Consider the following 60,948-nt stretch of genomic DNA (forward strand, 5'->3'; position numbering starts at 1 on the left):
GCCGGCCTGCACCACAACCGGCCGGGCACCGACCTGAGCAGCATCGTGCACCAGATCAACCAGTTCTGCCAGGCTCGGGCTGGACTAGGCGCCACCTCGGTGTGCGAGGGCCAGATCGCCAACCCCAGCCCCATCAGCCGTAACCTCCTCATCAATGCCAGTTCCAGGGTCAACACACCCCACAACTTTGGCCTCCTTCCCTCGTGCCTGCTGGGCCACACAGAGAAAGCCCCTGGAGGGTCCCAGGGCCCTGCTGGTGCTAATGGCCTACAGCCCAACATGGCTGTCATGAACCGGATGCCACCTACTTTCCATACTGACACGAAGCAGCAGTTACAGCAGCAGCAGTTACAGCAGCAGCAGTTACAGCAGCAGCAGTTACAGCAGCAGCAGTTGCAGCAGTTACAGCAGCAGCAATTACAGCAGCAGCAATTACAGCAGGCTCACCAGCATCAACATCAGTTACAGCAGCTCCAACAGGTTCACCAGCAGCAGCAACAACATCATCAGTTACAGCAGCAACATCAGCTCCAACAGCAGCAAATCCAACAGCAGCGCTCCTGGAACCAGCACCAGCTGGCTCACATGCAGCATCTGCCTGATGGAGCCCAACCCTGCAAGAACCCCAGGAGGGAAGCCCCCTCTGGGCCTGGCTTCCCTGCCAAGACCCACAATTACCCCCAAAAGCTGCTGGCCCCACAGCCACAATCTTTCCCCATTAAACACCCATCAGACAAGACAACCCCCTCGCCCCCCGTCACCGGCCCAGCGGGCGGCACCATGCCAAGCTACACCAACGGGCGCTACTTGCAGGTTCCATGGGACAGCGTCCTACAAGCAGCCAAAAGTGACGGTCTAGGCCCACAGGATTTGCCCATGGCCTTCCAGGGGGGCCCGGAAGGGGCCTCCATAGACTGCAGCACACCAGGATCACAGTACCGACCTGGAGCCAGACCCGGGGTCCCAGACCTGGGTCAGACCAAGCTGATGCAGCAGAATGTGTCTGATTACCTGTCTGGGGATTTCCAGGCGTTCCAGCAGAACCCAGGCGCCATGGGGAAGATACCCAGGCCCCCCATGGGTAGAGCTCCAGCCCAGAGCCCAGAGCTAGGTAACAGTAGAAATATCCATGCTCACCACCCAGGCTATAGATAGATATCTATCTCTCTTCACCTCACCAGTCGTGTGTTATGGTTGGTGAATGATTTCAAGGTTACAATCAGGTGTAAACATGTAGATATCTTGCAAGTGATCAATTGAATGTTCTCCCTAGTCGGTTGCTCCTGCTCTCAATGTTTTTTTTTAATGCGTCCTCAGCCCTTTAAAATGGTATCTGTTAAACCTTAGTGCCAGATGAAAGGTTTTATATTGCTATTCCGGTGATGAGGAATACTTACTCATACCACAACATGGACATCTGCTGATTGTAGTATTTTCTGGGATACGCTATTGTGATCTAGGACTAGTTAGAGAACATAGTAGGGCTACTTCCTTTCCACATAATAAGTGCCAGTTATGCCCAGGTTGTCATGGAACCAACCACTCCCTTTTACAGTGGCTGAAAATTGGGTTTTCTTTCCTGTCCTATGTTTACATTTACGCATCTATAAAAAATCCATATAGACATGATGGAGGATACATGCTTTTTAATGCCCCAATGGGACTAATTTGCTGAAGGGGTATTTGTGTATGCTAATATGAATCAGGTCAATGTCTAAGAGTATATTCTTACTTCAATCTCTCCCAATATACAGTAAGGTAATGCTACAGCCATTGTGTCCTGTCCTCTTGTGTATGGTAAGGCCTTAAGACGGAGTGCTTTTGAAGTCATTTTTAATTGTTTATTTTATCCCTACCGTGTGAGGTTACTTTAATTGTCTCTACTTGAATTTCACCGGTGACGTTTTCAGTATGAAGACTTGGAGAATCAAGATGTTATGCTAAACATTTACAAAAGGAACAAAAGCTCACTTCTGGAAAAACATTAAATGTCTTAGAATAATGTGAACCCTGTAGAATCAATCCCCTGATCTTGAAAGGGATTGTCTGTGTGCGCAAAGACCAAATTGATCACTTGCAAGTACAACTGAACATACCAGAGGGTTAATGTTATTTGCTACTTTGTTTCACCATTCTACACTACTGTAAACAATTCCTTGTGGATCTTTGCCTGTCTGTGGGGGTTTTGGTAAGCTGAGGGGTATCCTACGAAGCAGGTTTGTGGAGTTAGAGAGGTAACTTTGCTCAACTGAGTTCAACTCGGGATAACCGGTCATACGAAAGTGGCTCACCTTTTAGCCAGGTAAATCTCTGGCAACAAATCCTTCAGAACTAACCTGCTCTGGGGAAGGCTAACTCCACTTACACTGAATGAAATGACTGAGCCACGAGTGGAGGACCAACAGAGTTAGATTTCCACCCTCTTGCAAAGATGGCGTCATGATCCCTTTCATTTGAGGAAGATTAGTGATTTAAATATTTAATACATTTTTGTTTGTCTTAAAGAGTAATGTTAAACTATATCACATGACATATTTGGTCATGACAATGGATTTTATACTTCACACCCAGTAGCACTTTTAATAACTTAATAAAATGTTATCGATAGGAGTGGGGGGAAAAGGTCCTTGTGGTTGTTCATTGATTAACCACACCAAGTTGGCATCAACGATAAGTAATAAAGATGGTGCTTCTAAAAGCCCATTTCATTCCATAGTCTGTGGTATTTGAAAGATTTTATTTTTGATTTCACCACAAATGAAAATGTGGCACTGACTCGCCCATGGATTGATGTTTCAGCCATGTGCGACATACATGTGCAGTTACTACCCTACCCTGCGGCTGAGCAATATCCACTGTCGTAGTACGAATAAGAGCTGGATTGTGATGCTAACAGAATCTGGCTAGCTTTAGAAAACCCTGAGTAGATCTAGCTTGCTTCGTAGGATACGTCTGTCCTTCACTTGCTAGCCTAACCCTGATTGTATATTTTCTCTGTACTACCTAGAAAGAAGAACTGAGGTCCAGTTCTTTTAAATGCAGGTTACCTCATGCTAGTAGATGGGTCTAGCCATAGAAATAGATTTACTTCTATTATTCTAGTAATTGTATTTCTATGGGTCTAGCATGCTGCATTTTTCCTCAGTTTAGCTTGGGTAACGGCTTACTCTTGTGATGGCCCCACATTCCTCCTCCCTGATAACTCTTGAAAAAAAGCCTTAAAATGTTATATTAGTTACCCTCGACACCTTAAATGTTGTATGACTTACTACATACACCATGCTGGATTTCCTCAAACTGCATGGTGTAGAATCCTATATCAAATAGTTATGATACTAGCAATTGTTTCTGCATATGTTTTTATTTAAGGACACTTAAATTGCTAAGTAAAAATCCTCCTTTTAATGGATGAAAAGTATGAATAATATTTAGCAGAGTTTTATAGGTGTGTGTGGCACTGGGCTGTAACTATGGTCTTCAGACTACGTTTCTTTAGTTGTTTCTATGTGACAAATAGCCTTCAGTAATTTAGATCTTAGCTAATTTATTTCCTTGATCACTGCATTCTGAAGCCATAGGTTTTTCCTCATAGGTGCCATAGGTAAAGCATATCATCAGACACAAAACAATGCAAACCGACGTCTCACAATTAGCTGCATTCAGTAAGAGATGGAAAGATCATAAGTCATTTTATGTAGCCTTAAAGGTGCTACACATATGATTTTGCATTGTCATTTCATAAAATGGCCATAATATATCTGCAGTAATAGTGGAATGATATCGTTTCATAGTATTACATACCTGCCCAATTAGCTGTGATATTCGTCTCCCGCCAGAGTAACATGTTGTTGAAATGGGAAAGCTGTTTTGACTTTGGCTGTGTTATTTAGTCGAAATCGGGTCAAGCGGCCAATGTAAAAATCGCTCCGTAATTTCCTGGTTGCTAAAATTCCACACGGTTCCCTCAATTTCAGTTGTATGTGAGAAAACAAGCACTGAATAGTGTAGGGAATCATTGTACCATCTAAATCTCAGTGAAATATATTTTCAATAACAACAAATATATCGTTTTTACAGCTGTTACGAAGCTGGTGGACCAAAACCGAAACTAAAAGGCTCGAGTGAGTCTCCATGTTATGGGGAAATGGGTTGCGGGAGAGGGTAGATTTTGTTTTGGAAGTAGCCTAATGCTGTTGCAATTCACCAAGCTTCCTGATAGAACTTGTCCCCTTTGTAGCACCTTTTAATCTTATGGATTGAGCTTTCTTCCCTGAGGGCGGTAGCTAGATTCTGTTGTTTGGCTCTTACTACTGTTGTGTGCCTGGCCCTTGAAGCTGCTAATGAATTCAAGTCTGAACACACAATAGTGTGTGTGTGTGTGTGTGTGTGTGTGTGTGTATATGTATAGTAATGATGTATGGGTTGTACTAGTGGAATAAAGGTTACTATTTATACTGTGTTGTCATGGATTTTAGAAATGTGAGATGGTAAATCTTTGCAGTGGAAATGGACCAACTGTTGCTACAGTGAACCAAGCAATGTACCTGTCGTTCTATTTTAGCTGATTTGACCTGTTTTATAATGTTGTACAGCTCGAAGAAAATCAGGTTTACAGTTACTATTTCATATGAAGTACCTCCACTGGACTTAATATGGAATGTGTGTCTGCGAGAGCGAGAAAGGGTGTGAAGCATAGCCTAGGTGCTTGTGCACACTACACAGTGGTGCACTTCTATCCATTGTTGGGGGCCCAAGCTTCTAACTGTAACTACTGATACTAGACAGAAGTCCGTTCTCACGTGCCACAATGTTTCCAGACACTGTTAGGAGTCTGAATGATTGCTACTGAACCACTGACCAAAGTCACCAAGCTTTCCCCACCACCATGGCCCAAATCCTAGATACAGGCTGTGTACAAAATGGCACTCTATTCGCTCTATAGTGTATGACTTGACCTAGGGTACTATTTAGAAAATAGGGGGCCATTTTGGACACAAACATTCTTTGGGCAGGTTGGATTGAATTAAGTTTAATGACTCATGCTATTTTAAGGTGGTGACAAAAGTTGTCTACTGCCCTCTAGACAGTTGTAAGAACAGCATGTGGGACTGTGATGACTAAATTGTGCTTGTGAGTTTCTGCTCCACATAAGTGGAAATGTGACATGAATGGCAGTGGTTGGGGAAGCTCATGTTTCTCTACTTTGTAGAATTGTGTTATTCCAGTTTGCCTATCCTTCAGAAACTATGCCTTGCACAAACATTCTCCCCTAACCAAAATAAAGTTTGCATTTGCAAAACCGATTCTGTTTATTTTATTTGCAACAGCAAGGCTTGAGGTGATACGTATTGAATTTTCAAAGGATATACAATGAGTCATTCTAAACATGTGCATTCAGAAAGTACTCAGACCTTGTCTTTTTCCACATTTTGTTACGTTACAGCCTTATTCTAAAATGTATTACTTGTACCCCCCCTCTACACACTATCTCATAATGACAAAGTAAAAACAAACTGATATCACATTTACATAAGTATTCAGATGCTTTACTCAGTGCTTTGTTGAAGCACATTTGGCAGCGATTACAGCTTCAAGTCTTTTTGGGTGTGATGCTACAAGCTTGGCACACCTGTATTTAGGGAGTTTCTCCCATTCTTCTCTGCAGATCCTCTCAAGCTCTGTCGGGTTGGATGGGGAGCATCACTGCACAGCTATTTTCAGGTCTCTCCAGAGATGTTAGATCGGGTTCAAGTCCGGGCTCTGGCTGGGCCACTCAGGGACTTTAAGAGACTTGTCCCAAAGCCACTCCTGCATTGTCTTGGCTGTGTGCGTAGGGATGTTGGCCTGTTGGAATGTGAACCATCGCCCCATTCTGAGGTCCTGAGCAGGATTTCATCAAGGATCTCGGTCTGAAATCAAGAGAGAACTCTTTGGCCTGAATGCCAAGTGTCACATCTGGAGGAAACCTGGCACCATCCCTATGGTGAAGCATGGTGGCAGCATCATGCTGTGGGGATGTTTTTCAGCGGCATGGACTGGGAGACTAGTCAGGATCAAAGCAAACATGAACGGAGCAAAGTACAGAGAGATCCTTGATGAAAACCTGCTTCAGGACCTCAGACTGTGGCGAAGGTTCACCTTCCAACAGGACAACGACCTGTTGCACACAGCTGAGACAATGTAGGAGTGGCTTCGAGAAAAGTCTGAATATTCTTGTGGCCCAGCCAGAGCCCAGACTTGAACCCGATCTAACATCTCTGGAGAGACCTGAAAATAGCTGTGCAGCGACGCTCCCTATCCAACCTGACAGAGCTTGAGAGGATCTGCAGAGAAGAATGGGAGAAACTCGCCAAATACAGGTTTGCCAAGCTTGTAGTGTCATACCCAAGAGTACTCAAGACTAATCGCTGCCAAAAGTGCTCAAAAAGTGCTGAGTAAAGAGTATTTAAAAAATAAATAAAAAATATTTAACCTTTATTTAACTAGGCAAGTCAGTTAGGAACAAATTCTTATTTACAATGATGGCCAAACCTGGATGACGCTGGGCCAACTGTTTTCACCTTTAACCAGGTAGGCCAGTTGAGAACACGTTCTCATTTACAACTGCGACCTGGCCAAGATAAAGCAAAGCAGTGCAACACAAACAACAACAGAGTTACACATGGAATAAACAAATATACAGTCAATAACACAATAGAAAAAGTCTATATACAGTGTGTGCAAATGGCGTGAGGAGGTAAGGCAATAAATAGGCCATAGTAGCGAAGTAATTACAATTTAGCAATTTATGCTAGGCGGCCGGTCGGGTGCGGGCAGTGATCGGTTGAAAAGCATGCATTTAGTTTTACTAGCGTTTAAGAGTAGTTGGAGGCCACGGAAGGAGTTGTATTGCATTGAAGCTCGTTTGGAGGTTTGTTAACACAGTGTCCAAAGAAGGACCAGATGTATACAGAATGGTGTCGTCTGCATAGAGGTGGATCAGGGAATCACCCGCAGCAAGAGCGACATTGTTGATATATACAGAGAAAAGAGTTGTCCTGAGAATTGAACCCTGTGGTACCCCCATAGAGACTGCCAGAGGTCTGGACAACAGGCCCTCCAATTTGACACACTGAACTCTATCTGAGAAGTAGTTGGTGAACCAGGTGAGGCAGTCATTTGAAAAACCAAGGCTGTTGAGTCTGCCGATAAGAATATGGTGATTGACAGTCGAAAGCCTTGGCCAGGTCGATGAAGACGGCGGCACAGTACTGTCTTTTATCGATGGCAGTTATGATATCGTTTAGTACCTTGAGCTTGGCTGAGGTGCACCCGTGACCAGCTCGGAAACCGGATTGCACAGCTGAGAAGGTATGGTGAGATTTGAAATGGTCAGTAATCTGTTTAACTTGGCTTTCAAATAATTTAGAAAGGCAGGGCAGGATGGATATAGGTCTGTAACAGTTTGGCTCTAGATTGTCACCCCCTTTGAACTGTGCGCCGCTCTATGGGATCCCAATCGCTGCCGGTTGTGATACTGCCTGGAATTGAACCAGGGTCTGTAGTAATGCCTCTAGCACTGAGATGCAGTGCCTTAGACCGTTGTGCCACTTGGGAGCCCGGGTCTGAATATTATGTAATGTGATATTTTTTTTATTTTTAATAAAATGTGGAAACAGTCAAGGAGTATGAATACTTTCCCAGTGCACTGTACATAACCAGATGCCAAATTCTCGCGAGGCTAGCCTTCATCCTACTATAGGAATGTACTCAAGGGACCAGTTTCCCGGACAAAGATTAAGTCTAGTGCTAGAGTAGAAAATCATGCTCAATGGAGAATCTCCATTGAAAGTCTCCATTGACCTTAAATTCTGCCTAGGAAACCATGCGGTTTTCATCTCCGGCCGACAGTCCCGTCTTCTGCACCTCTCCTGAGTGCAGTTTCTCTTTCAGACACATGGGCAGGTACCTCTCTGGGTCCAGGATAGTACGTGGTCTCTCTGGACACACACACGCAATCCAAACTTCTAAACAATTCACATGCTTACACACAAACACATACAGTTGCAAGAAAAAAGTTTGTGAACCCATTGGAATGACCTGGATTTCTGCACTGATTACTCACAAAATATTGTCAGATCTTCATCTAAATCACAATAATAGACAAACACAATCTGACTAAACTAATAACACACAAACAGTTGTATTTTTCACATTTTTATTGAAGACATTGAGTAATCATTCACAGTGCAGGCTGGAAAAAGTAGGTGAACCCTTGAATTTAGTAACTTGTAGATCCTCCTTTAGCAGCATCAACCTCTGCCAAATATTTCCTGTAGCTGCTTATAAGACTTGAACAATGTTGAGGAGGAATTTTTAACCATTCCTCCCTACAAATCTGTTTCAGTTCATCAATATTTCTGGGTTGTCTTGATTGCACAGCCCTCTTCAGATCATGCCACAGCATCTCAATTGGATAAAGGTCAGGACTCTGACTTGGCCATTCCAAAACACGAATCTTCTTCATTTTCAGTCATTCTTTAGTTGATTTACTTGTGTGCTTCGGGTCATTGTCTTATTGCATCACCCAACCTCTCTTAAGTTTGAGGTCATGGACTGCTGCCCTGACATTCTCCTGTAAAACGTCTTGATACACTTTGAATTCCTTGTTCCCACAATGATTGCAAGGTGTCCAGGCCGTGAGGCAGCAAAGCATCCCCAAACCATGATGCTCAATCCACCATGCCTCACAGTTGGGATGCATTTTTGGTGTGCAGTGCCCTTTTTCCTCCACACATAGCGTTGTGCATTTTTCCCAAAAAGTTCAACTTTTTTCTCATCTGTCCACAGTACATTTTCCCAGAGGCATTGTGGAACATCCAGGTGGTCTTGGGAAAACTTGAGACGTGCCGCAATGTTTTTTTTTTAGACAGCAGTGGTTTCCTTCGTGGTATCCTTCCATGAACACCATTGTTGTTCAGTGTTTTTCTGATAGTGGACACATGAACACAGACTTTCGTTGTTTGTAGAGTCTTCTGGAGGTATTTTGCTGTTACCCTTGGGTTCTTTCTCACCTCTTTCAGGATTGCCCTTTGTGCTCTTGGAGTGATCTTCACAGGACGCCCACTCCCAGGGAGAGGAGCAACAGTCCTGAATCTTCTCCATTTGTAGACAATTTGTCTTACCGTGGATTGATGAACACCAAGGTCTTTAGCAATGCTTTTGTAACCTTTTCCAGCTTTGTGCATCTCTATAATGCGTCTTCTAAGGTCCTGTGAAAGTTGTTGGGATCGAGGCATGGTTCACACTAACCAATCTTTCTGGAGAAGAACAGATTTGTCAGTAACCTGGCTTTTTGTGCCTTTTTTTAAAGGGCAGGGCACCTGTGACACTCACACCTCCAATCTCGTCGTTAACACAGAGGTTCACTTACTTTTTACAGCCTGCACTGTGAATGATTACTCAATGTCTTCAATAAAAAAATGAAAAGTACAAAAATAAAAAAAACATAAAATGAGCACAAACAGTGCTCTTTACTCCACAGCCATAAAAAAAAAAATGTAATAAAAGTCTCACTATCAAAATAGAAGTCTCACAATACAGGTCCCATGTACACACCTCTTTGTACTGGATCTGCTCTGTGAACTCCAGGTCTCCCATGCCAGTGGTGAACTTGAACAGTGCCAGGGTGGTAAACTGGAGGTTGTTGAAGGGTGGTTTCTTGTAGTGTTTTCTTGAACCACCGACCCCCTACGTGAATGTGGGCGTGATGGTGGTGTATTTCTGGCCAGTGTTCAATTCCCGTGACGGGGACTCCTCTGTCACGGCCACAACAACGAGACATGGAAAAGGTTAGAAATGTTGCTGTGGGGAAACAATATGATAAATGCTTGCATACAATTCCATAAACAATGATAAAGTGGATATACCTGCAGAAAAGACAACAATAAAGTGCAAGATGTTGCCTAAGATCATCTGAGAAGATGAGAGCGAGAGAAAGCGTTCACTTAGAATCTACTAATGAGTTGTTAATGGATCCTTTTCAAAACTTCAACTCTGGCCTAAACTCTTAAGTTTTGCATCATGACGTTGTACTTCCCATGAGTTTGGAGCCTCTGGAGTAGTAGAGGAGGCTGATCCAGGCAAGGGCCAGAGAGAGCACCAGGGGCCCCACATACTCCCTACACCCACACAACACTACACACACCATGAGGAGCGCTCCCTGTAGGAAACTATAGGAGAACAGAGAACATCACTTGGCATCTTCTTCTCCTATAGTTTCCTACAGGGAGGTTTTGCATTCAAAATAGTTTGTCCCATTTACATTACATTTTAATAATTTAAAATTATTGCTTTTATCCAGAGGCACTTACACTTAGTGCATTCATTTTGTAATCCTTAGAAGTCACACATTCTCGCCCCTCTCCAGAAGAAGTAGACTGCTCTTATGACACTGATGAACTCGCCAACGAAACACAGGTAGTCAAGTGGTGTATACTCAACAGGAAATATAGGCTTGCAAATCAGATAGATCAAATGTCAGCCTCTGTTATATTTGGGATTTGGTGAAACCATTGAAGTCTTTGATAAATATAGTATTTGGCAAAGACAATGCATAAAGAAATTGTGTATCTGTCAGAAAATAAATGTTATATAATTTTTTTGGGGGGGGGGGTAAGGTGTATATTAGGTGTATACATATTTGGGGAATTTTTGGTCAGTAAGAGACTCAATTGTCCTTCCTTTCTGTAGGAGCCCACTGGTGAAGATGCCCAGGTATACCACGTAAGTCAGGAAGTTCGTCAAGAATATCTTTTTCATTAAAAAAAAATGTTTTAACCTTTATCTTACTGGCAAACTTGTACCACTTCTCCTCGAGAAGTCTGTGAAGAGGATCAGCATGTCAAGATGATTCTAGTGCAAGCAGGGTAGGACATTTAAAGAAAGTCACTCTGAGAACATACCTATACTATACTGTATATGGGTCGTTCCACAAAATGAGTGTTTTTTGATATTTTAAGTAGAAATTGTGAACCAATATTGAATTTTAAAAGCCTGTCATATTAAATCAAGTGCCATTTAATATAGACCACATGGAGAATCCAATAAATCTGTTGTTTTATGAATAAAGGCTTGCTAAAGTGCCAAAATTCAGCATTTTGACACCTTCCGCCGTCAACTGTGTCACTTCTAGGAAGATTTTAACACACTCAATCCCAAAATGTATCCAAGTTTCACCATTACTGAAAGCCTTAGTTATTTTGTTGCTTTGACAAAGTAATTTCTGAAGACTATTATTTAAATAATACGTTATATTTAACCATGTTGTTGTTATGTTGCTACCATGCTGTGTTGTCATGTGTTGCTGCCTTGCTATGTTGTTGTCTTAGGTCTCTCTTTATGTAGTGTTGTGTTGTCTCTCTTGTTGTGCTGTGTGTTTTGTCCTATATTTATATTGTATTTATTTTGTATTTTTAATACCAGGCCCCCATCCCCAAAGGAGGCCTTTTGGTAGGCTGTCATTATAAATAATAATTTGTTCTTAACTGACTTGCCTAGTTAAAGGTTAATTAAATAAAATATTAAAATAATGTGATTAGTGATTTATTCATATCTGTCCCTCATTTTAAGGTCAACCCTGTTACGTGACCCCAACAGTCATTTTAATATGTTGAAACTATTATTTGTAAAATATTTTTTTCAAAAGAAACATTGAACATCAAATAGTCAAATCATAAAGTTAAAGCAGGTGAGCTAGTTCTACTCTTATTGGCAATTTTCTGGTGTTTTGTGGTGGAAAACTGAGCGGGTCGAGGAAAACACATTAACCCTGTTACCCATAGATAGACAGACTAGAATTGTTTTAACAATGTCATTTTTTTGGTGAAGCTTGTATTCAATTGCCAGTCCCGGTTGCACACAACAAGCTTCCACTCTCCCATCACAAGGGGATTTATGTCTGATTTACGAAGAAATCTTCAACCCTGTTACTTTATTTGGCAATTAATAGGCACTTACTGTAGTATATTTTTTTATTTAATGTCTTCAGATTATGAAGTTGAACATTTGCTCTTTATGTTAAAATGAGGTGAAATCAAACATTTTTGTTTTACCATGTTACACTTCTCAAAAGGCACTGAATTGGTGGAACGAATCATATAATCATTGAATACAACTTAAAAATCTAATATTTACATGTCAAAATTATTTCACTAGAGTATTAGAGCAAGTTGATCCAGACGAGGGCCAGAGAAAGAACCTGTGGTCCCATGTTGGCTGAACATCTGCTTCTTTCTGTACCAGCAACTCCACGTTTTTTAGTCTTCTTCTTCGGTGGGGTTTATTGGCGGTAGGCATCCAACATTATGGTGCATTACTGCCACTTACTGTACTGTAGTGTGGACCAGACACAGGGAGAAACTAAATCCTACCTAACAGCCCCGTTGCTCTTAAGAAATATAAAATATCCCAGACTATATCTAATGAGGTTCTACTCAATATACTCCTGTATCCCCTTGTCCCTCATACTAGATCTCAGCCTCTCTCTTTCCCTCTGATACTGCCCACACTGTAGCAACACATGACGTCCTCCGCTCCTCGACTTTCCTCTGTACTTGAAATAAATGCCTGCCCCGTAGTATCTCTATTCCACTTCTCCTGCCATCTCTACACCATCACTGTCAATATCAGGCTTTTGGCTTCTGCCTTGCTCATTGAAACTACAACATCAACATCCCCACTACTAAGTGCTTGTTTAGACATGACATCAACTGCCTCATTCTCCACCGACCCCACATGGGCTGGTACCCAAGTAAATCTTACCTATATACCCATCTCTCTATGCCATGGGTTTGTAGTACATCATAAAGCAAGTCTTGTCTGCTACGTGAGCTAAAGGACTGCAGACTCATCAGCACTGCACATGAATCAGAGCATACTTTCTCCAACCATTGCAAGGCTAACAGTATAGTCATCAGCTCTGCCATATATACAGCCAGATGATCTGTAATACATTTGCAGATTGCCATCCCACGTTCCTGCACTACAAATGCTGACCCAGTACGTTCTGTTCTTGGATCTTTTGAACCATTTGTGTCAATGGCCACAAAATCCTGATACACAGTATCCAGACGTCTATTAAACCAATCAGATGGATCAACACCCTTCCTGTCTTTCTGTAGTCTCTCCAACACTTCTAGATCAACTAAACTCCACAAAGTCTAAGCTCCTCTCTATGGCCACATACAGGGCTGTCTGACCTGCAGAGCAATGCCAATCAACCAACCAATCAATCAATAAATCAGTGATGGACAATAAATACCTACCGTATTTGTGTAGTTCCAGCATTTGCACTTGGGCATTTACCAAAGACACACTTTGAATTTTGTAGGAGATTGTAGTCTTTAAAAACCTTTTCCCACTGTTGTGTTCAGCAGGTGCGCAACTTTCACTGGGGACATTCTGAAATTGCAATTTTGTCCCCCTCAATTTTATCATTGGAATGAGATACAAATCAAGGCAACAGTGTGCTGTAGGACCATGCGGAAGCCACCGAGCGGTTGGGTAGGCTGATGGAGTGTTAATCCAACTGGATAAAATAATTATAATAATTCTGTTCCCCTCACTTCTAAAACCAAAGTTGAATACTGTTGCTTTAAGAATGTATCGGGCATGTTGTGCATGTATTGATATGTGAGGATTGGAAAAATTAGTTTGTTCGAGTTGTTAACATGTTCATCTGAAGTAAAGTGTGAGAGAGTAAGAGTAAAACTGCAAAGACAGTTTAATTGCAGAACAAGCCTCCAGGCATTTGTAACATTTTGACGATGAGGATGGCCGAGTTTAGCTTACCTCCACCATCTGTATTTCTCCTGGTCCCCAGAGATCCACCTGTTCCAGTTGTGTATGGTAGCTATCAATCTGCACGGAGCTGACAGTGCTGAGGGACAATGTGTCTTCTCTACTCTACAGCCAGTGGATAACAAGTTTACATCGGCAGTCCAAGCTCTCGAGGAACACTACAGTGGCTCATGCAGTGTGATCATGCCAGTGGCGACCCGTCATTGAGGGCAGGTGGGGCAGAGCCTCTTGGCATTCTCTCAAACAGCTTCATGAGGTAGTCACCTGGAATGCATTTCAATTAACAGGTGTGCCTTCTTAAAAGTTCATTTGTGGAATTTCTTTCACTCTTAATGCGTTTGAGCCAATCAGTTGTGTTGTGACAAGGTAGGGGTGGTATACAGAAGATGGTCTTTGTCTTACCAAATAGGGCTAAGTCCATATTATGGCAAGAACAGATTAAATAGGCAAAGAGAAAAGACAGTCCATTGTTACGTCAAGAAATGATTGTCAGTCAATCCGGAACATTTCAAGAACTTTGAACGTTTCTTCAAGTGCAGTCGCAAAAAACATTAAGCGCTATGATGAAACTGGCTCTCATGAGGACCGCCACAGGAAATTAAGACCCAGAGATACCTCTGCTGCAGAGTACATGTTCATTAGAGTTACCAGCCTCAGAAATTGCTGCCCAAATAAATGCTTCACAGAGTTCAAGTAACAGACACAGACACATCTCAACATCAACTGGCCTTCATAGTTGTATTGCTGCAAAGAAATCACTGCTAAAGGACACCAATAAGAGAAGAGACTTGCTTGGGCCAAGAAATATGAGCAATGGACATTAGACCGGTGTAAACCTGTCCTTTGGTCTGATGAGTCCAAATTTGAGATTTTTGGTTCCAACTGTCTTTGTGAGATACGGAGTAGGTTAATGGATTATCTCCACATGTATAGTTCCCACCGTGAAGCATGGAGGAAGAGGTGTGATGGTGTGGGAGTGCTTTGCTGGTGACACTGTCAGTGATTTATTTAGAATTCAAGGCACACTTAACCAGCATGGCTACCACAGCATTCTGCAGGGATACGCCATCCCATCTGGTTTGCACTTAGTGGGACTATCATTTGTTTTTCAACAGGACAATGACCCAACACACCTCCAGGCTGTGTAAGGGCTATTTGACCAAGAAGGAGAGTGATGGAGTGTTGCATCAGATGACCTGGCCTTCACAATCACCCGACCTCAACCAAATTGAGATGGTTTGGGATGAGTTGGACTGCAGAGTGAAGGAAAAGCAGCCAACAAGTGCTCAGCATATGTGGGAACTCCTTCCAGCATATGTGGGAACTCCTTCCAGGTGAAGCTGATTGAGAGAATGCCAAGAGTGTGCAAAGCTGTCATCAAGGCAAAAGATGGCTACTTTGAAGAATCTAAAATAGAAAATATACTTTGATTCGTTTAACACTTTTTTGGTTACTACATGATTCCATATCTGTTAGTTCATAGTTTTGATGTATTCATTATTATTCTACAATGCCGAAAATAGTAAAAATAAATAAAAACCCTTGAATGAGTAAGTGTGTCCAAACTTTGGACTGGTACTGTATATAGTTATATATTTTTTGTTGATGTTGTTGCCTGTTTTGCATGTTATTTTGGCATTAGTACGTGTCACATATCAGTTTGCAAACAATGTAAAAAAAAAAACATAATCTTTGAGTTAATAAAGCCATATACCAACATGGTCTCTATTTGCTTTCTTAAGGCAGCTCCAAAATGCTGGTGTTTCAGCCTAGCTCAGGGCTTTCTGTGGTGGTGGAGCAGCCAGCGGAAAATACAGAGCATAGGGGTTGGTAATGTTCTCTAGCTGCACCGTAATTGGCTCAGTGTTCTGCCACTCATGGAGATACTACGTCACTGCAAAATGTACAGGGAGAGCTAGAAAGTTCAAGCCCCTTTGGCGCTTCCGTAGATTTGAAGTGCCCATCCATGAAAGCTCAAGGTCATTGGCCAGAGATAAAATGACGTCAAATCACATTATATCTACTGTAGCTTTGATTGGACTGATCATGTCAACATTAAACTTTTCAAAATCTTAACCTGCAAGCTCAATAAGCAGTCATCATCATGAATCAAGTCAACAATCTACTGGCTCCTATTGACTCCTTTTCAATCCTTGTCATATGAAGATAAATTATAGATAAAACGTATCCGTGCTCATCGGCCATTTAACATAAACATTACACAACAAGTTGGAAATTGCAAAATTCAATAATGAGTTGTTTTTTAAGGAATCAGTGGCTAACTGCAAGCGTTAAAAAGCAATCACTAGCCTGGTATTCAGTGGTGTAGGTGTGTGGTCCAAGTTTGGTTAAGGGTCTCTTTTCTAAGCTTAAAAGGAGATATTCACACGCAACACCATGGACCAGAAAATGTTGAATACATTGGGCCATGCTGTCAATCCAGCATGACTTCTGCCGCGTTCAAAACAGGAAATTTGGAAACTGGGAAATCTCTGACTTCAGTGAGTTCAAAAAAAACTGGGAACTATGAAAAAAACGAGCTCCGACTAGGAAATTAAGTTTTGAATGGTCATCCCAACTCGGAATTTCATGCCGGGAACTAGGGCCTCTTTCTAGAGCTCCGACCTGAAGATCACTGACGTCATGATTCAACTTTGTTTTTCTTTTTCTTTCTGTTCAGCACTTTGAGATATCAGCTAATGTACGAAGGACTATATAAATAAATTTGATTATGATATCAGAGTTCCCACTTGTCTTTAAAACACCATGAATCGAGAGAATGCCAGACTTTGATGACAAAGTTTGATGACAAAATTTCCCCACAAGAACTGTTCAAGTGAGCACAGCACAACCAGGTGAGTCTAAAATTGTATTGTATGCTGCTGCATAAATTATGTAATATCCCAGGGAAATATGTATACTGTAGCTAAGTAATACTAAGTGTATGTTGTGTAGTAAGTTAGTAGCCCGTGTGCCTCACCCTAAGAATTTGGTCCATTTTCCCCCTCATAACTTAGCCTACTGTTCTGACTCAGTGGTGCACATGTAGCCTATAACCTTTTTTAAAGAAATGTCACCATTGAATATTGTAAGAACTTTCATTGTCTGCTCATATGCCCCCTTATTTATCCTACGGTTCTGAATTGGTGTACAGTGAGAATACTGTAATAACGGCCGATGTTCTGAATTCTGTCGCTGTACATTTCAAAAGGTCTGAACAAATAGTTATATTGACTACGTCGTCTTAGCTCGCTCATTAATATCTTAATCAAAATGACGGATTGCCTGCTATCCGTTCATCGTTCCCTCACGCCATAGTTTGTACATCTCAATTGTCAGTATATATAAGTCAGTATAAGTCAGTCATATCAGCTATGATTTTTTTTTTAAATGCAGTAAATGAGTCTGAATGAACTGTTTCGCTGCCAGACAAGGCTCCGCTGATAGTCAGGTGTAGCAGTAAGGATTCACTCCGTGGTGCTGAAAGAAAGCTGTTTTTGGGACAGCTTTATGTAGGCCCTAACAGTGTGGGCACTGATTGTCACCGTTACAGTGTAATTAATGTATTGTTTAGTGTTGTATTGTGTAGTGGCTTTGCTGGCATGCGTATTTTTTGTTGTTGTTGAGTTTGCCCCTTGCCACTGGATCATGCATTGTTTTCACTTCAGTCAACAAGCTCAACTGCGGGGTGAGTCTTTAGCACCTTTTGTCTTCTTGAGAGAGCTAGTGGGACCATGCAGATTCAGGACCAATCTAAAACAAATTTGAACCTTAAAAGTCCATTGAAAAATTGTGCTCCACTGAAAGAGAAATTGTTGTTAAAGACCGATGATCTGACACTGGAGAAATCAATTAAATGTATTTATAAAGCCTCTCTTTACATCAGCCGATGTCACAAAGTGCTATGCAGAAACCCAGCCTAAAATCCCAAACAGCAAGCAATGCAGATGTAGAAGCACGGTGACTAGGAAAAACTCCCTAGAAGGCAGGAACCTAGGAAGAAACCTAGAGAGGAACCAGGCTCTGAGGGGTGGCCAGTCCTCTTCTGGCTGTGCCGGGTGACAATTACAACAGTACATGGCCAAGATGTTCAAATGTTCATAGATGACCAGCAAGGTCAAATAATAGTAGTCACAGTGGTTGTAGAGGGTGCAACAGGTCAGCACCTCAGGAGTAAATGTCAGTTGGCTTTTCATAGCCGATCATTCAGAGTTAGAGTCGGCAGGTGCGGTAGAGAGAGAGTCGAAAACAGCAGATCCGGGACAAGGTAGCACATCCGGTGAACAGGTCATGGTTCCATAGCCGCAGGCAGAACAGTTGAAAGTGGAGCAGCAAGGAGTCATCAGGCATGGTCCTAGAGCTCTGTTCGAGAGGTCGAGAGAGACACGAACCCGAGGGCGGTGCCAACCCGGACAGGAAGATCACGTCAGAGATTCAACCCACTCAAGTGACACACCCCTCCTAGGGACGGCATTGAAGAGCACCAGTAAGCCAGTGACTCAGCCCCCGTAATAGGGTTATCGGCAGAGAATCCCAGTGGAGAGAGGGGAACCAGCCAGGCAGAGACAGTAAGGGTGGTTCGTTGCTCCAGTGCCTTTCCGGTCACCTTCACACCCTTGGGCTAGACTACACTCAATCATAGGCCCTACTGAAGATATGAGTCTTCAATAAAGACTTAAAAGATCGAGACGGAGTCTGCGTCTCTCACATGGATAGGCAGATCATTCAATAAAAATGGAGCTCTATAAGAAAAAGCCCTGCCTCCAGCTGTTTGCTTAGAAATTCTAGGGACAATAAGGAGGCCTGCGTCTTGTGACCGTAGCGTATGTGTAGGTATGTACTGCAGGACCAAATCGGAAAGATACTTGGGCTGGCTCCAATCTAATGCTTTTTAGGTTAGCAGTAAAACCTTGAAATCAGCCCTAGCCTTAACAGGACGCCAGTTTAGAGGCTACTACTGGAGTAATATGATCAAATGTTTTGGTTCTAATCAAGATTCTAGCAGCCGTCTTTAGCACTAACTGAAGTTTATTTAGTACCTAATATAATGTTTACATACCCTACATTATTCATCTCATATGTATACGTATATACTGTACTCTACTGTACTCTATATCATCTACTGCATCTTTATGTAATACATGTATCACTAGCCACTTTAACTATGCCACTTTGTTTACATACTCATCTCATATGTATATACTGTACTCGACACCATCTACTGTATCTTGCCTATGCCGCTCTGTACCATCACTCATTCATATATCCTTATGTACATTTTCTTTATCCCCTTACACTTGTGTGTATAAGACAGTAGTTTTGGAATTGTTAGTTAGATTACTTGTTGGTTATTACTGCATTGTCGGGACTAGAAGCACAAGCATTTCGCTACACTCGCATTAACATCTGCTAACCATGTGTATGTGACAAATCAAATTTGATTTGATTGATTTGAGTGTTATTATTCTCCTCAATTAAGTTGGAAAAATAGGATGATCAAGCAGCAGTGAGGGCTCTTCGATACTGCACGGTACTGTCTTTCCAAGCTGATCAGAAGAGCGCCATTTCCGTTCAAATTTTCTGGAAGCTTGCTTCAGGGCTCGGGTATTTAATGCATATGTTACCCTTCCAATGAGCTTATCATATAAACTACAATGCGAAAAGTACGGTTTACTTCACTTTTAATCATGTCAGCACAGGTAACAGCCATTTACAGTCTTTCTTTAGTTTTTCATTCTTAATCTTCCTAATTCACTTAAACTATATTTCCTTATTTCCCATGGGCTTCACCAGAGTACCCCCTAGTGGCTGGAATACAACTGTATTAAACCCCTTACAACCCTCCCCTGCAAGAACTAAATGTTGTCCCAAACATTTCCCTGGCCTCAAAACAAACAGAATATGTAAGTACTGGTCATGAGAACAACGGAGAAAACTGGCCTAACAGCCATATAACTATCTAGACATGTCCCGGCTGCCTTTATGGGCAAAGACGCAACCCCCACTAAACATTATCACACTGTGATTAGTAAAGGTAAACGAGAAAATATATACACATCTCTAGTTGGTATCCTGATAAGAGCTTGGCAGCCCTAAAGTGTTATAGGTTAGAATGTCTCTGGGCCTCTGCCGGGCTGAACGGTGGGGCAAGGTCATGGGTGACCCCAATGAATCAGTGTCCACTTCATCATGAGATGATTGAGTCTCTGAGGCCTCAGCTGTTTCCATATTTACCCCTGACTCAGTGCTCTCCCCATTTTGCTGCTTTTGCTGGGGTGGTTCCCTTCTCCACAGACCTCTACTGGGTGTTTCAACAGGTTCCTCAAATGGTAGGGAATTACATGACATGAGCATAATGCGATGCAGAACCCGGGCCCTGCCTGTACCCCTCTCGGGTTTGACCTCATAGACCGGGCTGTCATCACCTTTCCTGGTTACCACCACATGTATTTGGTCCTCCCAGTGTGATCTTAGCTTTCCCGGCCCCCCACGTTCTGACATGTTCCTCACCAGTGCACGATCCCCTGAGACCAGAACCGAACTCATTTTCTTCCGATCGTAGTAGTGTTAAGGGATTTTTTTATCAATAATGACTAATTATGTATACATTTCAATCAGGACTGACTAATCAGAATACTATTATGTTACTGTATAGATGTATTAATTTTATTTTAATCCTAGTACTGAATATAATGTGTGTAATTATAATCAAGAATTAGAACAATGACTTTCTGTTCCTTGGTAGAAACAAATGAACTTATAGTCAGACTGGCTAGAATGCTTATCTACACAGGAAGACCTTGGCTTGGTCATAAATTATCTAAATTGGTGAGAGATGATGTAGGAAGGCTTGAGAACTATACTGCCATTGTACCGGAGTGGAGGAGAGACGGGACAGTTCGAAAACTAATGACGTCATTTTCAGTTTATAACCTGTGGTAAATTGTATCATGTTCAGTACTCTCGAGAATAAACGCTAGTGCTTGATTTTGAGACTGGTCTCCGGCCATTTTATGCAAATACGTTTCTTACAAATCCTTAGAAATGGCTGAGTGTATTAATTTAATTGGGTATTAAACATATAGGAATTTAATTCCTCTATCAAGTAGGCTTTTCCCTTTGCTGTTGATTTCTCCATGCTTCTACTGGCGATGTCATAGGCTTACGCCATCTGTTACTGCCACTTCTTAGCATAATCCTGGTATGATATCTCCTGTTCCTTTATCTGTAACCCAAAGACAAGGTCAACAGGTAGCAGTGGAGCCCTTCCAAATAGCAGGAAATACGGTGAGAACCTAGTAGCATCACTGGTAGTACAATTATATGCATGAATGACCTTGTTCAGATAATCACCCCAGTTGGCCTTTTTCTCTTCATCTAGTGTGCGCAACATTGACAACAGTGTACGGTTAAATCTCTCCACAGTATTCCCCTGTGGATGATGAGGAGAGGTTCTGGAATTGGCTTTTTCTGTACAGTTCTGCAAGGCTCTGAATAACTGATTTTCAAACTGTCTTCCCTGATCATGATGGATTTTTGACACAAAGCCAAGGTTTTTTGCTGCAGTTTTTCCTGACTTATTTCTGGTGGGGTAGGCTTGTGCAAATTTGTAAAGTTATCTAAAATAACTCAAATGTACTCGTAGCCCCCTCTGCTTTTCTCCAAATGCACATAGTCAATTGAAATCATCTAGAAAGGAGCTGTAGCTCGTACATGTTGCATTGAGGCCCTAGTTATTACACTGGGTTTCTTTTGTTTGATACACTTACACACTTTGGTGATAAAGTGTTCAATGTCATGTTGCGGCCAATATTTTTATTTTACCTTTATTTAAACTAGGCAAGTCAGTTAAGAACAAATTCTTATTTTCAATGACGGCCTAGGAACAGTGGGTTTACTGCCTGTTCAGGGGCAGAACGACAGATTTGTACCTTGTCAGCTCGGGGATTTGAACTTCCGGTTACTAGCCCAACGCTCTAACCACTAGGCTACCCTGCCGCCCCAATAAAAGTGTTGTTGTGCTAAGTTCAACACTCTTTCTGTTCCTAGATGGGCCATTTCAGTGTGTAAGTACTTGTAAATCAGTGTTCTATACTGACTTGGTACCACAACTTGTGTCCTTTTTGCTGTTTTCCTTTGTAATAATCTATCCGCTGAGACATGGAGCCTGTTCCACTCTTACAGTAACCCCTCCCACCACGACAGCTCATCTTGTACTGATGGCCTTAGTGTGACCGTGGAGATACACGTTACACAGTCATTCCGTTGTGTCTGAACATTATTGAGTGTTGCTTTTACCATTTCAAGTGAGTGTTTCTCTGTGCATTCTTCCATGTAATGTTCAGCATGCAATGGAGAGCGTGACAGAAAGTCTGCGTCAGTGTTTACCTTTCCAGGACAATACTTCAGTGTGAGACTGCCGCCCAGCAATGACCGGTGGCATTCAGTCTTGCTGTAGTTAGTACATATGTCAAGGGGTTATTGTCACTGTACACTGTCACAGAGGGAGCATAAAATAGGTCATCTCGGAACCGCTCAGTCACTGCCCTCCCAATCGCTCTTCGGAGGCATCAACATGCAAGATAAAAGGGTCCTTGAAATCTGGGTAAGCAAGCACAGGTGGATTAGTCAACACACTCACCAAGTGTTCTAATGCTCTCTGGACCTTTCCTTGATCTAAAACTGTAAACCATGAGTTTCCTCCCAAACAATCAAGTATTTCCTGTATACGGGGTATGGGATGCCTGTCCAGAACGGTCTTCTTGTTCAATCCCCTGTAATCAACACAAAGTCTTAAACTCCAATCCTTTTTCCGTACGCAGACCAAAGATGATACGTATGATGAAGTTGACTTCCTGATTAAGTTTTTGTTCAGGAGCCCCTGAAGGTGGCTTTTCACCCCTGCATACAAGGGGCGTGGCACACCGTTGTATCTCTTTGTCACTGGTATGTTATCAGTCAATGTTATCTCCATTCTGAGATTTTCAATACACCCTATGTCCATGTCATCTTTGGCGAAAACAGCTGATTCCTTTCTGAGCATCCGTTTGACTAATTCTTGTTGTTCTTGCCTCAAATGCTGAAACTCTACAGGTTGGTCCCACCACTCTATTTGGCTGTTGTCAGGGCCAGGCTCCGGTGGGGATCTGTCCTGAACCTGTGCTACAGTAACCTTTTCTGCACTGGGCACAGGAACCGAGTGACACACTACTACTCTCTGTAATGTCCCTATCACTGCTTGTCTTGGTAAGGTAGTGTCATGTTTTGTAGTACTCACTACTGCAATGTCACTTTTCGAGATGGCCGTTTTGATGTTTTCACGACCTGACTTTGTAGGTCCAGGCCCCAGATCACTCTCACTTCCGGTTCAAATAACACAATTTCATCATTGAAGGGAGCCCCTCTTGGGATACAGGGATGAATCCATTTTGTTTGTCCACCTGGAATGACAATGTCACGTCTGCCTGCTTTAATCAAGCATTCCTCTGTGTACTCTGAGTGCTGAAGCAGATTGAGTAGAGTCTTTGTCTTTCCCTGTCCTGGCTTAAGTGCATTTCTAAGCATCTTTACTGTATACATCAGCTCTGAGGGCTCCTTGTTACTTTTTGTTTGAACTATTTCTTCAATTACATTAAACCCAATGATTGGTTTTTCCAGTATTTCATTTGTGACTAATATCGGAACCCTCAACTCTTTTCCCGCAATGACCTCAGCTTTGGAAGCAAGCAAACTAAAGCAAATGTCCAACCCAGAAAGGGAATTTCAGTGCCATTGGCTGCCCTCAGATCCAGTTTCTCTGTATTGCCCATGATTTCTGCCAGTAGTCTAATTTGTGTGCGTGGCATATTACGTTTTCGCCATTTCTCACTTATGATGGACACCTGAGCCCCTGTGTCCCATAGTGCTAAGGTCTTTACACCTTCCATATAACACCACACCAATGAGCTGTGCTATATTACAATGCCCTGTGGTAGCTGGGGTAGTTGTGGTCAGTCTTGCGGGCAGTCTTACATGTAGATGGGTGCTGTTTCCAATGATCCTGTTGGCACACTTTGGATAGGCAGCTTTATGACACAATGAACACAACCTCAACTCTGAGATTCTCTCTACCTTTGCACTGCAGCCACTGCAACGCTGGATGGAACTAGATGTATCGGAGGCCACTCCCCGTTCCATGGATGTGACCCCCCAGGCTTTTCCCGATGGATGTGCGTTGTCCCTGATCCTACTGCCCTTGGTTTTCTGTTGGAGCGATTCCTAACTGAACGGTCACCCTGGCCCTGCACTGACTGTACTAATGAGGCAACCTGACAGGTCAGTTCTTTGGTTGCTTCATTGCTCGCATCAATTTTACTCAGGAGAGGATTATACTTATTTTGTTTTCGGACTGTGGTCTGTGAGGGCTCTGCCTGTGCACATTCCTCTCCGCTATCCCCGTTATCCTCACTCTGTACTGCGTTCACTCTGTACTGCGTTCACTCGTGTGGGTGTGAACTTACGGGAAATCCAGGTCTTTTGCATGCATTTGCTTTCATTGCCCTGGGCAATTTGCATTTTCTCAAGCAACAGTTCATCACTGGTGTTAATATTCTGGAGATGCACTCTCATCTCTGCCCTGACATGATCATTTATTAATCCTGTAATCGTGTTAATCCTGTACTCTTGACTAACTCTGTGCCATATTTCAGTTCTGATTGGGCACGAGCTGAGGCTGATAACACTTTCTGTCTCAGGTCAACGACTCGGACTAGGAAGTCCAAGGCAGACTCTCCCAGCTCGTGTGTTGCTTTAGTCAACTTGTGATACAGTTCAGTAGCATCCTTCTCTGCATAATGTGTCCTCAAGATTTGCCTTAGTGTGTAGAGTGTCATGTCTGTTTTTCCCTCCAGATAACTCCTCATCTTAAGCCCTGGGCTCACAGCTCTGATTACTGCTTCTATGATTTCTAATTCATGGTATCCTTTTCTCCGTCCATTTTCAGTCTGATGTTCTAGGCTGCCGAAGCTGAGCTTATCTTTCTGATTCTGATCTCCGATCTGTCCATTCATTTTAAAGTCTTTATAATTGGACATACTCACTCCATTCTCTCTCTGTGGCGGGTGCCTTTCTGGAGCTGAGACCACTTCTCTGCTGGGCTGAGGAGCCCCTCCCTCTTCTTTTCGTTCTGCCGCAGCTCCCGTCTCTCCCTTGGGTTCGCTGTCCACTTGCCTCGTTGGCGCCGACTGGCTGGGACTTATAGGCAGACTTTTCACAGTATCCTCAGAGTCCGACATTCCTTTGATTTCGTCTTTCAGTTGAAGCGGCCAAGACATTCCCTTATCCTCTGACTCCATTAAATCCTCCTTCTCACAGCAATCTTCCATCAATTTGCGCCGCAAAGCACAATGGCTCTTTCCTTTTACTTCAGAGTCATCTACACCTCCTATTCCACAACGTACAGTGTCGTAAATTGTCCTCAGTTAAAGTCCATAAACTCTGTTCGGTTTCATCCAACAACGTTTCCCTCTCTCGACTCATATTGTCCTACTCACGTGGCAACAACGATAATGCAGGCAATGGCAAGATAGCTACACTCCGTTAGGTGGTTAGTCTGCTAACGTTAGCTAGCTAGCTACTCTCCCAATGTCTCTCACTCGTTGTCCGTTCCAGGAATATGGGCCAGTGCTCACATGAAAATAAATCTCAGTGGTGCCTCCAAATTTGTTACCCTTCCAATGAGCTTATCATATAAACATACAACGCGAAAAGTACGGTTTACTTCACATTTAATCATGTCAGCACAGGTAACAGCTGTTTACAGTTTTTCTTTAGTTTGTCATTCTTACTCTTCCCAATTCGCTTAAACGATACCCCCTAGTGGCTGGAATACAACTGTATTAAACCCCTTACATATACCAGGGAGCTAGTTTATTATGACAAATGTTTTTTGTTTTTAGGGTTGCGACTACATCTAGGGTATTACGCAAGGTTAAATTAAGTTCCTCAGTTAGGTGGTTAACCGATTGTTGTACTCTGACGTCTGTGGGTAGGCGGAGGGAGTCTGGAAGGGCATCTATGAATCTTTGGGTTGTACAGCTTTTGATGATCCTTGGTTGGGGTCTGAGCAGATTTGTTGCGATTGCAAACGTAATAAAATGGTGGTCCGATAGTCCAGGATTATGAGGAAAAACATTAAGATCCACAATATTTATTCCATGGGAAAAGCTAGGTCCAGAGTGTGATTGTGGCAGTCAGTAGGTCCGGAGACATGTTGGACAAAACCCACTGAGTCGATGATGGCTCCTAAAGCCTTTCGGAGTGGGTCTGTGGACTTTTCCATGTGAATATTAAAGTCACCAAAAAGTTGAATATTATCTGCCATGACTACAAAATCCGTTAAGAATTCAGGGAACTCCGTGAGGAACGCTGTATACTGCCCATGAAGCCTGTAAACAGTAGCTATAAAAAGTGATTGAGTAGGCTGCATAGATTTCATGACTAGAAGCTCAAAAGAGACAAAAACGCTGTAAAAAAAATGTAAATTGAAATTTGCTATCGCAAATGTTAGCACACACCTCCGCCTTTGCAGGATGCGCGGGGGATATGGTCACTAGTGTAACCAGAATTAAACACAGTAAATTCATCAGGCTTAAGCCATGTTTCAGTCAGGCCAATCACATCAAGACTTTGATCAGTGATTAGTTCATTGACTATAACTGCATTGGAAGTGAGGGATCTAACATTAAGGTGCCCTATTTTGAGATGTGAGGTACCGCAATCTCTTTCACTAATGAAAGGAATGGAGGAGGTCTTTATTCCAGTGAGATTGCTGAAGCGAACACCGCCATGTTTAGTTTTGCCCAACCTAGATCGAGGCACAGATACTGTCTCAATGGGGAAAGCTGAGCTGACTACACTGACTATGCTAGTGGCAGACTCCACTAAGCTGGCAGGCTGGCACTTACTATTGGAAAACAAATGGAAGTTTCTCTCGCTGACCTACATAAACTACAGAGTGTATCTCAGGGGGCGCGGCTTCACACACTGGCTGAGGCACCAGTGCAAAATGCGCAGGAAACCACTGGGGGGCGACATTGTTCTAATTGTGGCTCCAGTGGGCATGCTACAAGGGCATCGACATGTTCACCAAAGGGGCAATGCTACAAGAACTGCAACAAATACAATAATGTTGCCCGTTGTTGTCGTTCATTAGCAGCAGGACAGCGTCCAGCAGATGCAGGTCGAAGTTCACCAGTCTCCATTAACTCTGTACATGATGACTCAGTTGCGTTCAAGCAATGTGACTGCTACATTAAGGGTGTTAAAACCTCCCTGGTGATTGACACTGGAGCAAAAGTGCCACTTTTGAACAAAGCCACATATGACTCATTCTTCTTACATGTACCACTGCATAGACCAGCAGTATCCCTCAACATCTACAACCACACGCCGATCTCAGTCATTAGGACTGTCTCACTGCTAGTCTGTTACAACAACAAAACTACAGGAGCCACCCAGTTCTACGTTGCTACAGATGGCGCTAACATCCTCAGACTGGACTTATTTCATGCCCGAGGGTTCAAGCTGTCAGATTCAACTGGTGCACATGTGCAGCACTTGCCTAGACCAGTGCCTATGGAGTACTCACAACTGTTTGATGGGCTAGGTCACCTTAGAGGTTTTGTCCATGAGAGTTGAGATCTCACTGCATTCATAACACACAGGGGGTTGTTCAGGTACAAATGCATGCCATTCAGTCTCATGGCTGTTTCCAGAAGATTATGACTCTTCTTCTGGCAGGCATACATGGAGTGTCAATCTATCTGGATGACATAGTGGTGCACGGTGCATCACAGACAGAGCACGATTCTTGCTTGTAGCAGGTGTTTCATCAGCTCTTCGAGAACGGGGCTAGACTCAACACAGAAAAGTGTGTGTTCAAGGTGTCAGACGTTGGGATTCTTGGATACAAGCTTTCCAGCCAGGGCATCACCCTCATCATGTCCCAGTTGGAAGCCATTCTCACCTTACCTGAGCCTCAGTCTGCAGCATAGCTGTAGTCATTCCTCAGCATGGCAATATACTACTTATAGTTTCTTCCAAACTTCGCTTCGCATGGGGGCACCTGGGCATCGTTAAGGTGAAGCAACTGTGCAGGGACACGGTCTGCTGGCAAAATATTGAAAAAGACATCCCTTGTCCCTTGTGTCCCTTGTGATGAGCTGCACAGCATGCCTGATGAGTGGGAAATCAGGCATACCCACTCCTGCACCTCTGACACCAATGGAATGGCCATGCCATTGTCCTCTACCACCTCACAGATGATCATCCAAACACTCAAACTATTCTGTCAGTGGGGGTTACCCAGCACCATTACGACAGACAATGGCCCCCCGTTTGTCTCGAATGATCTATCTGTGTATCTTGAAAAGCAATCGATCAAGCACACCCAGACAGCTGTGTACCACCCTCAAGCAAATGCTTGAACAGGAACCTGAAGGAAGGAATACGGCCTCAGCCTACTTGGCTGAGGGATGACCTTTTGATGTGGCTCTGAGCCTTACCCTACTCCACATCAGGGTTAACAAACACTCCACAACTGGGGTGTCTCCTGCCTCCCTGATGTTTGGTAGGGAACTGAAACTCCATTTGGACTGCCTCTGCCCAAAACAAAAGAACAAGCCTGCTGCAGCAAGGTCTGAGAGTCCTTTAAGTGCCTTTTGGCAAACTCCAAGAGGGCTGTCATGTGCTTTTTTACTGAGGAGTGGCTACTCAACAATAAAGGGGGTGGCAGGTAGCCTAGTGGCTAGAGCGTTGGGACTAGTAACCGAGAGGTTGCAAGATCGAATCCACAAGGTGAAAATCTGTTGTTCTGCCCCTGAACAAGGCAGGCAGTTAACCCACTGTTCTCCTAGGCCGTCATTGAAAATAAGAATTTGTTCTTAACTGACTTGTCTTAGTTAAATAAAATGAAAAAATAATAAAGAAAGGCCTGATTGGTGGAGTACTGCAGAGATGTTTGTCCTTCTGGAAGGTTCTCCCATCTCCACAAAGGAACTCTTGGGTTCTTGTTCACCTAACGGGCCAAGGCCCTCCTCCCCCAATTGCTCAGTTTGGCAGCCAGCTCTAGGAAGAGTCTTGGTGGTTCTAAACTTCTTCCATTTAAGAATTATGGTGGTCAATGTGTTCTTGTGGACCTTCAATGCTGCAGAAATATTTTGGCACCCTTCCCCAGATCTGTGCCTAGACACAATCCTGTCTCTGAGATCTACGGACAATTCCTTCGACCTCATGGCTTGGTTTTTGCTCTGACATGCACTGTCAACTGTGGGACCTTATATAGACGTGTGTGCCTTTCCAAATCATGTCCAATCAATTTAATTTACCACAGGTAAACTCCAGTCAAGTTGTAGAAACATCTCAAGGATGATCAATGGAGACAGGATGCACCTCAGCTCAATTTTGAGTCTCATAGCAAAGGGTCTAAATAAAACCTGTTTTCGCTTGGTCATTATGCAAAATTGTGAGTAGATTGATGATGGAAAAAAATAATTTAATCCATTCATCCAATAAGGCTGTAATGTAACAAAATGTGGAAAAAGTCAAGGGGTCTGAACACCTTCCGAATGCACTGTACGTGTTTTTCTATCCAACTGCCCGCCTTTCTGGATTACCTGCCTTTTAGGCGCCGAACTTCCACTGACCTTATCACAAAACATTGTCATATTATTAAAGAGTTGTTAAAAAGTTAATTACTTATGTTGTAAGAGTCTGTAAGCAATTAGTACAAAAATTAAGCATCTATATTCAAGAGTGCACATCAATTTACGCGGTAGACTCCTTATCAGAACTTGTCTCGCTGATAAGTGGTTTGTCCAGTTCATTTGGGTTGTCCATTGAGGTCCAGTCCTTTGGGTGTGGTACACTGTTGTTAGGCTTGAGGTTAGATAAAGCAAAGGGGAGGGCCGTACTGAACGGGAGGAACGGGTCTGTCCTACTCCTCCCACTCACTCGCTCACTAGACAAGAGGAATGGCATTGTTGTTGTTCTAGAATATCTATGACGTCTATTTGTTTTCATGTTTTTCATTATTAAATTAAAAAAGCATTGGTCATTCATACAGAAGCATTTCATTTGTATATTATTTTGGGTGTGTAATGTACAGTGTCTATTTTGTACACACCAGCATTGTGTGCCAAATACAATTTACTCCTCAGGGACATTAAAGTTCATCCTATCCCAATTGAAATAGTTTAATATTGATACCTGTAAGGTTACTTGAATATCTTAATCTAATTCTATCTTCATATGTAGTCTATTGGTGTGCCATCATCTTTCACTAATTCAGCTAAAGAATCATAACTGAGATGTTGAAGTATGTAATAAGGTGTTACCTCACAAGTGATCAGTGACCAGACAAGAAATACATTTGCTCATTCACTTGTTTCTTGTCTAATCTTGATTCTAGATAGATTCATTGCAAAACCGTCAAGTTCATTAGCATATGATACTTTATGGTGTTCTATACTGTACCTTTCTATGTATGTGTTGCCATAGTTATTGTACTAAACCCTTACATTGCCCTAACCAACTCTGATATGACCAACTGATCTGCCCCCAGAACCATAAATTTGCCCAATTCATGTGAGCCTATGTCTGCCAACGGCAGTGAATGTGGTTTTTGTCATTAGTCCCATAATTCAAACCCACAGTTAACAAATTAAGAATACATTTAAGAGTAATACATGTGCTTAAATGAAACAAATATTTTTATTAGTAAAAAAATAATGAAATATTCAAACAAATGAACAATTTAGAAATGAAATGAAATCATACATGGCCATGAAGACTACAGTTGTAACTTGAAAGTAGGACAAAGGTAAAACATAGATTAACTGTAGATGTAAACTGAAGATTATACAGGTTATCAGAAATTACAAACTATGTATGCTAAATCACACAATATTCAGTGATAAAACAAACAATGGTAAAACAAATGTGATAAAACAAACTATCCATCAGTGAATAACACAAGAATAGTTCTACAGAGGAAGCCTATATGCTGTCACGCATGATGTCGAGTTTAATTCCATAAGGAGTTGCCACTTTCAGCGAGGTCGAAGGAACCCAGAACCATCTGGTTTTAAGGAGATACGGACCACTTTTGGATGTGCGCCTCGCTGTTTACAGTCCCAGTGAAACATATAGCAAATGCCTATAGGTCAGTGGAAGCTGGTGAGGGGAGGACCAGTCATAATAATGGCTGGAACAGAGCAAATGGAATGGCATCAAACCATGTGTTTGATGTACTTTGCAAGAGGTTGCAAGATTGAATCCCCGAGCTGACAAGGTACAAATCTGTCGTTCTGCCCCTAAACAAGGCAGTTAACCCACTGTCCCTAGGCCGTCATTGAAAATAAGAATTTGTTCTTTAACGGACTTGCCTAGTTAAATAAAGGTAAAATATTTTTTTATACTATTCCACTGATTCTGCTCCAGCCATTACAATGAGCCTGTCCTCCCCAATTAAGGTGCCACCAACCTCCTGTCTTTCCTCGAGATTAAGTTCTTGCCACAAAGTCGACAGACACCACATACTAATTTGGTTGATGTCAACTTTGTCAGAGATTCCATTATCTCTAGATAACGCTAGCTAATATCTGTCTAGTAGCTAGCTATGGCACGTGCTTGCTTGCTCTTTACATTTGTTTCAATCTGGAATATCAACAAGGCAACACTCTATCTTAACTCCTCCTCCACATTTACTGCACTCTTAGAAAAAAAAGGTGCTATCTAGAACCTAACAGGGTTCTTTGCCTGTCCCCATAGGATAACCCTTTGAAGAACCATTTTTTGTTCTACATGGCACCCAAAAGGGTTCTGCCTGGAACCAAAAAGGCTTCTACCTGGACCCTAAAAGAGTATGGATTAGTTGAACAGTGAAGAGAACCTCCGACAGTTTCTCTCTCTCTCCTCATGACCAGAATGTGTGGCATCCCGCTCAGGCATGTCTTCTACGTTGGCTTCTTTTGTTTTTGTATTTAACCATTATTTAACTAGGCACGGCTAAGTGAGCTGCTGCCATGGTGTTAAACCTCAGGCAATGGGTCAGTGAGCTGCTGCCATGGTGTTAAACCTCAGGCGATGGCTAAGTGAGCTGCTGCCATGGTGTTGAACCTCAGGCGATGGGTCAGTGAGCTGCTGCCGTGGTGTTAAACCTCAGGCGATGGGTCAGTGAGCTGCTGCCATGGTGTTAAACCTCAGGCGATGGCTAAGTGAGCTGCTGCCATGGTGTTAAACCTCAGGCGATGGGTCAGTGAGCTGCTGCCATGGTGTTAAACCTCAGGCGATGGGTCAGTGAGCTGCTGCCATGGTGTTAAACCTCAGGCGATGGGTCAGTGAGCTGCTGCCATGGTGTTAAACCTCAGGCGATGGGTCAGTGAGCTGCTGCCATGGTGTTAAACCTCAGGCGATGGGTCAGTGAGCTGCTGCCATGGTGTTAAACCTCAGGCGATGGGTCAGTGAGCTGCTGCCATGGTGTTAAACCTCAGGCGATGGGTCAGTGAGCTGCTGCCATGGTGTTAAACCTCAGGCGATGGGTCAGTGAGCTGCTGCCATGGTGTTAAACCTCAGGCGATGGGTCAGTGAGCTGCTGCCATGGTGTTAAACCTCAGGCGATGGGTCAGTGAGCTGCTGCTCTTCTGGGGTTTGTTTTACATCCTCTGTAGTACTGCTATGGTAAAATGGGAGAGTGAAAAAGAACATTACATTTAAAGTCTCTCTTAATCTCCATTAGCAGAAAAAAATACTTCCAAATGTCTTGTAACTCAGACTAATATTTATTGTAAATGCCGTACTTCTTCACATTTTCAAACTTCCAGTCCTTATAGAACTCCCTATTTTTCATCAGGTAAAGAAGAATCCAGTCACAGAACCAGGCCCCCTGCAACAAAATGAGATCCATTAACAAATATAATATAATAAAATATACAGAATATACTACACTGATCAAAAAAATAAAGGGAACACTTAAACAACACAATGTAACTCCAAGTCAATCACACTTCTGTGATATCAAACTGTCCACTTAGGAAGCAACACTGATTGACAATACATTTCACATGCTGTTGTGCAAATGGAATGGACAACAGGTGGAAATTATGGGCAATTAGCAAGACACCCCCAATAAAGGAGTGAAGTTCCTATGCTTTCTGGCTGATGTTTTGGTCACTTTTGAATGCTGGCGGTGCTTTCACTCTAGTGGTAGCATGAAACGGAGTCTACAACCCACACAAGTGGCTCAGGTAGTGCAGCTCATCCAGGATGGCACATCAATGCGAGCTGTGGCAAGAAGGTTTGCGGTGTCTGTCAGTGTAGTGTCCAGAGCATGGAGGCGCTAGCAGGAGATAGGCCAGTACATCAGGAGACGTGGAGGAGGCCAACAACCCAGCAGCAGGACCGCTACCTCCGCCTTTGTGCAAGGAGGAGCAGGAGGAGCACTGCCAGAGCCCTGCAAAATGACCTCCAGCAGGCCACAAATGTGCATATGTCTGCTCAAACGGTCAGAAACAGACTCCATGAGGGTGGTATGAGGGCCCGACGTCCACAGGTGGGGGTTGTGCTTACAGCCCAACACCGTGCAGGACGTTTGGCATTTGCCAGAGAACACCAAGATTGGCAAATTCGCCACTGGCGCCCTGTGCTCTTCACAGATGAAAGCAGGTTCACACTGAGCACGTGACAGAGTCTGGAGACGCCGTGGAGAACGTTCTGCTGCCTGCAACATCCTCCAGCATGACCGGTTTGACATTCAGACCAGTCATGGTGTGGGGTGGCATTTCTTTGGGGGGCCGCACAGCCCTCCATGTGCTCGCCAGAGGTAGCCTGACTGCCATTAGGTACCGAGATGAGATCCTCAGACCCCTTGTGAGACCATATGCTGGTGCGGTTGGCCCTGGGTTCCTCCTGGGTTCCTCCTAATGCAAGACAATGCTAGACCTCATGTGGCTGGAGTGTGTCAGCAGTTCCTGCAAGAGGAAGGAATTGATGCTATGGACTGGCCCGCCCCGCCCGTTCCCCAGACCTGAATCCAATTGAGCACATCTGGGACATCATGTCTCGCTCCATCCACCAACGCCACATTGCACCACAGACTGTCCAGGAGTTGGCGGATGCTTTAGTCCAGGTGTGGGAGGAGATCCCTCAGGAGACCATCCGCCACCTCATCAGGAGCATGCCCAGGCGTTGTAGGGAGGTCATACAGGCACGTGGAGGCCACACACACTACTGAGCCTCATTTTTACTTGTTTAAGGATATTACATCAAAGTTGGATCAGCCGGTAGTGTGGTTTTCCACTTTAATTTTGAGTGTGACTCCAAATCCAGACCTCCATGGGTTGATAAATTTGATTTCCATTGATAATGTGTGTGATTTTGTTGTCAGCACATTCAACTATGTAAAGAAAAAAGTATTTAATAAGAATATTTAATTCATTCAGATCTAGGATGTGTTATTTTAGTGTTCCCTTTATTTTTGTGAGCAGTGTATATACCTATATTGCAGAGGAGGCTGGTGGGAGGAGCTATAGGAAGATGGGCTCATTGTAATGAATGTAATAAATGAAACGGATACCATTCAATTTATTCCATTACAATGAGCCAGTCCTCCTATAGCTCCTCCCACCAGCCTCCTCGGTTGTACTGATACTCAAGTCCATAAGTATAGCCAATACAAATGTCATCTTTAAAAATAATACTTACACCACCAATACAAGCTAGTCCTGAGCCTATATGGATAATGGTGGGTATGATACAGAACTTTCCAGCCTGTAGTAGAAAATAGAAGGAAGTAACAATAAGGGAATCAAAACATCAGGAAACCAAATAGATGCATTTATCCTAAAAAGCCATTAAATAATACATATTTATCATACCTTCCCATGTACCATAATGTTGATGCGTATACCAAACACTTTGAAATGTGTTCGGTAGCTTTCTCCAGACCCAGTTTTAAAATAGCGAGCATGTCTGTTATGAGAGTACCAAAGATGTGGAAGATTAAAGTATGACTTCAAATTAAGTATTATGTGTCAACCTCGTGTGTGTGTGTGTTACCTGAAGTTGAATCCTGAGGACTCTCTGGACACATTAACGTCAATGTGAGTAAAGTCGTACCGTGGCTGGCATTCTGAGGGATCTCTGTCAAGGTCGCACTCCCACCCAATCAGAATTCCAATTATACCACCCTGGGGGGGGGGGAGAGAAAAAGAAAGAAAGAGACTGTCTTTCTTTACTTAAACAATCTCTTTTAATTTAAACCCCCCCCCATTAAAAATAAAAAAGCAAAGATATATCCTGTACTGCATACATTTACCATACTCACCTTTCTATCTACCACGTGAAACAAACCAACATCTCAAACATCTCTACACATTTGATCATTTTGTAGATCTCAAACCCTAAGGCGCGCAGAGACCATCCCGTTTAACCATAGTAAAGAGTCTGTTATCCCCCCACTTTTGACCCTGTTCCTCCTTGTTAGCTAACTTGTTGCTGAACAAACAGAAAATTCAACAAAACACATTTGGCTTTCTCCTTACTCGAATACCTGTATCCCATTATAAACATCCCAACAGTGAAAACCACCCCAACCTGTCACACAGACATTCCAACAGAGACATTAAAGGCATTAACCTGGTGCACAGAAAATACATGAATCACAGTTTCTTTCATTTGACGGAAAGGACACCCCTGCCCGACTCCCGGTTCAACCCGTGCCAACCAGCTGTTAGTGGCCAGGGCTCCATGTAGAAATCTCCATGTAGAACCCTCCACTGGAGGTCCCCTGACCTCTTTGGTACTGGGGGTTTGTAGAGCCCCCTCCACCTAAAACCCACCATACTCTCCGCCCCACATACCCCCTGCCACTCATGTGCCTTCACTCCTGTTAGGTTCCTAATGTTCCTAACCTTAACGCAGAGGTTGTAGAGGGCTTTACCTCCCATATCCTCAAACTCCTCCAGGTTCAGAGTGTTAAAATCTAACAAGTCTTCCAGACTCCTTGCCAGTCTCCTGTCTCTGCTGTCACCTGCAGTGACGGAAACATTGGTGGCCCCTCTCCCTTTGGCCGCTCAAACATCCCCCTTACAGGCTCAGACAGTGCCTCCTGGACCTCCTCCAGGAATCTCTCCAGCAGCCTAAGAGACGTTATTCCTGTTTGTTGTACCAAGACTTCTGGGGTTTTCCACCCCTCCTCTCCCAGCAGTCTCAGGTCACCCAGCCTTTGTAAACCCCCTGCCATCAGTTGCCTCTTCAGGGTGGCCGACTGAACCGATCTCAAAGGGATGGCTGGGTTGTGGAAGATAGGCTCCACCCACAGCCCAGGCTCCACACCCCCTTCTCGTATGGGCCTTAGCAGCTGCCAGGCGCTCAGCATTGCAGAGTAAAAATCTGAGAGACCTGTACTCAGCCTCTCCAGCTTCATGAGGAACAGCTGCTGGTCCAACCCTAATCTGCCAGCTCTCCTCAGCAGTGCACATGCTGGCTCCCTCCAGCCAACATCAGCATGGTACAGCAGTCTCTGCACCACCTTTAGCCTGAAAGCAGTTCCACCAGGCCCTGTCCTCCTTCATGAATGGTCATGTACAACACTGCTGCCTTTAGCCAGTGATGGCCCGACCAGAAGAAGTACACCGGCTTGCGTTGCAGGTCTGCGAGCAGACCGGTGAGGGGATTGAGGACAGCTAGTTTATGCTACAGGGAAGATGCCACCAGGTTGTTAATTATCAGCACCCTCCCTCTGACACTTGGGACAGGAGCCACCTCCACCTGGCCAGTCTTGACACCACTGCCTGTGACAGCCCCTCCCAGTTCTTCCTTACCCACTTCTCCGAGCCCAGGTACACCCCCAACACTTTAAGCCCTTCACAACCCCACTGCAAACCCCTGGAAGTAGAGGAGCCCTATCCCCCTACTGAGCCCCCTCCCACCTTGACCATACATGACGCCCCAGCATACAACAGCTTCACACAGATCAAAAACCTTTCCCCAAACATCACATTAAACAGATACTCATGGTCCACTCTATCAAAAGCCTTCTCTTGATTTAAAGAGACCAGTCCAAAATTCACATTAGAACCTCTCGACAAGTCCAACATGTCCCTAATTAACATCTTGCGACGAGCAATCCCGGATCCGGGAGCGTAATCATAGCCTCAAACGAATTAGCATAACGCAGCGGACATAAATACCCCTAGTAACTTTTCCTATTCATGAAAATCGCAAATGAAATTAAATAAATATATTCAAACACAAGCTTAGCCTTTTGTTAACAACACTGTCATGTCAGATTTTCAAAATGTGCTTTACAGCCAACCCTAGACAAGCATTTGTGTAAGTTGATCATGGCATAATGCTATGCTAGCTCTGCTGGCAGCAGGCAACATTTTCACGAAAATAAGAAAAGCACCCAAATTAAATAATTTACCGTTGAAAAACTTCAGATGCTTTCACTCAGGAGACTCCCAGTTAGATAGTGCTTTAGACTCCCAGTTTATTTAGTGCTTTATCCGGGTAGCCGGAAAGTAGAGCATGTGATCATCCTGTCTGGGTTGGCGCCCCCCCCTTGCGTTGTGCCGTGGCGGAGATCTTTGTGGGCTATATTCAGCCTTGTCTCAGGATGGTAAGTTGGTGGTTGAAGATATCCCTCTAGTGGTGTGCGGGCTGTGCTTTGGCAAAGTGGGTGGGGTTATATCCTTCCTGTTTGGCCCTGTCCGGGGGTGTCCTCGGATGGGGCCACAGTGTCTCCTGACCCCTCCTGTCTCAGCCTCCAGTATTTATGCTGCAGTAGTTTGTGTCGGGGGGCTAGGGTCAGTTTGTTATATCTGGAGTACCTCTCCTGTCCTATTCGGTGTCCTGTGTGAATTTAAGTGTGCTCTCTCTAATTCTCTCTTTCTTTCTCTCTTCTCGCTTCCCGCCGGGCGGCTCTGACTCATGCCATATCGACAGCGTCTCCTCCGCGCTAGGCTGGGAAGCCATCGCGCACACCACACCTTCCAAACCCCGGGAAAGTTACTCTGTCCTCTTCCACCCTAACTTTGAAAAAACTGTGGATACCGCTAAAACAAATATTGCATTAACCCTCCACCATAGAAAAATACAATTGAACGAAAAGACCAAGAAAACAATCAATAAAGTTAGTTAGGACAGAGCCCTCTACACCAAACTTCTTTTTTAAAACTCCCAGCATGCACTGCGAGAGAGAGGAGTATTGATAGCGAAATGCTATATTATTTACATTATTTATGTATTTTGTGGCTTACTCTTTGATGGTATGGACATCGTACAGAGTGTCCATTTAACTGCTTAAGGTAATTGAAAACATCATCGTCAACATCATCATCAATAACAACAACAAATAAACGTTTAAATTGTGAAAACTGACCTTCAAAGCCATGTCCTGAAAGCTGTGTCCAGTTTGGTTAACAATGTCTCCCAGACGGAATATGGGGCAGTAGGGTTCAAGAGCCTCATCGTAGCGACATTTCTTCAGATGGAATTTATCAGCCGTGTCTTGAACGTTGGCCCTGATAATTGGGTGAAACATTTCAAAGTTTTTATTTATGAAAATGCAGACAGCAAACACTTTCTGAAATATGTAATATTAACAGATTAAAAGACTCCAGCTCCAGTTTATACATTTAAACATTTAAAGAAAACGCTGGCAGTTTGAAAACCATATGCCTGTCAATTTTTTAGGTGGTGTTAATATAGACAACTTACTTTGAGAAACTGAATTTGGGAAATCGGATGACATTTTTTATGTAGATGGTGAAGTTTTCAGCTTCTCTTAACATATTCTTGTGTTTATGTCTATCCCTGAAGGAATAAAAGGGAATGACGATTACTACTGTGGACACATGCTCATGCGTGTGTGTGCATGTATTTGCCTGTGTGTGTGTGTGTTCATGCATGTTTGTTTATGAGTGTGTATGGCTATGAAATTGAAAGTGTGTGAGTGCACTTACTGTGGTTGGCATCTTCTCTCAATGGGGCACCAGCTATATATCTCACATGTACCATTGGATTTCCCATTGTCTCTCAAGCAGCGGCCTGTCCTAACTCCTACAGAAAGGTATATTTCACAGTATGTTTGTGAGCAGACAGTATATGTAATTTCTCGTTTCAATATGTTTGAATTTAATTTGAGTTTTCAAAGATTCCTACCATGGCCAGCTACCACCAACTCTCCTTCTGCACAGTCTTCATCTCCCTTACAGTGGCCATCTGGCACATTGGGGCTCTGTGGAACAATACCCCACAACTAGTATGGTTTAACAAATACAGACCAAATACGGACCAAATACAGAGTATATTGCCGTTTTAAAAGGGTGGTTAAAGGTGACAACATAAAGAAATGAAAGGAAATTTCCTTACCTCAGCACAGTTGCCCAACTTCTGGTTTGGTGTCTCTATAAAATTGGTAACAATGAAAAAAACTGCTTCCCCCTATAGGAAAAAATAAAGTGGTGTTAAACCAGCCTGATATCAACTGATAAGAGTAAGTGTGGCATGCAATTGCAGAAAGATGTGCATCACGAAACGTGATACATTGCATTCAATCAGCTTTAATATTGCTGATAGATTGTCACTTCCATCAATGTAATGGTCTGCATCATTTCTAATCCCCCGTATTTTTTTGTAAATATATACAGTACCAGCCAAAAGTTTGGACCCACCTGCTCATTCAAGTTTTTTGGGGAGGTTTGAGATGGTTTGGGATGAGTTGGACCGCAGAGTGAAGGAAAAGCAGCGAACAAGTGCTCAGCATATGTGGGAACTCCTTCAAGACAGTTGGAAAAGCATTCCAGGTGAAGCTGGTTGAGCAAATGCCAAGACTGTGCAAAACTGTCATCAAGACAAAAGGTTTTGTAGAATCTCAGATATATTTTGATTTGTTTAACACTTTTTTGGTTACTGCATGATTCCATATGCATTATTTCATAGTTTAAACATTGGATTAGCTAACACAACGTGCCATTGGAACACAGGAGTGATGGTTGCTGATAATGGGCCTCTGTACGCCTATGTAGATATCCCATAAAATATCTGCTGTTTCCAGCTACAATAGGAATTTACAACATTAACAATGTCTACACTGTATTTCTGATCAATTTTATGTTATTTTAATGGCCCAAAAATTTGCTTTTTTTTCAAAAAGGTAGTATATATATATATATATTTATACAGTGGGGCAAAAAAGTATTTAGTCAGCCACCAATTGTGTAAGTTCTCCCACTTAAAAAGATGAGAGAGACCTGTAATTTTCATCATAGGTACAGTTCAACTATGACAGACAAAATGAGAGAGAAAAAATCCAGAAAATCACATTGTTGGATTTTCAATGAATTTATTTGCAAATTATGGTGGAAAATAAGTATTTGGTCAATAACAAAAGTTTGTCTCAATACTTTGTTATATACCCTTTGTTGGCAATGACAGAGGTCAAACGTTTTCTGTAGGTCTTCACAAGGTTTTCACACACTGTTGCTGGTATTTTGGCTCATTCCTCCATGCAGATCTCCTCTAGAGCAGTGATGTTTTGGGGCTGTTGCTGGACAACACGGACTTTCAACTCCCTCCAAAGATTTTCTATGGGGTTGAGATCTGGAGACTGGCTAGGCCACTCCAGGACCTTGAAATGCTTCTTACGAAGCCACTCCTTCGTTGCCCGGGTGGTGTGTTTGGGATCATTGTCATGCTGAAAGACCCAGCCATGTTTCATCTTCAATGCCCTTGCTGATGGAAGGAGGTTTTCACTCAAAATCTCACGATACATGGCCCCATTCATTCTTTCCTTTACACGGATCAGTCGTCCTGGTCCCTTTGCAGAAAAACAGCCCCGAAGCATGATGTTTCCACCCCCATGCTTCACAGTAGGTATGGTGTTCTTTGGATGCAACTCAGCATTCTTTGTCCTCCAAACACGACGAGTTAAGTTTTTACCAAAAAATTATATTTTGGTTTCATCTGACCATATGACATTCTCCCAATCTTCTTCTGGATCATCCAAATGCTCTCTAGCAAACTTCAGACGGGCCTGGACATGTACTGGCTTAAGCAGGGGGACACGTCTGGCACTGCAGGATTTGAGTCCCTGGCGGCGTAGTGTGTTACTGATAGTAGGCGTTTGTTACTTTGGTCCCAGCTTTCTGCAGGTCATTCACTAGGTCCCCCGTGTGGTTCTGGGATTTTTGCTCACCGTTCTTGTGATCATTTTGACCCCACGGGGTGAGATCTTGTGTGGAGCCCCAGATCTAGGGAGATTATCAGTGGTGTTGTATGAATTCCATTTCCTAATAATTGCTCCCACAGTTGATTTCTTCAAACCAAGCTGCTTACCTATTGCAGATTCAGTCTTCCCAGCCTGGTGCAGGTCTACAATTTTGTTTCTGGTGTCCTTTGACAGCTCTTTGATCTTGGCCATAGTGGAGTTTGGAGTGTGACTGTTTAAGGTTGTGGACAGGTGTCTTTTATACTGATAACAAGTTCAAACAGGTGCCATTAATACAGGTAATGAGTGGAGGACAGAGGAGCCTCTTAAAGAAGAAGTTACAGGTCTGTGAGAGCCAGAAATCTTGTTTGTTTGTAGGTGACCAAATAGTTATTTTCCACCATAATTTGCAAATAAATTTATAAAAAATCCTACAATGTGATTTTCTGGATTTTTTTTCTAATTTTGTTTGTTATAGTTGAAGTGGTCCTATGATGAAAATTACAGGACTCTCTCATCTTTTTAAGTGGGAGAACTTGCACAATTGATGGCTGACTAAATACTTTTTTTGCCCCACTGTATGTAGATATTCCATTAAAAAAATCTTCTGTTTCCAGCTAAAATAGTCATTTACAACATTAGCAATGTCTACACTGTATTTCTGATCAATTCGATTTTATTTTAAAGGCACATTTTTTTGCTTTTCTTTCAAAAACAAGGACATTTCTAAGTGACCCCAAACTTTTGAATGGTAGTGTATATGTTTTCCTTGATTATTTTCCCCTAACCCTGCCACCCCTCCCCTTAATTGGAGTAAACTGATGGACAACGACACTTAGGCTTCTACTTCCAGCTTATACAGTACATACTATATACACTTACCTTGACCAATATATTTTTCAAAAGCATCCCAGACTGACGCTTATCAATAATACCATGTTAAACCAGTTAAACAGGGCTGTCCTTTATCTCCTTCTTGTTCTACACAGTGGCTCCAGTTACACATTTTCTGGAAGCCTCATCACGATAGCTACAAATCTGAAGCTTCATACCTTCATCGCGCAACACAAAGAGGAATACCTGGATACAGCCACTAGCCGTGGTATATTGGCCATATAACACAAACCACTGAGGTGCCTTATTGCTATTATATTGGCCATATACCAAATCCCCTCTGAGGTGCCTTATTGCAATCATACACTGTTTACCAATGTAAATAGAACAGTAAAAATGGTATACCCATGGTATACGTTCTGATACATCAATCAACATTCCGTTAAAAATTATATTTATTCTAGCAGTCAAGCACAGTGGATGAGATAGATCTTATTTCTAACATTAACATGAAATGTATTAAAGGGGATTGTGGTTAGTCTGACCTGGGGTGGAATGACATAGTCCACAGGTCCCCACACCATCTGTCCGAACTCTGATGTGTTGGTGACCGCCACTCCCTTCAGTTTGGTCATCACAGTACTCTGGATAGATTCCTCTTTGGTCTGGTAGGACTTCTTGCTCAGGAATACATACCTGTGTAGACCAGGAGGACAATATACTGTAGCTATCTCAATGGGGATAATCTGCTTAAAACTTGGAACAAGTGGAGGTTACTGTCTGATAGGGGTTTATATTGGTTGGAATATAGTTTTACATGTTACGTTTCTGTGAACTACAAATAGATGGACTAGATTGTGTTTTATTAACAACATTTCATATGCCTTTAGACTGTTATAAGTGCTTATATCTTGAAAATGTGGAAATGTATTTATTGAGACCCTTACCCAACAAGGTATCCAATGATGGATAATTGTATAACTCTGTACAAACTGCCGACTCTCTTGCTTCCTACAATTATGAATTTTCCTGTCTTGTAGTCAAGATAGGAAAGCACATTCAAAAGAACTTTGCTTTTCCAGCTATTGGAAGCCATCCCACGGCGATGATACTGTAAATCTGAAGACAACAGTCGGTTGGTTATACAGCCACTGCAACTGTTGAACCCACAGAAGCCATCACAGTCCAGTACTTGACCAGGGCAAATAAACTACTTTGGCAAACGTTCTGTTGATTTCAGCGTAATTTCAGTGTGCTCGTGTAACACTCATTATATTCTATATATACATTTAAACACGCATAAAAAATATGATTAAATGAGATCATAGTTTAGTTTCTTACCCTGGTCTGCAAGATTATTGAAATCTGGAATCAAGTTCAAATCTTGTCTCTACACATCAGCTTTTATACAAACAACAATGTAATGATGACATTGTTTCCCTAGGTCATATTTCAATTCAGCCAATGAGTTTCAAGGGGCATGGATTTTAAATATTTTGAAGAGACAGTTTGTGCATATATTAACAACAAAAAGCATTAAGTTGACAACCAGTTGTCCAATAGGGGGAGGGATTAACAGCACACTGTAGAGCAGAGTGATTTACAAGAAATGTGTGGCAGGCTTAGAATAAATCACGTGACATAGATGTGCATCTGCAGGTCACAGGTGTAAATTGATGCAACATTTTCCCACATCCTATGATGTTCTGTACAAAACAACAGTACACAATAGAATGTGAACGATTTCTGCTTTTGCATGAGACCCACGTTTTGAAAGGCAGGCTTTTGTTACTGGTTTTACTGGCGATGACATGGAGCAGAAAAATTTGTCAATAACAGATCAGTAGGCCTATGTGTGGGTTTCAATCGGAGGCGAAGATGTTAAAGCTGTCAACAGTTTGCAAAATGTAAAAAGTTTGAAGTATGTAACTTCACCATAAGGTCACAGGTCTAGGTTATTATTTCCATTATGAATATAGTGAACGAAAGCCTTGCTCTATGTTCTCACTCATCAATCTCAAAATAAAAAAATAAACTTTAACAGCAGCTGAGACTTTATTTAACCTTTTGACAAAGCATGTTGAGATTTATAACAGAAAAATCATGTTTTGCTTTCAAGGTAATATTTTTCATTTAATCTTTGTATTTAGATCTTTAGAGCAAACATTTTAAAACAAAAACGTTGAGGCAATTTACACCAAGGTAAATAATAAATGTACACAAGAAATATGAGTAATATTTTATAGTAAACCTTACCGTATAGAATACTTTAAAAACACAGACATCACAGTGTAAGTCACTTATCTCCATATGTAGAAATATGCAATACGTAACAAAATAATTAACAAATTCAAAACAAAGTGGCTCATCAATCATGTGGCTTTGTCATATTTCAAAGTTCTCATAATACAAACATGAGTCAATTTTAAAAGGTGTGCTATATTCTAATTATGTAATATTTTGTATAAAACCGTACAATATAAAATATTTTAAAACAGTCATCACAGTAGGCTAAGTCAATTATCTGAATATGTATGAATGTACAATACTCAAAAAAATACAAAAAAAAATATTTAACAAAATACTCAAAACAAAGCGTCTCTTGGATCACATGGCTTTATCATATTTCAAAGTTCTCATTAAATCACTCAACAATGCAAATTTCTTATGGGCATTTTGGCTGCTAAGGCTAAAGTTCAGTGGAACACCATGCAGATCCAGCGTGCAGTTGGAATATTGTTTTATGGTAGAATCCCCCAAGTTACACAAGGCTCCAGCTTTCAAAAGGCTAATTTAGCATTCAGCACTTATCTTACCAGTGACAAAGCATCACTCAGCATCCATTGCTATATCCTTTTGATGGCGTCGTTTGAAAAAGCCACACTGCAAGTTCGAAAAGGAAAGATTAGAATAGTGACGCCTTGATACTTTAACCGAAATAATGTACTGTGCACACATTGCAGTCAGACCTGGGTTCAAATTTAAATCTTTCAAGTAGTTTTAGTGTTTGATTTAGCCTGTCTTGAGTGCCAGATTGCCAGGGTTTGCACTTCTACGATTTCTCTATTGGTTCATGCAAACTCAATCAAGCCCAGCTAAAATAGTTGAACATGTATTCGATGTACAAAAACATCAAAAACACTCATTATTACCTTAACGAGTATGACAATGATTATCGCTAGAAATAGAAAGCCTCCAATGGAGCCTCCAATGATGACGGGCAATGATTTCTCCACTGCCAGTTTGATAAACATCACCTCCACCTAGGAAGCAGAACCACAAAGCAGAGCAGACAGAGCAAGATTGTTAAACTTTTCCAATAATAAATATAATTGTTCAACTATTGTATTCAATTATTTTAATCTGACATCTCTATTATTGAATGTTTAACCCACTGATTCCATCGATCTCAATTCCAGTGCTTCAAATCGGTCTTCATCAAATCCCAGAATGGCTTTAGCAGTAATCTTCTCAGATGTACCCTGTAATGATTGATGATGGATGGTCACAACAAAGCATTTTGACCATAAAAATCGTAAAACGTGTAAGGATCTTCATCTCTATATTGCAGAGGAAGTCAATAAAGGTGCATCTACCCACCGAAAACTCTCTGATTGAAGCCTCAGCCTCAACCGTGATTTCCTGTACATCTGTCATTGAACACTGAATGAGATACTCCCCGAAGGCCTGGAGGAAGAACACATATTTACTACTCAAAAGGCAAAATGTTCTCATTATGTCAAAATAGTGACATTTAACCATTGTAGATATAAGTTACTTTGGCTAATATATTTCTTATTTGTCATTTTTTGGCTGACAAATTAAGGCAAATATGCTGCATAATATTTTGATTTCATGAATCATTTTATATTATAGGTGTAATGAGAAAGGATGGAACTCACATTTACTTCTGGATTTCCACATCTCTCCTGGAATCCAAACCAAATGATTATGTCAGGGACCGAATACTGGGTACCAAATATTAGAACAATAGAAATGTCTGGATGTTTTTAACATACCTTAGGTGTAATACTCTTGATTGTAATTTTGGTGTGACGTGCCTGTACTGTTATTGTAATGTTAACACGTATAGTTGCATTGTGTTTGTTCTCACCGTGAAGCTGGAAGGGAGAACATATTTGAAGAAAGATGCAAACATACACATTATAGAACACATTATAGAATTTCCTGATAAAATGTGTGTGCTTGCTCACTTGTCTTGAAGGATAATTTGATTGATAGAATAGGATAGCCTGAACATGTGAAAGTTGGTTTGGTGTCTCTAGCTTGAACAGTTCAACAGTTACTGTTGTTGTTGGTGGGTTATTTTATGCTAATTTGATCTAATTTGAATTGTTATCATTTATAACGTTTTGAAAATGTTCATTTTTTAAATGTTTTTATTTGAAATGGTTAATGAGCAGTAGCATTTGAAGTGTCACTGTGTTCTTGTGGTTGACATCGAATTCATGATGGTTTATGCTAATTTATGCAAATGTTGTTATGGCACACAAAGTATAAATAGCATAAACAATTATGTTATAAGTTGGAACAGTCTGGACATTCTAAAGTTTGTTTGGTCTCAATAGCTTATAGGTGGTTTAAGCACTAGAGTGGGTGGAATAGTAATATGTAGGTACAATTCTAGAGTGGTCTTGCTTTCAGCAAGCACATTAAAGACGCAAACATGCTTTTGTCATGCTTTTGTCACTTCTAGATTAGACTACTGCAATGCTCTACTCTCTGGCTACCCCGATAAAGCACTGAATAAACTTCAGTTAGTGCTAAACACGGCTGCTAGAATCTTGACTAGAACCAACATATGTGTACATATTACTCTAGTTCTAGCCTCTCTACACTGGCTTCCTGTTAAGGCTAGGGCTGATTTCAAGGTTTTACTGTAAACCTACAAAGCATTACATGTACTTGCTCCTACCTATGTTTCCGATATGGTCCTGCCGTACATACCTACACATACGCTACAGTCACAAGACGTAGGCCTCCTTATTGTCCATAGAATTTCTAAGCAAACAGCTGGAGGCACGGCTTTCTCCTATAGAGCTCTATTTTTATGGAATGGTCTGCCTACCCATGTGAGAGATGCAGAATCGGTCTCAACATTTTAAGTCTTTACTGAAGACTCATCTCTTCAGTAGGTCCTATGATTGAGTGTAGTCTGGCACAGGGGTGCGAAGGTGAATGGCAAGGCACTGTGTGGACGAACCGCCCTTGCTGTCTCTGCCTGGCCGGCTCCCCTCTCTCCACTGGGATTCTCTTTCTCTAACTCTATTACGGGGGCTGAGTCACTGGCTCTCTAGTGCTCTTCTATGCCGTCCCTAGGAGGGGTGTGTCATTTAGTGGGTTGAGTCACTGACGTGGTCTTCCTGTCCTGTTTTGCACCCCCCCCCCGAGCTCGTGCGGTGGAGGAGATCTTTGTGGGCTATATTCAGTAAGTTGGTGCTCTGTTGACTCTCTAGTGGTTTGGAGGCTGTGCTTTGGCAAAATGGGTGTGGTTATATCCTGCCTGGTTTCCTCCCTCCCCCATCTCAGCCTCCATTATCTATGCAGCGAAAGTCTATGTGCCAGGGGGCTAGGGTCCGTCTGTTATATCTGGTGTAATTCTCCTGTCTTCTCTGGTGTCCTGTGTGAATTTAAGTGAATTTAAGTAAGTGTGAATTTAAGTATGCGCCCTCTAATTCTCTCTGCCTCAGGACTACCTGGCCTGATGACTCCTGGCTGTCCCCAGTCCACCTGGTCGTGCTGCTGCTCCAGTTTCAACTGTTCCGCCTGCGGCTATGGAACCCTGACCTGTTCACCAGACGTTTTTGCCTTGTCTCGGACTGACTGACTGACTCGACCTCTCTCTCGACCTCTCATTGCTCGGCTATGAAAAGTCAACTGACATTTACTTCTGAGGTGCTGACCTGTTGCACCCTCTGCAACCTCTGTGATTATTATTTGGCCCTGCTGGTCATCTATGAACGTTTGAACATCTTGAAGAACAATCTAGCCTTAATGGCCATGTACTCTTATAATCTCCACCAGGCACAGCCAGAAGAGGACTGGCCACCCATCAGAGCCTTGTTCCTCTCTACGTTCCTCCTAGGTTCCTGCCTTTCTAGGATGTTTTTCCTAGCCACTCTGTTTCTACATCTGCATTGCTTGCTGTTTGGGGTTTTAGGCTGGGTTTCTATATAAGCACTTTGTGACATCGGCTGATGTAAAAAGCGCTTTATAAATAAATTTAATTTGATTTGAACACATTATAGAAAGACGAAAACATTGCAAGCATACCTGAAACTTAAATGTCAGGTCTTTATTCTCAATGGTTTGGTCCGTGAGTTTTACAATGTTCGGTGTGGCCTCCCTGTAAACAACAAGGTAGCAGAAAAATCAAGATGAATTGAATTGAATTGAAATCCAGCATTCAACAGCATTAAGTAGGATTTAAAAATACATTATTTGCCTTGAAATCATCCCTCTCTTGCTTCTTTCAGTCTTAACTCACCCAGTCAGTTGGACCTTTAAAGCATTCTTTATTCCAAAGTGGTACGTCTTAAAATACAAAACCTGGGTGCCACCATTCTCACTAAAAACAATGATAGGAAGGACAAATATAGACAACTTCATTCAAATAAAATACTAAAATGCTACATTTTTACTCAACAAGAAGATCATTTAAGAAGTATCGGTATGGAAAGATTCAAACCATGTTAGGTTTGCTGTGATCTCAGCCTCTCGCATCTCTGATTTCTTGTTCACAAGCTGCCAGGAGATGGAGAAATGTACCTAGGGTATCAAAATAAAAAAGGAGCATGTTGACAGGTCAGAGAAAAAGGACATTTCGATTTTGATGGGAGACATTTAGCTTGAGCAATGCCACTAGGCTGTATTAGTGAAGTCATGGTGGGTATCGGTACCTGGGTATTTTTCTTGAAGACTGGATGTAAGAGATGACACTTCAAATATGAAATATTCTCTTTAACTTGGTTCTCACAAACAGACCCTTCCATTTTCTGTGAATGATTAACAGAACAATAGTCAGTCAGTTGCTGACTCCTTTGTCCAGTCAATGCAACAAAGCTGATCTAATATTTCCAACCCCAAATCTTGTTCTAAGGACTCAACAAATTGATTTCTGTTTCAGTGAGGAGAAATTACCATTGTGAACTTGTTAAAAAGGAGCATGTTGGGATATGCCAGGACAAGTGTTGTCATGTAGGCACTATCCCCAAAGTTGGTCAGATGGAAGTCAATCATCAAGTTCTGAGTCATTCCGATTATGACCATATCCTTGCTGTTACACAAATGACAGGATAAAAAGGACAATAAATCATCTGTTTGGGTATAAAATCAATGACTTATTATTTCCACCTTGTTAAAGATGTTTGTAGACAGGAGAAGACACGATATAGAAAAATAATGGCATTGTGATTGAAAACTAATTTACCTCAGCCTTGAATCAGATAGGGATATGTTTCCCCTGCATTTGTCTTTCACCTCACACTCCTTCTCAAATTGAATCTGAAGATTTCAATTGACAGCACATACGATAGCATAATAATTATTATAATTTAAAATGACTCTTGAACAGTTTTTCATAACTTTGTTGAGTAGGCTACCAAATGCTCACCTTTTCTGTGAACTCTGTGGGAGTACAGAAATCCAGAATGCGGAGAGGTGGTTCAGTGGTATTCAACTTGAAGTTTAGCTTGATCTCTATCGGTGAGAAGCAGTCATAGCAACCCTGAAAGAGAGAAGAAACGACATGTGTCTATCCCTCTCTCATGTGATTAAGTTTCATCAGTAAGTCTTACTGGAGACTGTTCATACTTTAAAATAGAGATTTAAAGATAATATTTGTAATGAATGTAGACGCCTCAGAAACCTACCGTAAAAAACAGTTTGATGGGGTTAAGGCAGTTTGTATCAGAAAGTATAGTGAAGATGCCTTCCCCATTTGCTTTGTCCTCAAAAGACAGGCGCTTTTTGTTTTGACCTGCATCCAGATCTATGTTATAAGATATGGGAAGTTCTTCACCAGCTGAAAAACAAGCCAATCATGGAACAAAATAAGTGATTCAGTAGTTCCAAGAAAATACATCTCCATTTTCTAGTTTATATCAACTGAGACGATGGGTGATGAGAACTGTACTGTACATACGGCCAATATTTCCCCTTTGTGCTTGGAAGCAGATGGCCAGGGTGACCTGCTCCATCTTGGTTTTTGAGTTTGTCTGCGCGGATGTGGGGATGGTGTTAGGCTTCATGGTCAGCTTGGGTTTAAACACGATGACAGGGATTGTTCTGGTAGAAATTCAGAGTTTTGAGATTATTCAGTAAATGAACAGCGCATACACTCTTTAAACGAGCTGCTACCTAGAACCGTAAAGCGAACCCTTAGGGGTTCTAGGTAGCACCTTTTTTTTTAAAGAGCATTCTACTAAATGAAACCGTATACACATATGTGGTGGACATATACAGTACAGGGCTTCCTGGACAAATATTCCTGCTGTCTATACTCACTTCAGGACAGTGACAGTGCCTTGGCTCCCGACACTGATGTAAAGCTGTCTCCTCCTGTCGGCACTTTTTTTGTCAGAGAATGCACTCACAGACTGGCCAAAGTGGCGGAGTTTCATCTCAAACTCTGCAGCTTTAATTCTCTAGAAGTAAGAACAAGATCAACACTATGTGTGATGTCATGTTTGGGATCTGTATAAAGTCCTTTCACTGCAGACATCAGGATCATAGCAAGAGGCTCTTTGTCAGCAAGCTAGACTTCTACTAAATCACCTGAGAGTGGTCCCTCTGAAGTCCTTCTTGGACTCCGTTATAGATATAGATGCTTCCAGAACAGCCACATGTCTCATCTTCCTCCAGAGGAGCTCCAACTGCCACGTCATTGTATCCATTTCCGTCCAGGTCTCCAGCAGAAGAGATGGCCGAACCGAATCTGGCATATATGTAGCTGTCCAGCCCATGCCACTCCCAGGACTCCTTATCAAACTTACCCTGGGCCTGGGACACAACCCTCACAACCATCAGAAAAGTGCAGTTATGAGCACCGAAATACAATTTTACGAGTGCATTTCTACTGACCTGGTTTAGCTTGAAGATGATCACTCTGCCCTCCTCTCCTCTCTGGTGGAAGTACGGTGCTCCTACAAGCAGGTAGTCTGTCTTAGTGTCCCCGTTAAAGTCCAGGGCACATAACACAGAGCCAAAGTAAGAGCCCACCTGTAGAGTGGAGATTTGGGTTATTATTTGTAACCTCCGCACGATGGCAGTAAGCATCAGGTTGTGTACTATTAACAGTGGAACCAAAGATTGATACAGTACCTGTCCAAGTTGATTTCTTAGATTTCTTGGATTTCACAATATATCTGTTATACACATATACCTACCTGGTCACCTAGTAGTATTTCCTGCAGTTTGTGTGAAGTTGCAATAAAGACAAAGACCCCACCAGTCAGGCTGTGACGAGGGGCCCCTGAGATGTACAGAGTCCCTGAGGGGCCCATGGCAGACACAACACTGTAACCTGGGACACACAGACAGAAGTTAACAGAATACATTCAAGAAGGACTGCCAACTTCTGAAGAAAGCTTGGAGTGAGATATGCTATGTGAATTTCACTGCCCCTTGGCACAACCCCAAGAAAGGGCACTGAGAGTCATCCCCCAGGAACATTGTACTGTTTTATAGCTAAGTTCCTGCAATTCTACGTATTTTGACATGGGTTAGGCCTATGACTAGGGTGGATAAAATTTAAAAAAAAAACACAGGTCAGGTGTATTCAGGATGCTTTGAACATTAAATGAACACTCCAAATTCGACGACTTTGTTACTTTTAGATTGCTGGGGGATTACATTTAAAGCATGGTAATATTTTTTTAGGAGGTTTGACACTTTACTCAGATGATAATGAAATGAGATAGGCAAATTCTAGAAACAGTGGGAAGCTTGGAAGCAGGGACTGATCTCTGTTCTCAGGTGGAAGGTTGTATGTGACACATGCTGGGGAGTGTTTTCACTACAACAAGGCTCTGCACAGGAAATGTTCATATTAATGGTTGATGGCAGTGGGTAACCAAATTATATTTTGTCATTTGGGTCAACTCTCACTTTAAAATAGGGCTAATTTCGCAAAATCACCCAACCTTCAAGGAAAATCTAATGAATATAAATGTTCAAGTGGTTTATGCCTACTAGTTGAAGATCCTTGCCATCATCTTTCTTTACATAGACAAAATATGGTGATTTGAGAGTCCCCTCACCATTTCTACCCAGCATGTGCACAACACTAAAATGTCAAAAATTATATTTGATACCTGGAGCATTTAATATCCCATGCTAATTTTTATGACTATTCAAAAGTGCTCATGAATGACTGCAAAAATACAAGTAGGCATATCAGATTTCAAATATGTGATTACACTTTCAAAATTTGTAAGAAGTAGAATAATAAAATGAGTGTGGGGAATAACAGTTGTGTTCCTGTTAGATTACATAAATCTATCCCTACACCCTAACCAAATCATTATGTATTGTCCCCCCTCTAGAATCAAACTTATACTTTTTGGTTGAAAATCTGTTTGTCAAAATGATTTTCAGAGTTACAAATCAGGTCACCCTACCAAACATACTGGGGACTAGTGAGGATTAAATCGACGTTAGTACATGATGTCAAAAGGCTGCATTCTGCAGTAGGGACAGGAGTAACATTGTTCATCAAACAGAGCTCCCATGCTGCTCTTTTTACTGTTTATAAACTCAGAGAAGAACATTTTCTCTCCTGCTGTGGCAAGACAGGACAATGATAGAAGTTCCGCTCGTGATGTTAAACTGCAGGCGCAGATTCTCTGATTTCAAAACGATTTGGAGCACAGTTGAAAACATAACACGCTGACTATCTAATGGACTAATTGGAAAAATATATGCAGTAGTTTTCAATATTTGAGATATAAGAGGTGTGGTGTGAGAAGAGGGACAAATGTGTGTGTCTCGTGGCCAATGTGTGAGAGTTGGCAGCTCTGACCTTCAGTTATGGCCTCGGGATGAGGATGAGGATGAGGATGAGGAATACAAAACAGAAACCTTCACAAACTTTGTGTTTGAAATGGCATGTCCCATAATCTGTCGTGGACAAATTAAACTTTGCGAGAATTTTACTTCTGGATAACCGAGATTACATGTCCATAACTTACCTAAGTAGGAGAACCTTGGCTCTGAGGATGACCCATTTAAGAAGGTGACCTTATTCTCCTTGGGGTGTTTTAAGATCACTCCTCCACTCCAGTCATTGGCCCCCACAGCGCCGAACAGTAAGGACCCCTAGGAGGAGGAGGGTAAGGATGTTATAGCCAGAAGCCAATAAAAAAATAGAGAGTGGATAGAGATACTATTATGATCCTCAAACTGCATCTCATATATGGTCAGACTGCAGACTTTGGCCTTAAACCAACTAGAAAACCAGTGTGTGAAAACCAAACAACTTACATCTAGTGCAATGTGATTACTGAATCCAGCCTCGGCGAGTTGAAATTGAAAGCCATCCCCCTGCTTGATTCCTGGTTCATAAATCGGAGCAACACAAACATTTTGTTATAAAGTGAGTCAGAAATGCAAATTGCACCTTACAGCCTGTCAGTGTTAGACTACCCTAGACCCCTACATTAAATTGCACACATACAGTATATGACGATAATTGGACACAAATGTTAAGGTTACACTGATGATTACAGCCTTTTAGTGTTACCTTCGATTCCTTTGATGATACTGGTCTTTAGCTTGGAGAGGATGCCCTCCAAGGCTTTATAGTCACCAACCAAGAACAGGTTACTCTCACTGTTGCTAATAATCTTCAACTCTTCTATTTTGGTTTGATTACCAACCTGTGATTCATAAATGTACAGAGAAAATCTATGTCTTGACATACCAGAATATGAGCTAACTTTTTAATTGAATCGATTAAACCTGTTACTTTAGTCAGGAAGATGAATTAAAAGATACACAAATGAGAAAACTCACCCCAATAGCAAATCTGGTGATATTTTTTGTTTCAAGCAAGTTCTTTGCTTTTTCTAAATGTGTCTTATCCCAAAGGGATATTGCTCCATCTGACACCACTATCATCATTTTCTTGGAGTCCTCTTTGGACCCATTCTCAGGAACAAAAACATGTTCACTGAAAATACAAATTTAAACAAAGCTCAACAATGTAATGATATTTGCAATCTAAATTATATAAAATATGGGCCTATAGTATGGTACTGACATTGTATAGATAATAGTATGGTACTGACATTGTATAGATAATAGTATGGTACTTACATTGTATAGATAATAGTATGGTACTTACATTGTATAGATAATAGTATGGTACTGACATTGTATAGATATTAGTATGGTACTGACATTGTATAGATAATAGTATGGTACTTACATTGTATAGATATTAGTATGGTACTGACATTGTATAGATAATAGTATGGTACTGACATTGTATAGATAATAGTATGGTACTTACATTGTATAGATAATAGTATGGTACTTACATTTTATAGATAATAGTATGGTACTGACATTGTATAGATAATAGTATGGTACTTACATTGTATAGATAATAGTATGGTACTGACATTGTATAGATAATAGTATGGTACTTACATTGTATAGATAATAGTATGGTACTTACATTGTATAGATAATAGTATGGTACTTACATTGTATAGATACTAGTATGGTACTTACATTGTATAGATATTAGTATGGTACTGACATTGTATAGATAATAGTATGGTACTTACATTGTATACATAATAGTATGGTACTTACATTGTATAGATAATAGTATGGTACTTACATTGTATAGATAATAGTATGGTACTTACATTGTATAGATAATAGTATGGTACTTACATTGTATAGATAATAGTATGGTACTGACATTGTATAGATAATAGTATGGTACTGACATTGTATAGATAATAGTATGGTACTGACATTGTATAGATAATAGTATGGTACTTACATTGTATAGATAATAGTATGGTACTTACATTGTATAGATAATAGTATGGTACTTACATTGTATAGATAATAGTATGGTACTTACATTGTATAGATAATAGTATGGTACTTACATTGTATAGATAATAGTATGGTACTTACATTGTATAGATAATAGTATGGTACTTACATTGTATAGATAATAGTATGGTACTGACATTGTATAGATAATAGTATGGTACTAGACATTGTATAGATAATAGTATGGTACTTACATTGTATAGATAATAGTATGGTACTTACATTGTATAGATAATATAATAGTATGGTACTGACATTGTATAGATAATAGTATGGTACATTGTATAGATAATAGTATGGTTACATTGTATAGATACAATAGTATGGTACTTACATTGTATAGATAATAGTATGGTACTTACATTGTATAGATAATAGTATGGTACTGACATTGTATAGATAATAGTATGGTACTGACATTGTATAGATAATAGTATGGTACTGACATTGTATAGATAATAGTATGGTACTTACATTGTATAGATAATAGTATGGTACTTACATTGTATAGATAATAGTATGGTACTTTACATTGTATAGATAATAGTATGGTACTTACATTGTATAGATAATAGTATGGTACTGACATTGTATAGATAATAGTATGGTACTGACATTGTATAGATAATAGTATGGTACTGACATTGTATAGATAATAGTATGGTACTTACATTGTATAGATAATAGTATGGTACATTTATAGATTGTATACATTGATAGATAGTATGGTACTGACATTGTATAGATAATAGTATGGTACTTACATTGTATAGATAATAGTATGGTACTTACATTGTATAGATAATAGTATGGTACTTACATTGTATAGATAATAGTATGGTACTTACATTGTATAGATAATAGTATGGTACTTACATTGTATAGATAATAGTATGGTACTGACATTGTATAGATAATAGTATGGTACTGACATTGTATAGATAATAGTATGGTACTGACATTGTATAGATAATAGTATGGTACTGACATTGTATAGATAATAGTATGGTACTGACAGTATAGATAATAGTATGGTACTGACATTGTATAGATAATAGTATGGTACTGACATTGTATAGATAATAGTATGGTACTGACATTGTATAGATAATAGTATGGTACTTACATTGTATAGATAATAGTATGGTACTGACATTGTATAGATAATAGTATGGTACTGACATTGTATAGATAATAGTATAGATATTGTATAGATAATAGTATGGTACTTACATTGTATAGATAATAGTATGGTACTGACATTGTATAGATAATAGTATGGTACTGACATTGTATAGATAATAGTATGGTACTTACATTGTATAGATAATAGTATGGTACTGACATTGTATAGATAATAGTATGGTACTGACATTGTATAGATAATAGTATGGTACTGACATTGTATAGATAATAATGGTACTGACATTGTATAGATAATAGTATGGTACTGACATTGTATAGATAATAGTATGGTACTTACATTGTATAGATAATAGTATGGTACTGACATTGTATAGATAATAGTATGGTACTGACATTGTATAGATAATAGTATGGTATACATTGTATAGATAATAGTATGGTACTGACATTGTATAGATAATAGTATGGTACTGTACTGACATTGTATAGATAATAGTATGGTACTTACATTGTATAGATAATAGTATGGTACTTACATTGTATAGATAATAGTATGGTACTGACATATAGATAATAGTAGATAATAGATATAGTACTGACATTGTATAGATAATAGTATGGTACTTACATTGTATAGATAATAGTATGGTACTGACATTGTATAGATAATAGTATGGTACTTACATTGTATAGATAATAGTATGGTACTTACATTGTATAGATAATAGTATGGTATGACATTGTATAGATAATAGTATGGTACTGACATTGTATAGATAATAGTATGGTACATTGTATAGATAATAGTATGGTTACATTGTATAGATAATAGTATGGTACTGACATTGTATAGATATTAGTATGGTACTGACATTGTATAGATAATAGTATGGTACTTACATTGTATAGATAATAGTATGGTACTTACATTGTATAGATAATAGTATGGTACTTACATTGTATAGATAATAGTATGGTACTGACATTGTATAGATAATAGTATGGTACTTACATTGTATAGATAATAGTATGGTACTGACATTGTATAGATAATAGTATGGTACTTACATTGTATAGATAATAGTATGGTACTGACATTGTATAGATAATAGTATGGTACTGACATTGTATAGATAATAGTATGGTACTTACATTGTATAGATAATAGTATGGTACTGACATTGTATAGATAATAGTATGGTACTGACATTGTATACTATAGATAATAGTATGGTACTGACATTGTATAGATAATAGTATGGTACTTACATTGTATAGATAATAGTATGGTACTGACATTGTATAGATAATAGTATGGTACTTACATTGTATAGATAATAGTATGGTACTGACATTGTATAGATAATAGTATGGTACTGACATTGTATAGATAATAGTATGGTACTGACATTGTATAGATAATAGTATGGTACTTACATTGTATAGATAATAGTATGGTACTGACATTGTATAGATAATAGTATGGTACTGACATTGTATAGATAATAGTATGGTACTTACATTGTATAGATAATAGTATGGTACTGACATTGTATAGATAATAGTATGGTACTGACATTGTATAGATAATAGTATGGTACTGACATTGTATAGATAATAGTATGGTACTGACATTGTATAGATAATAGTATGGTACTTACATTGTATAGATAATAGTATGGTACTGACATTGTATAGATAATAGTATGGTACTTACATTGTATAGATAATAGTATGGTACTTACATTGTATAGATAATAGTATGGTACTTACATTGTATAGATAATAGTATGGTACTTACATTGTATAGATAATAGCTGAAGCAGTTATTGTGGCGTTTTCTATCTGTTCAATGTTTTTGACCGTTTCAATAGCTTTTGGCCCGTCTTTCTCATTCAATGACAGTTCAGTTCTGATTTCCGATCCATACTGAACAACAGCAAATTCACACTAAAAAGAAAACAATTTATTTTGTTATCACAATAAAGCATTATCATTCATTTTATTTAATGCCAATTCAAGAGAAAGCACAGTTTTATTGCCAAATCTTTTGTTGAAGTGTGCATTAATGTTGATCAATACTTACATTGAAACACTTCTCCCAAACATTTTTCATCACAGTTGTGATGAAATCTTTTGCCCTTTTAAAGTCTTCGCTTTCAATGCTACCAGATCCATCAAGTACAAATGCAATCTCAGTCCCAGGATCTAAAAACAAAACAGCGATATCGTACATGAACAAAAAAACAAACATGAACATCCCTTCCCTGTATTTGTAATAAATGTAGACCCACCATCCTTCTCATCATGCTCATCACTGTTGTTGTTGTTGTTGTTGTTGTTATTGTTGTTGTTGTTATTGATGGAGATGTTTCTTTCCAGTTGATCTACAACTTAAATTCAGAACATGTAGACATTCGTTACTAACTTTACACTCCATATATGGCTCGGATGTACAGTGTGTTTCCATAGTCTACATTTCCCTATGTTCATCTGAGATCTAACTTTTCAACAGCTGTGTCCATCGGTTCAGTATCATAGGAATGCCTACCTAGCGTGGCAGGATAATACACCTCATGCTTCAGAAGGCCAGACAGGAGTGTACAGTTTGCATTAAGATCCTCATTTGTGTTCTTCTTCTTCCTGACCTGTTGGCAGACCTGGTGAGAGGAGAGCAGAGCAAGTCATCAGGCCACATGGCATACTGTTGAGCAGGATAACTCTATGGCCCGATCAGTTTGATAGTGTACAAGATCATTTGCTTACTGACTTAATCCTCTTAATTCCTGGAGCAACATAGGACCCAAGATAAAGACGATTTGAACTGTACTTAATTCGCTGGACAAAAACCTTTCTTTGAAGATAAAAAATATGATGTCTGAAGTGGAACAGGAAACATATCGGTGACTTTTTCTCAGTCTTGACACATGACACTGTAATGTTCCAGAGCAGTGTATGGTATTTCCTACACCTTGTGCTCAAAAAGCGGATGTGGATGCCTGCGTGCATGCAAGTGTCTGTCTGAACGTGACCACAGTGACACTTAATGGTGAGAACACGACTAATATCTGCAGCAGACACAGTCAGAGTACACTCTCAATAATCTTATCAACAGAGTTTGAGGAAGCATTTCTATGCTAAACTTACAGACAATTATTTATTGTTTTAGACCAGGTGTGGTCTTTCTCTGTGAGTCCATCTAGCAAAAACAATCTAACAGTAGCAGAAAATAATCAGTTACATCGGAAAAAGTGTTAACGGAAGAGTGGGACCCATTTTTCATGCTGAAAGGGAAGTTGTGTGAAAGGCAGACGTTACTAGCATCTGACGCCTACAGAGGAGGAAGCTGTGGCTTTGCTGAGAGACAATTGACTAGGCGACGATTCTGCTGCTACTCTTATGTGATTTACTGCTGTACAAGTACCCAAGGCACCCACCCTGACCTGAAGCCCCCCCCCTAATACTTCACTCCTCACTCCCCATCTCATTTATACACAGAAATGAAATACAACACAGCTCTTAGTTGTCTTGAACTACTATAACTATTTGTCATACAGCCAATATACTGTGTCATCATGTACAAATCATGGACAAATATCATAAAAATTCACGACAATCATGAGTGACTTATTGTGAATGGCAATCATGAGTGACTTATTGTGAATGGCAAATTAAATGACTCAATAAAAGGCAACACAGCAGGTTAAATAGAGATAGAGATATTAAATAAATATCTCTATGAATGTAGAAAACTGTTGTAGAATAAATACCATGTGCCGCTCCTTCTCCCCAGTCAAACTGTTGGTCAATGCCACGATGGGTCGGAGTCCTTTACCTGCATTGGCTACAAATAAAGTTGACTTGGATTCAGCATATGGTTAACAAAAAACAAGCCCTGAAATGTACTAGGATAACTGAACCTACTTCTGAAATGTGTATTAGCAGGAGTGGCATAGTTTACCTGAGATATTGAGTTCTGTGCATTTTTCCAGACCACAGCTGAATACTTTCTGGGGTCTAGAATTTGGTGATGTAACCAATACCCTGTTGAAATTCATAAGAAAACATGGATAAGGAGAACATAATCTAGATGTAATACAGTACTCTAGGTCTATATGACATGAACACAAATTGATTTGACATAACATATAACAGATGATGCCATAGTGACTTACCCAGCTTTGGACTGAACAGTAGTTTGCCCAAATAGTTTATCATCGTTCGGAAAATGCTTTACTGGTTTTGTGAAAATGTTGAAGCCTGCTACTGTGCATATCACTGTAAAACCAAGAAATGTCAGGTCTGAAGCGACAATACAGACCTTTTATCACTCTTTACATGAATTGAATGAATGAATGCCTAATGCTCAAAAACAGAATACATACCAGTTAGCAAAATGTGTCCTCGAATCATGTTTCTAGTGGAACATGTTAGGTCTGAGAAAAATAAACTGCTTAAACCAAATCAGTCTGATGTAACTTGCTTATAACCTAACAAAAGTTTTTTTTATAACTTCTGATATATGCTCTTCCGTACACTGCACATGAAAAAAGTTATTCTGGTGTGCTCAATGCTATGAGGTGATGACATCACAACTTCACTGTCAGACAGACAGACGGTGGGGGTTGTGGGGGGTGGTGGCTCTTGCCTTGTTGTCATGTAAACCCTTGGGTTGTGTAAAAGTATGGGATCAATATCATGCCAAATGTTTTGTGAACACACAGCATGCATTTTGTGTTTGTGTATCATGATCTGTACAATTAAGTTCCAATCCACAAATGCAA

General features: G+C 41.0%; 3 protein-coding genes across 7 annotated transcripts in view; 1 reads left to right on the forward strand and 2 right to left on the reverse strand.

Annotated features, from left to right (window-relative positions):
* The window catches only part of LOC112267068 (protein FAM222B-like), a 9,134-nt gene extending 3,831 nt beyond the window's left edge, over window positions 1-5,303 (forward strand). For both annotated transcript variants that reach the window (XM_042297393.1, XM_042297395.1), the window contains exon 3: window positions 1-5,303. This exon is cut by the window's left edge and continues 1,112 nt beyond it. In XM_042297393.1, coding sequence (XP_042153327.1) covers window positions 1-1,155 — 1,155 coding nt within the window. In that variant the 3' untranslated portion in view covers window positions 1,156-5,303.
* A 25,942-nt stretch (window positions 5,304-31,245) lies between these two features.
* Window positions 31,246-43,828, reverse strand: LOC112267070 (P2X purinoceptor 5-like). Of its 3 annotated transcripts, none has more exons than XM_024445122.2 (13): window positions 43,265-43,828; window positions 42,871-43,042; window positions 42,469-42,619; window positions 39,253-39,324; window positions 39,043-39,118; window positions 38,844-38,940; window positions 38,599-38,694; window positions 38,261-38,402; window positions 34,933-35,063; window positions 34,752-34,845; window positions 34,579-34,644; window positions 32,676-32,761; window positions 31,246-32,551 (listed from the first exon to the last, which is right to left on the reverse strand). In XM_024445122.2, the coding sequence occupies exons 2-13, from the start codon at window positions 43,017-43,019 to the stop codon at window positions 32,482-32,484; spliced, it is 1,230 nt and encodes a 409-aa protein (XP_024300890.1). In that variant the 5' UTR covers window positions 43,020-43,042; window positions 43,265-43,828; the 3' UTR covers window positions 31,246-32,481. The 3 variants fall into 3 exon arrangements, with proteins under 3 accessions (XP_024300890.1, XP_042153337.1, XP_042153336.1); XM_042297403.1 differs by having other exon boundaries at window positions 31,246-32,548; window positions 39,043-39,139; XM_042297402.1 differs by having other exon boundaries at window positions 39,043-39,139.
* Window positions 43,829-44,150: 322 nt separating this feature from the next.
* On the reverse strand, window positions 44,151-60,726 carry itgae.2 (integrin, alpha E, tandem duplicate 2). 2 transcript variants are annotated; one of them, XM_024445121.2, is made up of 31 exons: window positions 60,550-60,726; window positions 60,340-60,442; window positions 60,126-60,208; window positions 59,935-60,008; window positions 58,716-58,824; window positions 58,459-58,557; window positions 58,251-58,372; window positions 57,966-58,114; window positions 53,957-54,113; window positions 53,685-53,820; window positions 53,426-53,496; window positions 53,134-53,260; window positions 51,331-51,467; window positions 51,026-51,163; window positions 50,720-50,944; window positions 50,450-50,589; window positions 50,088-50,230; window positions 49,816-49,967; window positions 49,557-49,670; window positions 49,374-49,447; window positions 49,085-49,220; window positions 48,844-48,939; window positions 48,633-48,712; window positions 48,432-48,512; window positions 48,218-48,290; window positions 45,943-46,044; window positions 45,826-45,852; window positions 45,524-45,610; window positions 45,319-45,405; window positions 45,076-45,186; window positions 44,151-44,806 (listed from the first exon to the last, which is right to left on the reverse strand). In XM_024445121.2, the coding sequence occupies exons 1-31, from the start codon at window positions 60,575-60,577 to the stop codon at window positions 44,753-44,755; spliced, it is 3,315 nt and encodes a 1,104-aa protein (XP_024300889.1). In that variant the 5' UTR covers window positions 60,578-60,726; the 3' UTR covers window positions 44,151-44,752. The 2 variants fall into 2 exon arrangements, with proteins under 2 accessions (XP_024300889.1, XP_042153335.1); XM_042297401.1 differs by lacking the exons at window positions 59,935-60,008; window positions 60,126-60,208; window positions 60,340-60,442; window positions 60,550-60,726 and adding an exon at window positions 58,931-59,188.
* Between the last annotated feature and the right edge of the window lie 222 nt (window positions 60,727-60,948).

The sequence above is a fragment of the Oncorhynchus tshawytscha genome, linkage group LG14, assembly GCF_018296145.1.
Source record: "Oncorhynchus tshawytscha isolate Ot180627B linkage group LG14, Otsh_v2.0, whole genome shotgun sequence".
In the NCBI taxonomy this organism is placed as follows: Eukaryota; Metazoa; Chordata; class Actinopteri; order Salmoniformes; family Salmonidae; genus Oncorhynchus; species Oncorhynchus tshawytscha.

Excerpts from the sequence above, each read along its gene's own strand:
- itgae.2 (XM_024445121.2), bottom strand. The coding sequence starts at position 60,577 with ATGATTCGAGGACACATTTTGCTAACTG. Across the intron at positions 53,497-53,684 it reads TATCATCAAAGGAATCGAAG|GAATCAAGCAGGGGGATGGC; the intron begins GTAACACTAAAA and ends TTTATGAACCAG. Across the intron at positions 48,713-48,843 it reads TCTTCAAGAAAAATACCCAG|GTACATTTCTCCATCTCCTG; the intron begins GTACCGATACCC and ends TTGATACCCTAG.
- LOC112267070 (XM_042297402.1), bottom strand. The coding sequence starts at position 43,019 with ATGGCTTCCAATAGCTGGAAAAGCAAAGTTCTTTTGAATGTGCTTTCC. Across the intron at positions 34,846-34,932 it reads TCCTCAGGATTCAACTTCAG|ACATGCTCGCTATTTTAAAA; the intron begins GTAACACACACA and ends CTCTCATAACAG. Across the intron at positions 34,645-34,751 it reads ACATTATGGTACATGGGAAG|GCTGGAAAGTTCTGTATCAT; the intron begins GTATGATAAATA and ends TTTCTACTACAG.